This window comes from Pteronotus mesoamericanus, unplaced genomic scaffold, assembly GCF_021234165.1.
Source record: "Pteronotus mesoamericanus isolate MK-2021 breed Mesoamerican mustached bat unplaced genomic scaffold, CSHL_Meso_final scaffold_118, whole genome shotgun sequence".
Taxonomy (NCBI): Eukaryota; Metazoa; Chordata; class Mammalia; order Chiroptera; family Mormoopidae; genus Pteronotus; species Pteronotus mesoamericanus.
Genome location: NW_026555301.1, coordinates 8,881,482 through 8,953,570, shown reverse-complemented (window position 1 = coordinate 8,953,570; position 72,089 = coordinate 8,881,482). Strand labels below are relative to the sequence as shown.

Genomic DNA, 72,089 nt, shown 5'->3' with positions numbered 1-72,089 from the left:
CAGCAGGCCACATGGTGAGGGCTGTGGAAGCCACCCTAAGGATCTGGGCATTCCCCTGCAAGCTGGGAGGCTGAGCTAGTTATTAAGCTATGCATTGCCTCCCAGTTCAGTGCCACAGTTCTCTCTGCTGTTTGATGCAAAGGCTCTACAAAGACTGGAAGGCTGGAGGAGGGAGAGGGGACCTTCTTCCCTGCTGTTCTTGCCAGCATCGCTATGGCAAACATCCAGCTCTTTTCCACGCCCCAGAAGCAGCCTGCCTGTGCCTTGTAGAGGTGGCAGAACCAGCAGGCAGTAGCCTTCCCTCCAGGCCCCTCTTTTGAGCCTCTGCTATGCCAGCACGGCAGCCTTCACTAAGGCCTGGCATCCAGTCCCACAGAGCCCCTCCCACTGGCAGGTTCTGGCAACCCCATCCTCTACCGTATTTCCCCAGCCCTAATGTTGGGAGCTGCTTCCTACCCTTACTATCTGTGCTGCTTTCATTTTCTGTTTTTTGCCTTTTTACCTGCTTGACCAATTTCTTATATTCAATTCTGTTTAAATACCTAAGGTTGTTTCTGTTGTCATGTCTAGACCATGACTGATGTCATTGTAGGTGTAAATGGTCCAAGAAAACCAACTCTCAAAGGTCAGATCATGGGATTGATATGGGTGTGTTTTGGGTCTTGAATGTAGTGCTAAAGTCCTTGCTGGTGGGAGATGGAACACTAGTAGTCTGTAGCATATGGTGGTACCACTATTGGTCAAATTGTCACCATTGTGATAAATCATTTACTAACGTGCCTTGAAGAACCAAGTGGCCATGCACTTAACTGTCACTGCAGCGGTAACCATTCCTGGGATAGTGGGTGGGTAGCTACTTCTCACTCACTGGAGGGCTTACTAAAGAATATAACAAGGCCTCTAGCTGTTTTTGAGCAAGAAATCCAGGATCTGAGAGCATGGCTAGAGAAGTATGAGATTAGGAGTCCACTGCAAACTAATTTCAGTAACTTTCTTTTTTTTTCTTTTAAATAATTTTTTTTTACTTTTAAATCATGTTTATTCTACTGCAGTTGTCTCAATTTTTCCCCTTTTGCCCTCTTCCACCCATCCCACCCATAATTTCAGTAACTTTCTACTAGTCTGAATATGTTTGAGAAAGGCCATTCTGAAATATTAAATGCCCTTGAATATGTATTTTTATTATTTTATTGTAATATAATAATTTTTTAAAAAGCTGGCAAACTAATATGTTTGGGGTGCCTGCTGTAATTTTTAGCCAAAAAATAACTTCTCAGTGATCTGCAGCTTCTCTCTGAGACTGACCCCTGGATTTGGAAGACATCATCACTTCTTCCCACAGCCCTGCAGGCAGCCATTCACCTCCACTCAAGGCTTCCAATGACCTGGCTGCTAGTTTTCTGGAGTCCATTCCAATTAGTAATAACACTTACAAATTGTTACAAAAACCTTTTTAAAAAGGAGAATTTCCAGATCAGAGCAACATTTGCCTCAAATAGTAACTTTCTACTCTTAGTCCTAGTTTTGTCAGCAGGGGTTGCGTAGACTAATTCTAGCTCAGGGGTGGGTCAGGAATTAGTGGAGCTAATCATATTCAATTTGGGGGGGGCTATTTTTCAGAAAAGAAAAATAACAATTATGAATATGAAATTAGGCTGAAGGCTTTGAAGAGGCCCATGCAAGTGAGGGGCCTGCAAGCTTCCATTCCATTAGAGCCACAGAAAATCAATCCACTTCTGCCCTGGCCTCTCTTCCTGAGAATTCTTCACATCACCTGATTCTCCACCATGTTGGGAAGTCTCTTCTCCATGCTTATCTTGAAAGTATCTTCTTCACAATAAACATCCTTAATTTACCCAATTGTTTCATTGTATATATTCCAGTTAGTTAGTGACCACCCCTAAAGAATGGTGTGTAAACAGTAATTGCCTCTGGAGAGGGAAAATGGGAGATGGGTACTTGAGATGAAAGGAGAGTTGCCAGTACATGTCCTCATGAAGTTTTGTGTCATGTGCATGCATGATTACACGTTGAAATGCTTCTAATCACACATTTAAGTAAAAAAAAAAAAGTTTTACAGCATGCCAAGAACTGAACTAGAGACTCCAGGTGACCTGCCCAGCCAAAATACAATTGGATTATAACCTACAGGATTCTGAATATCAGGGAATTGTAACACTTCAGCATGCTGATCCCTACAAATGCTAGTCAACCCTATACTTGTAAGTTACTCTTTTAGAACTAAATGGAGGAGTTTACAGCGACCCAGTTACATTTCTTTGCCATGCTGTCCACAAAATTCCTTAAACCCACTGTGAATTACCTCTGTTGGGTCATCTGGAAAACTGACAGAGGTTTTTGTTCACTCAATTCTAAAATTATAAATAGCCTACTAGATTCAAACACACAAAAAAATAGTTGCATGACATACTTATATTTAGAGTCCAGTTGGAAATAGCTGAGCTGCCAGGACCTGGGGGTCAGGGAGACAGAGGGAGCACAGTAGTGGAAAGGTACTGAATACTGAATCAGAAAGGAGAAAAGTATCTTCAAGGCTCCAAACAAGGTGATCTTGGCAGATGCCCTGAGAAAGACCCCATCTGAGACACTTCCCCACAAAAGAGGCCTGGTGATGGAGGAGCCTCGGCCGGGTCTACAAACACATCAAGGAACACAGCTGGGGTTGAGGAGTAGGGTGGGTGTCATTTCTGCGGCCTTGGTTGCAGAAAAGTGCAGGGCCCTGGCTAGGCACCAAGTCTAGCACAGGGAGAGCAGCCCCTGCTCCTCGTGAGGCCTGCCAGCCGAGACTTTGTAATAGTCTATGGCCAGGCCCAAAAAATCTCATACAGAGTTTTGTCCTAGAGCCAGGCTCCCCAAACCAGAGGTAAAATAGACCATGATTTCTGAAAGTCAGCATTATTAACATTTTCTGCTGAATAATTCTTTGGTGCAGGGGTGGGGGTGGGTACATCCTGTGCATTGTGAGACGTTTAGCCATAGTACCCTTGGCCTCCATCCACTAGATGCTAGCAGCAATTCCTACTTTGTAATAAATAAAATGTCTCCAGACATCACCACATGTTTCCTGGAGGGACACAATCACCCTGGTTGAGAACTTGAAATAAAGGAATGGAACACCCCTGCAGTTTCAGTTGCTCAGCGTTCTACTCCTGCGAATCTACTTCTGCCTATCTTTGTGGCATGGCCATGGGGATGTTTCCTCCATTTTTTTCCCTTTTCTATTTGTAAACACCTACTCTTCCCCTCACCTTCCTCTGAAGCTTTTCTTGACCTTGCTCCACCCCCGCTGAGAGCTGATTATGTCTTTACTCTGAATTAAAGAAATACTTTCATTATTATTATTTTATTCTCCCTGTGACACATCCACCAACACAGGTCTGGCATTTAATAGGCATATGGTAAATGTTGAAGAGAGTGGACCTAGACAAGAAAGTGTGCAAAAAATCAAGAGTTTCAAAAGAGACTGGAAAAGGTGGAGTCAGAAAAGTGTAAAAATATTGCCACAGAGGTAAGCCCTGGAAACAAACCAGATTTAGAATTACAGGGAGTAGCCCTCAGAATGAAATCCTGCTAAGACCTCAAGTAGCAAAAAGATTCAAAAGTGTCCCTTGCATGCAGCATTCCGAAGGGCTGGTGACATTTGTAAGAGCGATTTTGCCTGGTGATGGAAGGAAGCCAAGCAGCAGCAGGCTGTGGAGTGAGTAGGTGGGCCATGAGGAGATGGAAGACTATTTCAAAGAGATTCAGACAAAAGGGTGAGATGGTGACTAGAAGGTGAGCAAAACAAACAAGGGACATTTAAGAAGAGGGCAACATCTGCATATTTATGGGTTAGACAAGAAGGAAGAAATAGTGGCCATGGATGTAGGGAATATACATAGTAGAGAAAGGAGGTAATTGCTGAAGTGAGGTCCCAAAGGAGAATGGAGACAATGGGGCCAGAGCACAAAGGAGAAGAAAGAGAGTAGAAGAGAAGCAACTCTTCCTTTGCAACAACAACAGAATAATAGGTATAGGTATAATGGGGAAATTGTAATTGTGGGAAATTGTAACCCACTCCACCATTCTTTTGACATTCTTTCAACATTCTTTCTGTAAGTGCTGACTCTAATGTATGGCTTGTATATAAACAGCATGTTTGTATGAGAATCCTAGGAGCTAACTTCAAAAGATACAGACCTCAACCTTCAGGCATCCTAGCTCTGGGAGATTTGCTGACCTTCAACCTTGGATCAGGGATGACACGAAGCCAGGATGACATAAAGCCGGATAATGCACACCTGACCACCACTTATCGGAATTGCACGTAGAGAACTTGCAACCCCCTCCCGTGATCTCTGTGTTCTGTTCCCCTCTCCCTCATAAAAACCTCTGCCTCCACTGAGAGGTGGAGATGGGCTTTGAGACGTGAGTCCCCCATCTTCCAGATGGCCAGCATCTGCAAATAAACCACTTGCCTTTACATCAGTACCTGCCTCTTGAATATTGGCTTTCACAGCGGCAGGCATTCAGCTACCTGGGGGAGGGTGTGGTGTGTTCTCAGAGTGAAACGGGGTAAATTATTTTCTAGTGAAATATGAGGCAATAGGGAATTTAAACAGTGAGCAGAGGTTTGGAAATGATGGTGAAGAGGGGAGAAAGTGTGTTGCTGAGCAGCACTGAAGTCAAGAAAATGGGAAAAGAATCGTCAATATTTAATGAGCCTCTGCTAAGTGAAGACTGAGAGAGGTAAGGTCACTTCCCTGAGGTCTTAGCCAGCAGCACACCTGGAATTTGAATCCATGTTGCTTTGACTCTAAAAGCCTTGTCCTTTCCAGTACTCCACTACTGTACAAAGGTGCCCAGGAGAGTTAACATAGTGGTAAGAAGACAGGAGAGAAAGAAGTATGGGCAGTTCAGACAAGGAATGGACTTTAGGAGATGGATTGTAGAGATCCACAAGGACCAGCCAGTGACAAAACACCGTGGCTTGGGAGGGCTGAGGAGCTGCAAGAAAGGATGGGCAATGAAACATGCTGAAGGCAGGAGATCAAGGGCTTCTGAGTGTCTGAGTGGATGGTATGCAGTCTGCCATTCTTTTAAAAGTTGGCAAAGTCTAGAAAGGTTTAGGCAGAGCGAAAATACTGTAAGCCAGAGGACAGACTCTTTCAGGAATGTGAATGATGACCTTGACGTTAACGCTATAAGGATGGTGATGCAGCTGCAGGGCAGGGGCCTCCCAGGAGCTGGAGTTCTGCCCTGAAGACAGAGAAGCAAGATGTGAGGTGCAAAGAGGTGAGGGAATGCTAACACGCCCACTTTTTTTCCACCTCCATGATTCCATCCTTACAGATATTTGGGCCAGAAGAGAGAGGAGGGGCTTGCTGTGAAGATGTTGAAGGTGTGTGTTGGGGAGGGGACCGTGTAAGGGAAATGGGCTCACGGAAAGTGTCAACAGTGGGAGAGACTGGATGACAATGGGCATGGGCTCAGAGCTTGGGAAGAGACAGCCTGCCAGCATGTCTGCTTTCAGGGTTGATCTAAGGATTGAGTAGTAGCAACCATAAAGTGTTCAGATGAAAACTTCCCTTGTCCACACCTTCTGTGCTCCTTTAAGATGGACATGCACATTTCTATCACTAATTGCACTACCTTACAAGAAAAACCTACTAACGAGAAGTTGCCCACTTCCATCCAGATACAATGTTTTGTTGTATTCATGTCCAATGTCTCCTTTCACTGTGAAAGTGGACAGTGTGGTTTGTCTGAAAAATTGTATCTCTAAAAAGAGTCCCTATGCTCTTTCCCTTTCCCAGCAGTCACAGGACATTTATTCTAGAAGACATTAGATTTAGCATTGTTCTATACACCAAAAAGTTGTGGATTCAATCCTCAGTCAGGGCACATATCTAGTCAAGTGGTTTCGATCCCTGGTCAATCAATGTTTCTTTCCATCTCTCTCCATCTCTCTCTCTCCATCTCTCTCTCTCTCTTTCCATCTCTCTCCATCTCTCTCTCTCCATCTCTCTCTCTCTCTTTCCATCTCTCTCTCTCTCTCTCTCTCTCTCTCTCTCTCTCTCTCTCTCTCCACAGCCATGGGTAAGGATTTAAAAAAAGATCGGATTTTTTAGTGTTAAAAGGCAGGGAAGCTACAAACCATGCCTGCTGTTTCTGTGTTTTGAATACTAAGCAAATCTTCCTCTCCCTGCCTCAGCCTTTTTCATAGACAACACGGAAAAACTGACATGGAAGAAAAGTTCCCTGGAGTGTGGGGTGTCAGTAATGCCAGAGGGCTATGGGAACCTTAGTAGAATCAGGCAGTATCATGCCACCAAGATCACAATTAGAGGACCTGGGAGGATTAGTGAGTCCTAGCCAATACTTTTGTCCCTTCATCCACTTCCCCTTTCTCCCAACATAAACACACCCACCAAAAGTCCCATTAGCCTTAGGACAAAGTTTAGATGACACTTTAAAAAAATGTAATGCTATTCTATATCTTGCCTTATATGCCTCCTTCATCTGCATTTTGTGTAACAGATCATTTGATCAAAATAATTTGGTAAAGAACTAGTGGGTCCAAAAAAATAATTTCATATAAACAACAAATCTTTGCAGAACAAATGCATCATCTACTGTTATTATTTTCAGTTATATTTGGGTATAATTGACAAATAAAATTGTAAGACATTTAAAGTGTACAATGTGATGATTTGATATATGTGTACATTGTGAAATGATCCCCCTCTGAGGTAATTAACACATCCATCACCTCACATAGTTACTTCTTTTTTTTTTTTTTTTTTGGTAAGAACTTTTAAGTTTTAGTACTCTCTTAGTGAATTTCACTTATACAAAACAATGTTATCCACTAGAGGCACCATGTTATACATTAAATCCTCAGGAATTGCTCATCTTCTATCTGAAAGTTTGTACCCTTTCATCAGCCTCTCCCTATTTTTCCCAACCCCCAGTCCCCACCAACAACTTTTCTACACTTTGTTTCTCTGAGTTTGACATTTTTAAAAATTCTACACATAAGTGATACCATACAGCATTTGCCTTTCTCCGTCTGCTCATTTCATTTTAGCATAGTGCCCTCCAGGTTCATCCATGTTATCAGAAATGATAGCATTTCCTTATTTTTTAAGGCTGAATTTTTTATGTGTGTGGGGGTATGTCACATGTCTCATATTTTCTTTATCTATTCATCTATCTACAGCAACTTTGTTTGTTTCCATACCTTTGTTATTGTGAATAATGCTACATTATTTAAAAAATTTCTCACTTGAATTCTTTTTTATTCATTTTAAGCAAATTAGTATTTACATTTTTGTCAGTGTCTTTCACAAATCTTTTAATCTTACAAATTAGTTGAAAAATGAATGTTTTCAGTCACCTGTTCATGATTGCACACAGTGGGGAGAGAGTGGTATTACTCTTAGGTATGTTTAAAGCAGTCGTGTCACAGGTACAACTGGTCAAGCAAAGCTAAGCATAAGGAGATAAAAACTATTTGACCCAGCTAGACTTTATGCCTAAAATGTCTGACCATCCTGCTGGGAGAATTTTAGAATCCTTCCATGTGCTCACATTGTAAAATAAGGAATATGTTCTCTGTGGCCCTGGTTAAATCCAGAACCCACCACAAACATTTAGATCCATCCCGAGGGTAGTTGGAGAGTGAGTGACCATACCTACAGCCTGTGGATTTAACAGGTGTTGGTGCTCTGCAGTTCCCCTAAGACCAGAGGTCCCAGGTTTGCTCTAACATTGCCCTTTCTGGGGGTAGGAGCTCGCAGTATCTAGAGAGTCATAGTCTTAAACTTAACAATACTGACTCAGAATGCAGCTTCTTGTTTTTTCTTCTAAGATTTAGGGAGCAATGGATGGTACCCCTTTTCTCTTCCTGCACTGTTTTTAGAAGTCTTCACCTTTAATTACAAAACTATTCAGAATCCTGGGAAATATGTTCTCATCTTAAGTAAAAAGTCTTATAGAACACAAAGTTAATAAAACTGTGAACTTGAACACAGAATTTGAGCAATTTGAGGGTTTGGGTATGTTATTTGTTAGGAATGTTAGAAAGCAGTGCAAGTAGCCAAACAAAAGGCAAATTATTAAATTCTGGAATGCGGATGACACGAGATGCTATGCTATAAATATGCTGATGATATAAATATGAAGTAGGATTCACTTTGTAGAATATAACTTTATTAACAACTTTGAAGGAACTGGCCTATATCAGAATAAAAGAGACATCTCTCTATATTTTGTTTCTGACTTGGGTCTCAGTGATGGCCCCCAGCTACAACCATCACCCCCAAGGGAAATATGCTTGGAAGGGGAAGTTGTACGGGGCAACGAAAGGTTCAGTATCCTTAATGATGTTTTTGTGCAGAAGAAAGATTATTCAGAGCTGACTTTTGTCCTAAAAATTAATACTTGATTATTCAATTTTTAGTTCATATACATTTAGCAAATTTTAACAATCACTATTAAAAGTGATTTTATGATTATTTGCAAATTTTGTCAAGTGAATCTAATCCTACTGGGTTACATTTATATATTTAATACATAAATATTCACAGATAATTTCTTAACATGGAAATATTGATAATATGAGTGGGTTTTTTAAGTTTTTTTTTTTTTTTTACTTAATTTTATATCCTGCTATGGCTAGATGATGCACATCCACCCAGTGCTCAACAATGCTTAATCCAATTCAACAAGGCAAGGTTTCTGCTCCCATGATTTTGCACTTAATAGAATTCTGGATCGTTTTCATATTCTTCCTATTGCTGGGGCTGCAGTACTCATTGATGTGACGATAGCTGATTGAATTCTGCCTCTCTCCTCTGCTTTTTGTCTGACTCTGCAAACCAGTTTTCAAAGCCATCCAATGACAATGTTACCATACCCGCCCAACAATCTGGCATCCTGATTCTCTTGCATCCTACATAATGTTTTCTCTTGTCCAGTCCCATTTCCAACTCGATCCAGGACCCTCAGTGGTGCCTGCTTTCATTGGGCAGGGCCACCAACTGAAATAACTGATAATATCTAACTCTGCATCTCTCTCTTCTTGTTTTCCTAACCACCAAGGAACAATAGGCAATAAAGAAATACCGGATGGATATGTGAATGAATGAATGAATGAATGAATAAATGAATAAACAAATGATATACATGAGAATAAATCTACACCAAAATATGAAATTTATTTTCATTTTGTTTTCCTCTTAAATTGGGTTCCTCTCTTGGCAGAAGAGAATCAAATGTTAGCGCTGATTATTATATTTCCTTTTTATGATGCAGACAAGAAGAAAATTCTATATTTGCTAGCTTTCTTCTTTAGCTATATATTCCTAAAAGGTATATAATGTATGCCCTCACTTACTCGCACTCTTTTTTTTCTGTGTGTACATACACACACACACGCCCCTATACTGAAAAGTTTTTTTTTCTATTTTTAAGTTCAAATCAGATTATTAAAAGTTTACTATAAAATGTTGCCTTAATGAAAATATGACTGAATTTGATAATTGCCAGAAATTCCATTTTAATAAATTTAATCTACTTCAAAAGGCATGTGAACTTTTTAAAGCACTCCATACAACATAGGTGGTTTTGAAAGCCTGCTTGTTATTTATTTCTTTAACTCTAAGCATTGGACCTACATGCAGGCTACTACTAAAGAGGGAGTATAAACATGAGAAAGTATGGAGAAGGATATATAAATAATGCAGATATGTCAGGTGAAGTAAGAGGCCTGGCAGGACTGAGCACATTCATGCATTTCCCCATTTCTGCTGTGGTTACCAAAACAACCTGATAAAGAGAGTGCATGTGTTAACAACTTCAAAAACCAGCATTTGTGTAATGAAGACATAAAGCTTTGAAATGAACTTCCTTGGCTCAGTGTTGGTCATTGTTCCATCCACTTCAAAATGTCAAGTGTTTTGAAAATTGAATCAAATGTAGCAGAGTCTCACTGTGTCCTCCTCTCAAATATTATTAATAACTTTGTAGCATTTTTGTATGTACAAACTTATAGTGCGTCTTTAGGTTTAAAAAAAGCCTTTGCAAATGGGTCGCAAGTTTTCAATAAAAAAGGCAGAGAAGAATTTCCTTGAAAACTATCCAGTTTTAAAATACATACAGACAGAAGAATTGGTTAGTATGGTCCCACCTCCATTTATTTTCAACACCCCAAAACTTCCCCATTCTGAGATCTGAGGGTGAATTACCTAAGAGAATGGGACCATCTATCACAGGAAGAACTCAAAATAAAGCATTGCCACTTTGGTTAGTGCTGACAAAGTACACATTTTGAAAACATATATAATGAGGACCTCCTGTTCCTTCTGTCCCCAGTGAGGGAGAGGGGAGGATGGGCAGAGCCAGAGCACAGTGAAGGGAGAGTTGAAGCCTAAGGCTAGGCACCCTGCTCTCTCCTGAAGAAGGGTGGAGCTGGAAGCAGTGGGAAAAGATGATTTTTCCCGGAAAATTTTTAGGAAGCCTGGGCCCTGTTCCCGGAAACTTGGAAAACATGCATGGTCCTGGGTTTCTTCTGCATGACACCAGCGGTGGGGAGGGAGCACTAGCCAAACTGAAAATGCCCAAGATGAAAGGACCAGGCTGGGAGTCCCTCTCTCATGGGGAGCCTCCCAAAGCCACAGTGCTGCTCAAAGGGCTTATCCAGGAACCAAAACACGCGTGGGGTCTGAGGAAGAAACTAGCATGTGGCTCAATCAAAACCCAACCAGGATGGCCAGGGCTATGTAAGTACGGGCTGCTCAAAGGGAGGAATGACTGCAGGACTTACCTCAGCATCTGCCAGGGTGGGACAGAGCAAGGTCCAAGGGGCAATGTCCTCTCCCAAGGCTGAGTCCCTTTTGTGTGGACTCGCCTAGGAAAAGGGGAACAGTTCAAAGCGGAATTGATTGAATTTTTAACTTGAAATGTCTGAAAATCCATTGATATGTCTGAGTTGTCTTGGAAATAAATAGATTCAGCTTTCTGCTATCGTGCAAGAAGAGAAGCTAGAAAGAGAATTCGGTTATGGGGAAATAAAGAGAGTTACATGTTGTATCTTCAAGTCTATAGATTATGTAATATCATCTGCTCTGTATCATTGATTTCATAAACATCATCATCATGAAGAATTTCAGATGCATGGAATTGGAAATATTGAAGAATATTAAGTATTTTAGGAGGCCTGGACTCCTTCCCGGTAGGACATATTTATTATAATTTTTTAATTTTATTTTACAGGACTGTGGCCTTGCAGGGTAGAGTTTAACAGAATGAAGGTGGCACCAGTTATTGAAGTATAATTTCATTGTCTCCACGACCTATCAATGGCTGTGGGTCAAGGTAGGAGTGAGTGGAGGGCATAGCAAAGAAGAAACCGGAGTCCGGGAAATGCTTTGCAACGTTCTAAAAGCCAGCACACCATATGAATTCTAGGGGTGAATCTGATATAGATCACACTCAGCAGGCAGGGTAATACCCACACATTAACCTTTTCCTTAATGAGAAATAATGACTCGGGAGGTTTTTCCAGAGTAGGAAAAAGCATCTTCAGTTTTACAGTGGAAATAAGTGAGGAGAACTAACCCTGCAGAGAATTTTACAGACAATTCTGCTGGAGCAGAGCTTTTTGCAAGGACTTCTAGAATTGCTCTTTTTTTTCTGGAGCTGTGCACAGAGTGTTGGGTGATACTGAAATACAGAGCACTTGCTGGTAATTACCTGTCTTACATAATTTAGTGAGAAGTTGTGGTGCTGGCTGACTTTATTGCATAAGTAACCCTGAGTACCCATCAGGTTGTGAGCAGAAGGGTTCCCTCTACTATTCTGTTCTGGAGAGCTATGAGCTATACCTCCTACTGCCCTTTACAAGTCTTCTTGGCTGAGAAGAGCTCTTGTTAGCCTTATGTATAGTGATGCATGTAGCAAACCTCTTTGGCTCCCAGCTATATCAGTTTGTTAGAGCTGCCATGATAAAGTATTTCAGACTGGGGGCTTAAACAACAGAATTTTATTTTCTCACAGTTCTGGGGGCTAGAAGTCCAAGATCAAGGTGTCCTGGGGTTTGGTTTCTCCTGAGGCCTCTCTCTGTGTCTTGTAGATGACCTCCTCCCTCCTTCTGTGTCTGTGTCCAATTCTGTCTTTTTATAAGGACACCAGTCATGTAGGATTAGGGCTCACGCATATGACTTCATTTTAATTTAAGTATCTCCTTGAAGGCCCTATCTCCAAATACTGTCACATCATGTGGTACTAAGGGTTTGGATTCAATATATGAATTTTTGGGGGAGACACAGTTCAGCCCATGATACCAACTTTCAATATATGAGGTTAAGAAGGGTCAGATATTATCCTAGGCCCATTTCTAGCAATTTAGGTGAGATGGAGCAGGGGAGAAATCCACTCAGGAAATGTCGAAATCAGCACATCTTGGCCCTGGAGGATAATACCAGATTTCAAAATAACTGGGAAGCCAGGAAAGTAGATAGAAGGAAAGAAAAACTTCATTTCACATGTTTATTTAGACTTTGCTTTGTTCCAGAAAGGATATGGCGGGGCGGGGGGGGGGGGGGACTCTCAGATTAATAAGGACATAAAGGGCAAGACAAGGAGACAAAAGCCCCTGTGCAGGCACCTCGCATACCTCTTCCTGGTGACCAGAGTGCTCACAAAGGCTGCATCCTTGGAGTGGGGGTATGAAGGAAGCAGTTAGGAAAGTCTTTCGAGGCAGAGAATGGCACTCTAAGGGCTTACCAAAGTTAATGTGATTTCTGATGTTAAAAAGGGAACGTGCAGACTGGTGGTAAAGAATTTTTTATGTTGCCAGGGAGAATTGTGATGAAAGCATGAGAATCTTGAATAATCCATTAGAAAAAAAGCTGATTTCAGTATTCAATTATTAACAGATACTTACTAAGCCCCTACTATGTGCCAAGCTGTATGCTGATCACTGGAGGCTACATTAGTGAGCAGGTTTTTAGTAAACTTGCCAACCATATGTATATTAATCCATATAACACTAACACAAGTGCCAACCATATATATGTATATTAACCCATATAACACTAGCCAAAAAAAAGTTTTATAGTTGAGGAAACTGAGGCAAAGAGGTTATTTGTAACTTGTTCAAATCCTCACAGCAAGGAAGAACTGAAGCCAATATTTTAACGTAGGAAAATCTGGCCGGCTACAAACTTCATACTGGTAAAAACCACATGATTCTGCCTGAAGATATTTGGAAGTTGGGCAAGGAGCTGAGCCAATTCTAGGTCTAGTTTTCTGAGCTGTGGGACTAGAAGACTGGGCAAGTCTGTGGTAGAGACTAAAGGTACCCAGCTCGCTTCCTAATTCCTCCTTGTTTTTTTCTAATTTTTATTTGTCTCATACCATACGCCTAGAGTTTCTCTACGAGTATTGTGAAACGCTATTTAACATAAAGTGCTCACAGACAAAAGCTAGATGCATTTAATCCCATCATTAGATTAATTGGGTAAAAGATGTCCCATAAAGATTCTTGTATAAACTTCCATTGTTCTTCCAGGCTCTAAAACGTGGCAATCCAGAATAATTTTATGTGGGTCAGCATCTTTTATAAAGGAGTAGTAGGCAAAATAGCTTATGAAATTAAACTCCTGGAAACCGCGGAGTCACTCTCTTGGGAAATGCCTTCTGTTTACGTTTAGGTGGTGCCAGGATTCATTGGCGTTAAAGACTCGAAGTCATTCCTCATTACAGAGAGGACCTAGTCACAAGTTAGGGCTCCACATCGGAGTTGCGAGGTTAGACAGTTGCAAAATCCAGAGACTGTCATTGTAGTGTTTGGTTTTTAGCTGGGGTGAAATCTTGTTTGCATCCAAGCATTACGGAACACAGGAGCTTTGTGTTCTCTGCTGCGAGGACTAGCGCCCGCGGCCGACCGAGGAGGCTAACAACGCCGGGCATCCAGTGGCTCTCTGCTCAGAGATCGACTCGTTAGGAGTTGAAGAAAGTTCCTGTAGGATCTGACTGCCCCTCGGGCCACGTGTGCTCCGTTGGTCAGGGCGGGCTGGAGTGTCGGAGGCGTCCCCAGCACGTTAGTGCTGGGCTGAGTCGTGGCCTCGGCCGCGCATGCCCATCCAGAAGGCTGCCCGCCTCAGCACTCGGCCCCCGCCAGGCCTGAAGGCTTCTGCCCCACCCCCACGGTCTCCAGCACCCTCCCTTCTCCCGCCCTGCCAGTGCCGACCAGAGCACGAGCCGCGGCTCTCCGGAGAGGGCGGAGAGGGCAGAGAGGAGCGGGAGTTGACCGAGCGGGGCTTGAAGGAGCCGGGGGCGGGCGGGGGGGCGCTGGTAAGAGCGGAGGTCAGTGAGCACGGCCAGGAGGGGCGGGACTCGGAGGAAATTTGAAGCGGCTCTCGGCTCCGGGCAGGGAGGGGCTCGGTGGAGAGGGGCAAGGTTCAGCGGAGAGGGGCGGAGCTCAGAAGGCTGAAGAGCCGAGCCGGGCTGAGAGCTGGGATGGACTGGCTTTAGCGAAGAGCAGGACCCGCAGCGGGGTGGGGCGAGGCTCGGCGCGCGGTCGAAAAAAATCGTAGTGAAAGGCGGGGCTTGGCGCTAGGAGAGGCGGGGAGAGGTGCTGAGTGGGGCAGAGCGAGGGACTGGAGGAGGGCGGGACTCAGTGGGAGGGGCAGAGTTAGGGGTGGGGCTTGGGACGCGCGGCTCTGTTCCCCGCCCCACCCCGCCAGTTCCTTGCCCTTCCCGCCGCACATCAGTGGGACTGGAGGAGGCCGTGGCGAGAGTGGCGGGAGTAAGACGGAGGGCGGGACTTGGTTTCGGAGCGGCGGGGGCCGGTGAGGCACCGGAGTGGAGGGTTGAAGGTGGCGGGGCCCGGCGAGGCCGCGATGAAGCCAAGCCGCGAGGACGAGGCGGCGCCCGCGGGGGGCCCCTGGGAAGAGTGTTTCGAATTGGCCGTGCAGCTGGCGCTGCGGGCGGGACAGGTGAGCGCTGCGGCCCTCCTCGGCCCTGACAGAGTCCGGATGAGCATGGCCCCGCGGGCCAGGCTGGCACTCTTTCCGCATCACACCAACTCGTCACTTAAGAAAGTCTGAGCAGAAGTAAAGTCGGACCAGAAGGGCTTCTCTGGGGCCCTGGGGAGCCGGGCCCTGGGGAGCCGGGCCCTGGACCACGTGCGGCCGCGGGCTGGCGGGCCGGGGCTGGGCCGGGGTGTAGGGGTCCTAGAGTGGGAAGCGGGACCCGCGCTGCTGGGCGGTGTGCGGTGGGCGTCTGGTGACTGCGGACCGAAGTGTGCTGCAGTGAAAAAAGTCTTTTGTTCGTTTTCTGCACAGACCTTTCCTTTACCTTCTCCACCCTAGGAGCCGGAGGTGAGCACCTTTTTCTCCCGTGGCAGTGGCAGTCACCCAATAAAGCATGCTGGACACGGCCCCTCTCCTTTGGCCGTTGAATGGCTAACTGTAGGTGACTTGACCTTTGCGTAGAAACGAGCAGGTTAGAATACATTGACTGTGCAAATCAGCCCAGGGCTTTAAATTTTTCTTCCTGGTTTGAATGCCACAGCTGTTGGTTTTTAAAAGACTTTTGAGTTGATTCAGTTGCCAGGACAGGGGTGTAGTTTGCCCTGGGTTTAAACCCCAGCTGCGTGGAGACCTGGGCGGCTTACTGTTTGTCTTTCCTCAAGCATCCTAAATGCAAACTTAATCTGACCCACAGCCTCAAAGTGGTTCCTCAGTGATTGAAGGAACTTGTTAATAACTGACCCACAGGATTAAAATCAAGCAGCAGAGCTTAAACCTGCAAGTAGAGTTTGAAAATGCAGCTCTTCTTCTCACTTCCATTTTTGTGTTTTATTCCTCATATTTTCCTCAGTACCTTCAGCAGTGCCTAGCACATTAGGGACACGTGCCATATTGTGGGATGAATCAGTGTGTGTTGGTTCTCCCAGAACTGTCAGGGAAGGGTTGGATTGAGGGGGAAGATGACTTACTACTGCTTTGCTCGTTAAGGTGCATGATTGTGTTGTGGCGATCTGGGAGATGAAGATGGACAGAAGGGGCTGTGAGATGAGATTGGCATTATATCCGAACAGCATTTTCTTTATCTGGTCTACCAGTATGAAAATTCTCTCTAAGTTTTCCCACAGTATTCAAATCTGGCTGTTTTCAGTCCTAAATTTGAAGTCAATGGTCATGTGCATAGTGGATAGTGCTTTACCTTGGTATGGAATCTTCTGATCCCCTTTAAAAGTTAATCTTCAATATTGAGTAAACTTGGGTTTTAAACACCCAAGACTGTAAGGAATACATGACTTAAAGGATTGTTGTGAAGATATCCTTTGGCTTCATCACCTTTCCCTCCTGTGCAGAAAGGAGACCCCCAAACCTTATGAGCTACAATGATGAAGCTCCTGGGAACCTTCCTGGAAAGCAGATCGCCAGTGCGTGTGCATGCGTGTGCGTGCGTGTGTGCGTGCGTGTGTGTGTGTGTGGTGAGGGGTAGGCGGGCGGGGGGGGGGCAGCGTTGTATTTGCTTTCAACCCCCCTTACTTCCCTTCAAGCCCCTTTACTTCCTTTCCGGAATATTGAGTAACTTTTAGGTTCCATCATAAAACTTTCCTTCCCTGAGACTTTGAGGAGAAGCCAGTTTAGGAGTCAGGCACTGCTATGTAAGTCCTGGTGAGCTGTCAGGGGTTTCTCTGGTTTTTCAAATTTAGATCTTACCCAGGATTTTTAAAACATTTTAACAAATGGTTATATAGAGCTTGCAATATGGCAAGCATAATTTTAAGAGTTTCATAAATTTTAACTTACTTAGGAGATACTTGTGTTTGCAACTTGCCAACAACAAAAAAGGCCTTTTTTTTAAGAGTTGGGGAAGGGTAAAATAAAGATTCTGCCATTAGGAGTCTGGTCAGGAAGCCCAGGACTCTGGGCTCCCTCTTGAGCATTATGCAGATGCTTCCTGCCTGCCTGGCAGTGAGGAGGATGGACAGAATGGTCTGTGGCTGGAACAAATAAGCCACACAAGGTCATTACAACCTGGATAAAGAGGGACAAATTGTCTTAATAATGTTCTCACAGTAATGGGGTGCTGATGGGAGAAAATCTCGCCTATAGCTAGATAGGCCAGCGAGGATGAAATTGTAGTCAGTGGTGACCCTTTTTGAGTCCTTTTTAACTAAGGCAGTGTTTGGCACATTTTCCGTGGCCTTGTGGCTCAGCATGCCCACTCCTTCACCGGTACCCAATGTTCTGCTATTTTATTGAGTTTGCTACCCTCAGCTGCTCCTTAGACAGTTCTGCATTCTGAATTCTTGAATCTGGGTTCTATTTGCTGAAAAGTGGGAGCAGAGGGAGCATTTATCAAGCGATAAATGTCACTGCCCTTAATCTTTCAGATATTGGTTTGGGTCAGGGCAGCTCTAGACAATTTGCTCCCAATTGTTGAGTCCTGAGAGGTCTCCACAAAAGCAACCCGAGTGGCCTAGTTGGCCCAGAGTGCCGCCCATGCACGATGGCTTTCCTGTTTTCCTCCCTTCCTCTTTGCTACTCTACCAGGCATTCTTGCAGGGCCTCTAAAACTCATCCCTTGCTTTCCAGGCCTAACCACCCACACCACTGCCAGGAGCCCCTCCCAGGCTGTTGGGCTTTGGTGCCTGTGTATTGTGAGGGAGAGGTTGTGACTTCAGCCACACCTCTCACCACCACCACCAAATACAAGTAACAGGGTTCACAGAAATAGGTGTCTGCCCTTTTTGTGTGTGAAGGGGAACAAAAGTGTCATAGAAAACTATGCTTTTTTAGTTGTCCTGCCAAGGTAGATCCAGGTTTTGTTGGGCGTGAAGCTTAAACATGTTAGAGGCCCTCTTTATAACAAAATATACAAAATTGAAAATCAGATATAAAATTTAGAATAAGAAAAATCGACAGTAAAATTTTAAGATGCTAACAATATAACAATACATAAAAATGATTTTTTAACTACTTCTCAGTCTTCTGTAATTCTTCTTCACATTTTTTGGCTTTATACTCTGCATCTTCAAATGACAATGATTTTGTAATATTCTCTCTGGAGAGACTAGAAAGATAAATTTAGGCTTTCTTATAGCATGGATGGTCAAAATTGATCTGTGACGGTTTAGAAAAGTTTATTAAGGCTTCAAACTTGTTACTGGTGAAGTCATATAAATTTTTAGAATCGCCATCAAATTTGAGAGTCCTGTTGCTTTTCTTTTATATATTAGTTGTAAGATATGGGAGAATTTTCCACAGACTAGATCTGCTCCATACAACTGAAGCCTTATTTCTTTCCGTGCTCCTTTGTGCTGTCTGCCACTGCCTGTGCTCACACAACCCTCTGATCCTGCTCTTTATGTCACCATGCCAGGTCAGTTGTTGTGGTGGATAATAGATGCACTTCTGGAAGCCATTCCTACATAGGATGACTAACAGGAACTTACAGACAGATGTGACTACAAACTCCACAAATATATCCCATCAAACCCAAAATAAATGCATGTCCACTCAACTTCCCTTTAGCCAAAAAGGCTAATACCCACTCCGAAATGCCACCTGACAGGAAGTATGATGGAGGGGAGATCATAGTGGAAAAGCAGTTAGATCTGCAATTAGAGGAGCTGAGTTTTGCAAGCTTAGAAAAGATATTTATGTGTGACTATGTCAACACACTTTGCTATGGTCCCTAGCAGAACCTCCTGCAAGTAAAAGGCCTTGGAGCTTCCGTGTCATTAGCTTCACAGTAAATTCATCTCAGTTTACTGGTAACAAAATCTCAAGACAAAGCAGAAAACAAAAATCCAGTCCTCTATCCTTAGTACGTCATACATCACTTCTTAGTTGGCCTTACATACCCTTATAGGTTATGCTTCCCAAGGCATAGTCTTGAGAAGTGGGGCCTATTGTCCCAGCAGCCCCTGAATGGACAAGCCCTTTGTTCAGTCAGATCAAACTATTCTCCATTTTCAAAACACACATGGCATTTTCCTGCCTATGTTTATTGAAAACCACACTCTTCCTTCCGGGCCCCTGCCGCCCCGTGCCCCTTCCCCTTTCCTTCATGGGCCTTCCCAGGTGACCTCACTTATCTGTCCTGTGCCTCTCCCCATCCTGCTGACATTTTGTCCTCCCTAGCTCCCTGGTCTGGTTGGTGTGCTTTTCTGACAGTGGGCTCTGAATATGGAGCTCTTCTATCCAGCTCTCCGAGAGCAAAGAGTGCACATTGGTGGGTTCTGACAAAGTATTTTTTTGACTTGTAATTTTAATTTTTGTCAGTTACACAGGGAATTTAATAGGTGAAATAGTATTAAAAGGACTATCATGAAAAACAGCAATGCCCTGGCCCATGTCATCCTTCTACTTTTCCCCAGACATCTGTTTTCAATTTTCTGAGCTACAACCATTCTCTAAATAATAGAAGTCTACTGCTCATTTTAGACACTATATTAAGTTGTGTGGCCGTGTTACCTGTTTGGTTCCATTAGTATCTATATCACATTATAATGACCTTACAGTTGTAATGTAAGGTTAAATCAGGCAATATAGCGAATATTACATATTCTTTTCTTTCTTATACAACCTGTGTTTTTCTTAAAGTAAAAAAAAAAGGGGGGGGTTTTCTTGTTTGTTTGTTTTTGCTTAGTGTTTTGACAGTCATCTTCCAACTTCCCAAAAGAATTTTTAATGCTCTCAGCATGGTCAAACTCATTTTTAGTTGCTGTAGAGACGTGGTCCTCACACTTTAACTTGTATCAGAAGAACTGGGAAGGCTTTTCAGAGAAAACTGAGTCCTAGCTCAAGTTTCTGATTCCCAAAGCCTAGCATTAATTAGCATTTCCACCTAATTCCCAGCTTATACTAATACTGCTGGTCTAAAAACCGGCCTTTTTCCATCCAAACTACTCTACATTTTCAAAGCACTTTGATAACCACTGCTGTATAGTACAGTATTTTGTTATGTGAATATATGACAATTTATTCATTCAGCTCTCAAGGAAATATTGGGTAATGTCCAGTCTGGATATATTATGAATAATGTTGCTATGGACATTCTTGCATGTTTTGGTTATGTATGTATGCTATGTTTGGTTATGTATGTTGCATTTCTGCTGGGAATAGACTAATAATAGGAGTGATATTGCTGTGTCATCAGGTATGAAATTCTGCCAGGTTTTTTATACTGGATATATTAAGTGTGTACACCTTTTATGGGAGTGAATCCTGGCCCATCACAGTCATGGTGCATAGCAGTTGCCTGTTATTCAGAAAGGTCTGTAACTGTTGCCCTTCCAGCTGATGCCCAAGGGCCAGATGCCCCAAGGCCCACCTGAGAGCACTAGTGCTTCTTATCTTTATCCCCACTTTTTGTTTTGGGGGGCCTGCTTTTTTTCTACCATAGTCTGATCTCTTTCCCTCCAGGGGTTGGGTTTGGTCTCAGAGAGGTGAGAAGGGTATATTTGTCTACCTGGTATGGTTAGGATGGGTGTTTGGGGACAGGGTTTGAGGTACTTCTGGGGAATTATGTGCACATGGAATGAAGAGCTAGAGTATCTGCCTGCTGTTTAGACATGCAATATAGTATATGTGGAGTTATGGAAACGTCATTGACAATCTAAGGCTCTTTACCAGGGCAGGAAGTGGTAGAATGTGTTATCCTCATTTAGGTGGAGAAGGTAAAAAAGATGGTGAACGTCTGGGTTGTAGTCCATAACAAAATGACTTTAAAACAACTCACAGACAAATATCCTCAAAAACAGTTTGTGGCTGGAGAAGGAACAAATAGGGAAAGACTGAAATTCCTGTAGTTTTGGATATTTCAGAGCTGATGAAAATGGTAAAATTATTGGAGAAGTCAAAGAGGAGAAAGACAATTTTGGTAGCTGAAGGAAGTTTTGGTGGTACTTCCAAATTTCTTACCTTAAAAAGCCAGAAAATGAATAATTCACCTTGATCTAAAACTGATAGCTGATATAGGCCTAGTGGGATCCCAAATGCTGGAAAATACTCTTTGCTAAGTCAGATTTCTCATGCAGAACGTGTGATTCCAGTTTATGTATTTAAAACATTAAAGCCTAAACTTGAAAGTTCATGTATAAAGATTTCAAACAGGTTGATATTTTTGGATTTTAGTTTTCTTCCCAAACTCAATATAGAAGTGCCTTTGAAACTACAATACTTCTTACAAAAGAGTTGGAGTTGTACAAAGAGGAACTTCAGACAACTTGCACTCCTGGCAGTTAATAAAATGGACCTGTCAGATACCCAGGATAAATTATATGTATCGATGAACCTACTGAAGAACCCTAAAGATTTTCTGCATTTATTAAAAAAAAAAAAAAAAAAAAAAGCAAAAAGATATTCCAGAGAGGACTGTGGAGTTTCAACATATCATCTCCATCTCTGCAATTACCAGAGAAGGAATTGACGAATTAAAGAACTGTATAAGAAAATCTCTGGATGAACACACCAACTGGGAAAATGATGTGTATTATAAGAAACACTTGTTTCATTTACAGATTTCCAATACAGTATCTTATAGTGAGCCACCATGAAAGAATGCTGTTACTAGTTCCAGAATGGATATAATTTAAATCTACTAAAAATGATATTGAAATTGTGTTCATTTGAAAGCTTTTCCACAGGCATGTATTTTTTTAGAATGTAATTACTAACCTGATATACAGAGCCTGTCTGGAAAAAGTCCAACCATTGTTAATATAACAAGAACGGTTTGTGAGACATTGATCCTGGCAGCCAAGGAGAGTTAGCTGGAATGTGCACGTGTGAACAATGACAATTTCACTGTACAGATCAGTGGGGACGGTACATGCCGTTGAGTGAGCATGTGCACTGTGTGGCCATCGCATTCAAAATAACTGAGTGAGTACAGCAACAGATCTGCATCAGATTTTGTATTAAGCTTGAACATTCCTCCATGGAAACTATTCAGATGATTCAGAAGGCTGCAGCTATGGGCAACTGGTGATTGGCATCTTCATCACGACAACATACCCACTTACACATCACATCTCGAGCAGAGATTTTTGGTGAAACATCAGCTCACCCAGGTGACTCAGTCCCCTAGAACCCAGATTTGGGGCCCTGCAACTTCTGGCTTTTCCCAAAACTAAAATCACCTTTTGAAAAGGGAGAGATTTCAGACTGTCAGTGAGATTCAGGAAAATATGACGGGGCAGTTAATGGCAGTTGGGAGAACTGTGAGGTCCCAAGGTGCCTACTTCAAATAAGGACTGAGGTGTCATTGTGCTGTGTACAATGTTTCTTGTATCTTGTATCTTCTTCAGTAAATATCTTTATTTTTCATAGCACATGGCTGGGTACTTTCTGGACTGGCATTGTATATTCCCATTTGAGAACTGTATCTTTTAAAGTTGTTTTATAGTTAAGTGTATCAACAGTAAAAAAGTAACTGAGAGCTAAAAATGACAGTTTATCATTTTATGGCCAGTCTTCCTATAATAAAATCTTTTGGTATTCCTGTAAAAAATAAAATAAAATGGAGGTACCAAGTTACACTTCTCTTAGCAGTGAGGGTTCCTGTTGCTTCATATCTCGGACAACACTTGGTATTGTCTGTCTTTTCATTTTAACCATTCTGATGGATTTGAGGTAGTGTTTTATTGCGGTTTTAATTTGCATGTCCCATATGACAAACTTAAATGCCTTTTTTGTGTGTTTATTGGCCTCCTGGATATCCTGTTTTTAAAAATGGTGGTACTAAAATGCTGACTAGAAGTTTATGTATTCACTCAACAAATATTTACAGAGTAACTCTGGAAAGAACTTTAGCGTTTAGTATGAGTGTGATCTGATGTTTTGGGCAGAGTCCTGCGTGGGGCCCTGCAACATGGGATGACCAGAATTGGATATCTGAAAGGAAGCTGTTAAAATAGTCCAGGTGAGAAATGAGGGTGGGTTTGACTGGGTAGTAAAGAAGGTGGTAAAAACATGTATTTTAAAGGCTGAGGTTCAAGTTTTTCTATCGGAATCGAATTAGGGTGTGAGAGAAAAAGGAGTCAAGGATGCCTTCAAGGGTTCAGTCTCAAAAAACTGGTTGAATGAATTTTCTTTTCCTGATATAGTGAAACTGCAGGAGGAACAGGTTTGGAGATGGAAGTCCAATGTTAGGTTTTGAGCAAGTTAAGCTTGAACTGCCCGTGGGTTAATCTAAGTGATGTTGAGTTTGGAACCAGAGTTCAGGGGAGAGATTAAAGGTGGAGACTCCAATTCGAGAGCCTTTGGACTGTGAAGATCTTAAGGCCAGATCCGGGACAGGGAAAGAGCAGGCTTGTCCACCCCAGGGCTCTGCCATGGGATGATCCCAGGTCAAACCTCTGGTTTTTCCTCTAGGAGAATCCCAAATGTCAGTATGTGGAGATCTTGGGCTGCCCATTTTTTCAGAAAAGACTTCTTTCCTGCCTGGGCTGAATGTGCCTCCCTCTGGAGGAAGGGAGGTGGCGGGTGGTAATTTCCCCATTTCCTGGCCTTTAGTCCCCTGCCTCATCGTGGCCCCACATTGTCCTCCATGGCCCAACTCCAGGCTCCAGTTTTCGCTTAGCTCTGTAGGGCGGGGGTCAGGTTGCACTGACAATTGAAAACTTTCGCCAACATTTAAAACCTCAGCCGAGACTGAATTCCTGTGAGAAAACAACTGGCAGGCACAGAGTAGCAGCTGCCCCTTTTTGGTTCCAAGTGTCCAGGGCCCACTACTCCCTGACCGTGTGTACAAGGACAAGGACAGCCATCATTTTCCTTATACATGGTAGTAAGGAAAGTAGCATGTTTCTTATGCTCATTTTGTAGCAAAAGCTGTTTAAGAAAAATGAGGAGCACTTTTTTTCAGAGATGTTTGCACCTGCAGCCCTTGGTGGAGGGCCAAGTCAGTGAAATTCCCCCTGCATCTCACTAAAGGGATAGAAGGAAAGGCTGGTGTCACCCCTCGCAGAAGTGAATCGGTCTCCATGGGTATTCACCGAGTTATTTCCTTGCTAGCCCCAATGAAGCACTTAGTAGTGAAGAGTTCTGTCTTTGGGATTGGGAGGAGAGTAGCCAGAGGAAGGAAACGTGGCTAGTGAGTTTCAGGCCCCATCTACCTCCAGCCCTAGGGGTGGGGGGTGGGGGCAGGGGCTGTGTGGGGGAGCTCAGATCCCTAGAACCTGAGGTTTGGTGGGGGCGGGGAGAGTTTTGAGCCCAGGCTCCTCCCTGTCTCTTGGACCCATGGGGCCAGAACCTAAGGCTGGCCTAGCTCACGTCTTTCTCCCATGGGGAATGAGGGAAGAATTCGGCCCGCAGGCAGTGTGTATCTATGTAATTAAGCCAGTCTCAGAAGCATGTGCCCCAGCTCCAAACCCCAGGGGCCAAAGCAAGTACCTTGGCCACCCGGATGGTGTATTTAACACAGCAGAGTGGACATTGCAGCTCACCTTGCAGGCTGCCCCAGGACAGAGGCCTAAGTGTGGATGACTATGGTGGGGGTGACCCTAGGGGGAGGCTGGAGACAGCTTCCTAGAAGGAATATACCTGAATTGTATCTTTAAAAGGAAAAGCAGGAATCACCTGTAGAAGTTGGGTGAGAGGCTTGGGGAGGGTAGAGGGGAAGAGAAGGGGGTCAAGGCAAAGAAATAAGGTCGGCATTGTAAGGTGTGAAAATGAAGGCAGGACCCAGGAACTGCACCGTGGCTGAACCTTAAGATGGAAGAGGAGAGTCATCCACTGGGTGGGAGAAGCTTGGGGACATAAAAAAGCCCAGTGAAGAGCAGAGTTGCAGGTGGCTGTCATACTCAAGACTGAATCTTGGGTATGATTCACCAAGGTGAATCTTGATGATTAATTAATTGCATGTTAGATGGACTTGGTGATAAATTGTAGGTGGGCGGTGTAGTAATAAAGAACTTCTGGGTTTCTTGCTTGGAAAACTGGGTGGATTTCATTGCTTTAGGGGAAACTCTGCACCAGAGAGGGTTTGGCAACCATCAGCCATGATAAGCACAGCCCTGGAGAGTAGACTCCATTTAGTGATGGAAGATTTGGGGCACCTGTCTTAGAATCCCTTTTCCTGCATTTTACTTGGCAACTTTCCTTATTTGTACCTCAGTTTCTTCATCTTTAACACAAGAATTATACTTATTATTACCTCAGTGTTACTGTGAGGACTAAATAACGTGGCATGCACGAACTGCTTAGAAAGGTGCCTGGGATGGGATAGGCCCTCAGCAAGTGTGAGTGCAAACACCCTGGTGAGGGAACAGGTGGAAACTAGAGAGCACAGTTCCTGAGGGTGGTGCCCAGCCTGAGTTCTTGTAAAAAATGGTCTGAGGGAGAAGCACCAAAGGAGGGTAGTGATCTCAGAGGCCCTAGCTAAGAGGGTTAGATGACAATGGGTACAGCTGAGATGTAGCTGAAGAATGTCCCTTGGATTTAGCGTTGGAGGTGGCTGGGTGCCCAGCAGGGCTGGTTCAGAAGAGTGCTAGGGTGCAAGGGAAGACATTGGGCTGAGGCATGATGGGAGTTTAAAAAGTAGAGATGGCAAGTTTGAGGAAACCTAGCCATGAAGGTGATTGATTACACTGGAGAGCAATGAGACTCACTGGCATGTGAACCCAGGAGACCCTGATGTCCTTGGCCCACCTCTGCTTTAACCAGCTCTTCCTCTTCTTTCCTGTGATTAAGATTCTGCAGTCATTTGTGATGTACTAACAAATACGAACAACTGACCACTGTACCATGTGATAGCCACATTGTCACCTGGGTATCTGATTTACTTTAAAGGTTTTTTTTTGTTTGTTTTCTTTTGTTTTTAAGATTTTATTTATTTATTTTTAGAGAGGGGAGAAGGGAAGGAGAAAGAGAGGGAGAGAAACATCAATGTGTGGTTGCCTCCCACATGCACCCCCTACTGGGGACCTGGCCCACAACCCAGGCATGTGCCCTGACTGGGAATGAAACCTGCAACCCTTTGGTTCTCAGGCCAGTTCTCAATCCACTGAGCCATACCAGCCAGGGCTGATTTACTTTAAAGGTGTTATTGATTGTTACATGTATTAGTCAAGGTTCTCCAGAGAAACAACCATTTGGAGACTGGCAAGTCCAATCTGCAGTGTTGGCCAGCAGCCTGGAGACCCAGGGAGAGCTATTGTCCCAGTTGCAAGGCTGCAGGCAGCTTTTTAAAAATGTGTTTACATTTCTACGCCCAGCCTTGAACTATTTCTATTTAACATTTGGCTTGAAATTTTTTCAGGTATTTCAATATTTTAATCTTGGATACAGCATTCTTTATTCTTGCTATATCTGCTGAAGTAATATTTTGCCAAATGCTTTATAGAAATTAAAGATGATCATATTATGCCTATTTACTGTATACCTACAAGAGCATGAATATTCTTTCTTCCCAACTAGTAAGCTTTCTGAATGTTATTAATGCACATGTAAGAAAGAGATAATACTGAAACTGGTCTGGTGCAGACACTTCCTTGTTTGTCCAGGGATCGCAGTTTTGGTGCCTGAAATATAGGCAAGCCCACAGAGCAATGCACGGATAAGGATTACCCAGAGTCCCAAAAGACTGATGTAGAGACCTAAAGAAGTGAAAACAAACCAGCAAATGACCATTGCAATTTCCATCCCAAAGAGGAAACCTGCTACATAAACAGAAGAAACTTTCATGATTATATTTAATAAATGCATATTAACTTTTGTTATCAAAAATGCTACTTATTTTATCCTGGCCTAATCTTCTACTTATGAGGTCAATTAACATGTTTGGGAATACTCAGAACAGGTGAGGTATTCCTAGAGTTCCATGGGCATTATTACCTTTATAATGGTATCTAATTATACTACTTCAGGGCTTCTTGTCATGAAGTAAAGATTTTTAATAGTTGACAGATCAGCAACTATCACTCACTTTCCTTTTAAAAGCAGTACAATTATAAACTGCTAAATTTACTTAACATCTACATAGCAACTCATCAAACGTGTTTAAGTATGGTTCGTAATACCATCTGTTAGTATGAAAGGCAAACCTGTATCCCTTGGATAGTATCTTCCCAAACAATGTTTAGCATTTTTTAAAATTTTTTTCATTTAATCTTTATTGTTTTTTGTTTTTTACAAAATTTGATGTAAACAACTTTTGATGTTGCATATGAAGTCCAAAGTCAGTATGTTGGAGGAGTCTCTTACTCAGAGTAGAGCCTGTCTTCTTCTATTCAGACCTTCAGCTGATTGGGTGAAGCCCACCCACATTATGAAGAACTGTCTGTTTTACTACTGATTACAATGTTATTTTCATCTAAATACCCTCTTACAGAAACACCCAAAATAATGTTTGATGAAATATCTGAGTACCCCATGCCACAGTCTAGTTGATACGTAAAATTAACCATCACATCACATTCATTTGTGTTCAAATAAGTCTAGAGCCTGAAATGTGGCAATACCATCAGAACCATGCCTGTGGTGGTGACATTATCCTGATATGAAAAGGAAAGACATGCTGCCTATTGGAAGCCCCACTTCTTGGCAGAGTTCTTTGGGCATGTTTCCCATGGGTTCCCAGGCACATACAAGTTGCTCTGTAGTGATGGATGACAATTATATGGCAGACTTGGGGACAGTAACACAGAACCAAGCCAGTGTACAAACAAGAAAGAGTCATTTGGACATGTCTGTGAATGACTCCTCTGATGCTGGAGCTGATTTTATCCTTTCTTTTAGATAACGAAATTCAGGCTTCAGTGACTAAAGGCCATATTTTGTATATGAAACATTAACAGAATGTTATTTGGAGGGAGAGACCCAGGTCAGGAGGTCTGTGGAGTGCATGCATATTTAATGAGTAGTGGAAAAACATTAATTAAAATACAGCATACACTAACTTATTGCTGGCAGAATGAGAATGTTTAAAATCTAAGGTTGAGAGAAAATAGCCATGGGAAAGGGCTTTCAGCAGGTAACTCACATGGCAGCCCCACAGGCCGTTCCCCTGTGGATGCAGCTGTGGCTAAAAGGCAGGGCTGTTTGAATCTAATTATTTGAAAAACACAACATTCTGTCACTGCCTTTCCTCTCAATCTAGGAAAATTTATGAATTAATCTTTTCTTTACCTACTATTTTAGCATCTCATTTGAGATATGTATGTTGTATATATGGTAGGGTTTGTTGGGGGTTTTTGGTTATAAGTCATTAAATTTTGTCAATACATGTTCCCACAAGTAACTATTGAGAGTGGTGAAGGCCTGTGTATTAATATATATAAAAAACATTTTGTGGCCCTGGCTGGTGTGGCTCAGTGGATTGAGTGCTGGCCTGTGAAACAACAGGTCACCACCAGTTCGATTCCCAGTCAGGGCACATGCCTGGGTTGCGGGAAAGGTCCTCAGTGTGGGGCCTCTAGGAGGCAACTATACATTGATGTTTCTCTTCATCTCTTTCTCGCTCCCTTCTCCCTCTCTAAACATAAATAAATAAAATCCTTTTTAAAAATTTTGTGTACCAAGTCCATTATATTCAATTCCTCATTTCATTCTTATGACAATCCAGTCTTAGATAGTGCTGTGATTACAGATATGGAAACTAAGGCTCTGAGAAGCTCAGTGATTCCCCTAAGGTCTCCCAAGTGAAGTTTGAAATCAGATCTGCCTGATGCTAAATTGTAGATCTATCTTTTATACTCACTATTGGTGTTATGAAATCGGTGCAAACAAGAATTACGTTCTAGACAGGGAAATTTTTCACATGCACATTCATGAAGAACTCTAGAGTTTCCAAGTTTTAAAATGTTTATTATTATTATCTATTATTTTTAAACTCAACAAAAAAAATCCAGCTCTAGAGCCTTAGCCATTCTACTTTTTTTCAAATAATTTTTATTTAATTTACTTTTTAAAAAATCAGTTCACCGATTTCTCCCATCCGTCTTCCACTCCTTGCCTTTTACAACCATCAATCTGTTCTCTGTGTCTGTGAGTTTGGGGGTCCAGGGGGCGGATATCACGCTCTCTCTACTCATTCATTTGTCCATGGGCACTTAGGCCGCTTCCATATCTTGGCTATTATATATAATACTGCAATGAAAATGGAGTGCAGATATATTTTTGAATTAGAGTTTTTGTTTTCTTAAGTGGAATTGCTGGGTCATTTTTAATTTTTTGAGGAACCTCCAAACTGTTTTTCCTAGTGGTTTTACTAATTTTTATTTTCACCAACAATGTACAAGAGTTTCCTTTTCCCCACATCATTACTAACACATTTCTTGTCTTTTTCATGGTAGCCATTCTAACAGATTTGAGGTAAAATACCTTGTTGTAATTTTGATTTGCATTTCCCTGAAGGTTAGTGATATTGAGCACCTTTTCATATACCTCTTGGCAATCTATATGTCTTTGGAAAATGTCTATTCAGATCTGCCCATTTATTAATTGGGTTGTTTGTTTCTTTGCTGTTGAGTTGTATGAGTTCTTTATACGTTTTGGATACTAGTCTCTTAGAGATATGATTTGTAATTATTTTCTCCCATTTAATAGGTTGCCTTCTCATTTTTTTGATGGTTTCCTTTGCTGTCCAAAGCTTTTTAGTTTGATGTAGTCTCACTTGTTGATTTTTTTTGTTCTTGTTACTTTTGCTTTGATGTCGTAGTCAAAAATATCATCACCAAGACCTATGTCAAGGAACTTACCACCTATATTTTCTTCTAGGAGTTTTATGGTTTCAGGTTTTACATTCAAGTCTTTCATCCATTTTGAGTTAATTTTTGTGTATGGTGTAAGACAGTGATCCAGTTTCACTCTTTTTGCATGCTATCTATCCAGTTTTCCCAACACCATTTATCACAGAGACTATCCTTCCCCATTGTATATTTTTAGCTCTTTTGTTGTAAACTAATTGACCATGGTAGGTTTATTTCTGGGCTCAATAATAATGCTAATAAAAACAGAAAAGAAATACTTAGGAAGAGAACATGATACAACATGCTCCTTCTGAATCCATAAATCTGCCCTTCTTTGTATGATTTATAATTAGGGGCTTGGTTCTGTTGGAAAGTTTGCCCAGGTGTCATCAGACATTCCCCAAACTGCCCACACATGCCCCTGAACATGCATCTCTTCAACACAGTAAAGTTGTGTATATTTTAGATATGGAAGATCAAGTGCATAAATACTAGTGAAGTTAGATTTGATTCGCAAGGGTACTTGCTAGAAAGTCTTCCAGACTTTAGTGACCTTCTGAACTCGGTGTGCAGCAGCCAAGAAGTCTTTATTCATTCATTCAGCAGATGTTCACAGAGACCTGACTTTATGGCAGCCCCTGTATAGACTGCAAAACAGCCTGTGGGAGGTAGAGACAGAGACAGAGACCAGGGTTCTTAAGCAGGAGTGGATTGCCATGGAATCCCAAGGGGCCAGTTATATGGTTTGCATAAATGCCCTTGGTGCACCCTTGAAGAGTGCATGCCCTGCTCTACCCAAAGAAGTTGGAGACTCCTCATACAGGAGGTGACATTTGAATTGAGTCTCAAAGGAAGAGAACATCTGAGCCAGAGGAAGGCTGGCAATTCTGTTGGAAGGAGACTTTAGGGTAAATGATGCAATTTAGCTGAAGCATAACAGTAAAGCAGTGAGAAAGAGGGGTAAGGGGAGATGAGAAGGCAAAGCTTAGGTGAGACCTGTATTTATGAGGTTGATGGTTTGGCTCTCCTCACAGAGACCAATGACAAAGCAAGGCAGATTTGCTCTTTCCTGTGGCAGTCCAGTTAGAGGTCTGGGGAGCAGGGCCTCTGCTTCACAAAATCACTCAGGACCCAGGTTTCTTTTTGCTTGTCACTCTAAGGGAGTGTTCTTTTTCCAGGTGTCCAAAGCTGACTTATCACCACACTCACCTCACACCTGGTGGCAAAGGGTAAACGAACAAGAGGAAGTGGAGTGCAAACAGTGCCCTTTTAAGGGTGTGACTCAGAATTGCACTTATTACTTCCATTTACCTCCTCTTGCACAGAACTTGGTCATAGGCCACACCTGTGCACGAGAGGCAGAGAGAAGTGCAAAATGTTGAGGTGGCTCTGTGCCTTGCTAAACTTGGGGCTTGTGTTGCTAAAGGGAAGAAGGGGAGAATGGCTATTTGGGATTAAATTGCCGGCTATAAGGCCAATTCTGAGAAGCCATTGCATGCCACTTTCACTGAGGCTTTGACTTTATCCTTGGAGTAACAGGGAACCTTGAAGTGCTTTATGTTGGGAAGAGCCATGATTAAGATCAGAGTTTTAGCACACTGTTCGGCTGTGTTGTGGAGAATGGACTGGAGTGCTATAAAGCAGATTCAGGCTGGTTCCAGGAGGCAGGACTAGCAGGTGGTACTAGAGGATGGCAGACTCTAAGCACAATAGGACTTTTAACAGGACCAAAAAGAAACCCAACAAACCCACAATGAAAGGAAACAAACAGACCAAGGTGGTTACTACTCACACAAACAAGAGTGGTCTAATTGGATAAAATGGTACAAAATCTATTCAAGCAGCCTGATGTGTACTCTAGTCATGATTCAAAGAATTTTGTGCACCTTTTCTGTGCCAGGTACAATTCTAGATGCTAGGGGTGTGTCAGGGAACAAGAGAGCAAATTCTGCTCTCCCTGAGCTCATGTGCCAGTGGGGAGTCATTTCATGAACCATGAAACAAACAAGATGATTTCAGGCGGTGAGAAGTTCCAGACAGAAGAACCAGAGAGCATGAAGTCACTAGGACAGAAACAAATTTGTTTGGGGCGGGCCAGAAAACCAGAGTAGCAGAAGGAGTGCAAGCGTGCAGGTGGTCTTTGGGAGTTGAGATTGAAAGGTGGTGAGGGCCTCGTCTTGTGTGATTTGGGGCTTTGTTCTAAGAGCAATGGGAAGCCATTCAGTAGTTCTAGCATTAAAATGATATAAGCTGATATATGTTTAAAAATCATCAATCCAGCTTCTACATAGAAACCACCAAGTAGAGGGTTGGAATCATGATCTTGAATTGTATGACTTTCTACCATACGTGGGATTAGGGTAAGTGAAAATGAAGCTTGTGTCCTCTCAGGGTAGAGGCCCCAGACTCACGTGCAGTCCCAGAACATCCCAGCCTTCTGACTACCCTTCCTCACTCAGAGCCTTCTCCAGTCCCTGCTACTCAAGTGTGGCCCCCAGCATCAGTGTTGCTACAGAACTTGTCAGAAATGCAAATCTCAGACCCCAAAACCCACAGCTATTTAACCACAATCTTCACTTCAACAAGACCTGAGGTGATTCATGCACATTAATATTTGAGAAGCTCTGATGGCATGTCCTCTGTTTACGGTGTATTTCTCTCTACTTCTCTCTAATTATGTACATACATATCTACACACACACAAAATGATATACAACAACCTCACAAAAGCATATCAACCATACACACATACCACATATACACACCCCATGTACACACCACATATTCCCCCTACATACCACATAACCCGCCATATATACACCATATACCCCCACACACATATAAACCACACACATACCACATACATTCTTCCCCCTGCAACACACACTCCCTTTACTCAATTGCTATACAAGATACAAGCTCACTACCAAATGATCTGTGGACAGGAAGTCTGGATTAGCTCAAAATTTAGGGATTCCTGGAGGACAGGGCAGGTTGTATATGAGATAGGTTTGAGCAGTTTGATATTTATAAACAAGAAACCAATATGCCCTACATTCCTGGGCCGTATATTTAGCAATGGAGATTTATTTGGTGGTAAATAAATCTATGTGCAAATTGGTGTTTTAAGGAGATGAGCCTGACAGCAATGAGCAGGATGTTACAAATAGAAGGAACAGGAAGGCCTCTGGGGGCTGGCACAGAAATATGAATGGGACTGTCTATGGTTAATGTGGGACTGCTATGTGCTTTGTCTTTTTTTCCCCCCACACCAAAACAGTATTTTGTAAATTTAAACTTGCTATTATTCCCATGTTATGGCTTTTTTAGCTGTCAAGTATACAAGGTAAAGAAAAAATTTAGTTAGATGGGGGTTGCACCTCGAAAATAAGTTTCTTAAACTCCATATACATGTTCAAAACTGCTGGGTCCCAAGTGCATCTATGAACTCCAGAGTTGCCGGTATCATATGCAGCATTCTAAAGCTACACTGTCCAAATAACTTACTAATTCTGCATAAATCAGGTCAATCAGAGTGTCAACCTGTAACAGACTATAACACACTTTGAACTGAACAAGGCAAAATATTCACTCTTTTGAACTTTATATCATCATTTGATGTCAAACAATGAAACAAATCCCAACAGTATATACAAAAGTGGTTTTGCATTTACAAGATTGTTTCCCATACTGATTAATCCAGACAGCTAACTCATTGGTTTATGCAACTTTATTGAAGAAAAATAAATCAATTACTAGCAGAGCTATTATTTGATCACTCATCCGTTGACACCCTGCATCATTTATTGAGTGCTATATTAAACAGTGTATTGGAAGGCAGATCAACTAATAGCTCCAAGCCTCTAACAATTTAAATGAAAATTACAAAATGTTTGAGACCCTATTTTGTAATATAAAGGATGTTTGACTTCCAATTTCCATTCTCTGTAGAACAAGAATAGGTCATTCCTTTACTGACATACATAAAACATCACATTTCCTGTTCTGCTGATGCTATAAATTCAATACCAGTTCTCCAGCCACATCAGTTACAAGCATAAAGTATATCATGTAACCAACCTCAGACCTCTAACTGTGGGAGGCTTAAACAAAAATGGATGCTGCTACAATGCTGCTTCCTTTGATGCGAAGACTGAGTATCCATCTCTCTCCCAATCAGATGATTTCTTCAGCATATAAAGCAGTGAGGAATGGTTTTAGTGCCATAACCAACTTAGAGTGAGGACACTGCCTACTTAATATACATGCTCCATTTTTTTAAAATTCTGAATCTTGGGAAACTGTTCCCTTATAACTACTTTACAGTTTCTAAAAGTAGTTACTGTCCAAAGCGAGAAGAACTTAAGTCTTATCAGATGAGCATGTGAATGAATGGAGGGAAGTAAATAAAAAATTTAAAAAATTAAAAATGAGGTCTAATAGGGGAGCAGCCAGAAAGGAAAATCAAGAAAGGAAGAGTCATTTAAAGTTTATGCTAGCTATAATGCAGGTTATTCTGACCTTAAGGTAGTATCACGTGACATGCTTCTGAGTCCATCCCCAAGATGTTCTGTTGTACTTCCCTCTGTTTTATAGATTTGTGCAACCTCTGGCACTAGGGGGTCATCTTGGTTTGGATCACATAGCAGAGAACAAATGGATAAAAGAACTTTAGAGATAGTTAAAGCAGGAGACCACTGTGATCTTAGAATATTGAGACATGCTGCCATTGCTGTTAATATTTGGATGATAAATTCTTGTAAATGTCCCCTTAGGTGGTTTGAAGGGGGAGTCTGTAGGAAAATGAATTGTCAAGAAGAATACACCACCTTGATGTGGGCTGTCATTAGGTGCCACAACTGGCTTGCCAATGAAACATATCATCCCCCAATGGACCTACAGAACATTGTGCTGGAGGGTCATGGGCCAAATCGTTAAGGTCTTCATTAATCTATTTCAGTGCCACAGTCTGTGCTTTGCATCTGGCTCCTCCCTATCTCATTCTGTGCTCAAAGGTCCAGCCTAAACTCTTGATTATCCCAGCAGCAGGGAAGGATTTTCACTTCATCACCCACCGGCTCTGCCAGATGCAGATGCACACATGGCACAGCCACAAGATGTCTGCCTATGCTTTGTCTTTCCTATTACTTACAAAATACATTATACTCCAAATTTTCTATGATTTGTATCTGTTACCTTTGCAACTAAGATGGAAAAAAAACATACAAAACCTGTCGAGGCTCAGTATTTGGGCTAGTACTAGGATAGGAGGCTGCTGTGAGAAATATAAAGAGGAGGGACCACTTGATGTCTAGAAGGTTCTCCTGCTATCTACAAACTTCTGGGTGAATCTCCTTGCCTTCCTCTTCAGCCTTGTTAGTACATATTGCAGGTTGGACATGAAAAAGTTACTCAAGAAATGCTTATCTAAGGTAGGAGAATACATGTCATGATGGGCTAAAGATATAAAGTCTGGGAAGCTGAGCAATTGAGATGCTTTGGAAAGGAATGCAAGATCTTAGGGTAGTGTCCAGTTTTGGAGGAAAGGTCTAACGTCCTTTTTAGGTGTTTTTGTCATCATGGTAAGAAGTGACAAAAATTACAAGAAAGGCCTGAGCTGCAGTCAGGGTGGTTTTGATTTTACAAACTAGAATGGACCTGTCCAAAGTATCCTATGACTAATTAACCACTCTACCCTCCTTCCTGTTGGGTCCTGTTTGGTTCCCAGTGGTTCCTGGAACCAGATTAGGCTGGGCAGGAGGTACTAGAGGTCAGGTGCCCTCCATTCCTGGGCTCTATATTTAGCTGCAATGGGTTTAGACAGGATATACTGGCAGCCAGCACATCTGCAGAGCTTGCCTGTAAGCTCAGCCCTGAGGGCTCAGGGAGGCAACTTGGCACCAAAGCTAATTCATGTGCAAGTACTCTTGGATGGTCAATAATGCTCTTAACCCAGAGCAGCAGGGATGGCGAGTCTTCGTGTTCTTCGAGTACGTTTTCGCTTTCCCAGGGCTTCTCAATCTGAACATTTGTAATCTGGATGCAAGAACATGTTCCATTTCATGTGATTCGTAAAGTGAATTAGGGAAAATAAGTTTTTACACTGAAATCTCATAAATTCAAATTCACAGGACCCTGTGTGTCAAAGGTATGTTACATCATCTTACATTGGATGACGTTTCATGTTCTTCAAAAACACTGTTGTTTTCTTCAAAGAAAAATTGTTTCACAGGTAGAACAAAATAACTTCAACAAGTGGGTCTGTCATTCTTATACAAAGGATATCAGGTAATTAATGCTCACTAGAGATTCAAACAGAAAGGCTTAGGTGTCATATTAAGCCCTTAATGCCTGTCAGTGATGGTAGAAGTAAATAGTCTACAGGCCCACACTGCTGCCTCTCCCTAGTGCTCTCCAAAGTCAGAGTTGGCCCCAAAGAAAGGGAGAGTTCCTTTGGGACAAGAGGATGCTTGCCAGTTTAACCTATCCTCCTGGACTTTTATTCCAGATCATCAAAAAAGCCCTTTCTGAGGAAAAACATGTCTCAACAAAAACATCAGCTGCGGACCTTGTGACAGAAACGGATCACCTTGTGGAAGATTTAATTATTTCTGAGCTGCAGAAGAGGTTTCCTTCACACAGGTAGGTATATTCCTTGATGAGCATCTCCTGCTATCTGCAAACTTCTGGGTGAATCTCCTTGCCCTCCTCTTCAGCTTCATTAGTACATAACACAGGCTGGACATGAAAAAGTTACTCAGGAAATGCTTATCTAAGGTAGGAGAATAAGTGTCATGATGGGCAAAAGATGTCAAGTCTGAGAAGCTGAGCAACTGAGATGCTTTGGAAAGCATCCCCAGGCACATGGTGCCACATTCGTCAAAAAGGCCAGGGAGTAAGGGAGGCTATGCTGTAGTTAGATGGGGGGCAGACCTCAACAGGAAGCCTCACCATATGCCCCCTGATATTTTGTACGGTAAACAAACTGACCCTCGTTTTCATTCTTGTTACTACTATCTTGATAACCCTTATGTCACTGTATTACTTACAATACTGAAAAGGCTTCACTTTCCACAACACATTTTCAGGGGAAGATCTCTGCTCCCCTCTGCTACTTAGCATATTTCTGGAGGGACTTGGAACAGTAATGTTCCCTGGCAGCCTATGTCTGCTCTATGGCGCCACGCAGATTTTCTAAGGATGTGAACCTGAATGGCACTGTCAGTTGTGCGGGCCCAGGCCTACCTCCTGAGGGTGTACCCTGCTGGTATGCAGTGATGCGGTCTCTCCTCACCAGGCCACAGCAAATAACAGGGAAGGCTGCTCTTCTCCCCTAGATCTTTATGAGGACCCCACCCTCTTCTCTAGGCAAGCTCTTAACCTTCTTGAAGTAAGCCTGTGGAGAATCCAATGCAAACTATAAACCTTTTCCTCAGAAAAACACAACTATTTACACAGCATTTGGCATCTAGTTCCAAGGAAGCCATAGACCCCAGAAGAAGACTCTCCTTGTCCTGACCTCTGGGGGTTTTCTCAGGTCCCTTGTCACCCCCAGAGTTCCGCAGGACAGACTGGAAACTACTGCCTTGGGTGCAAGGGGTCTCTCCTTTCTTATGGAGAATTGCTAAAATTAGAATGCCAAGTAATGGATTTCTGGATATAGATCACTACAGCGGTCAATTCCAATGTACTTATGCAGCAGAATATCTAAGGCCATCTCCCTCAGCAGCCATCTAGCGGAGGGTAAACACAATAGACTTTTATCCCCCTCTGAATGATTAGCAAAGGAAAGGACAAGGTGGTGTTCAAAACTTACTTCCTTTTTCCTGTTTTTTCTTTCTAACTGGTTAGGTTATCTCAGGGTCACTACCTTTCTCTCCAGAATTCTCTCTGCCAATGGGTTGTATTTACTTTCTTTTGTTGATAGCCTTTGTGTTTGAGTGTCTTTTATTTCATATTTCCTTATGCTGTGTGAAGTCAGGATCTCTGACATCCATTACAACTTTTTTTATTGATTGACTTTAGAGGGATAGAGAAAGGGGGAGAGAGAGACAGAGAGAGAGGAGAGGAACATCAGTTTGCTGTTCCACTTACACATGCATTCATTCCTTGCTTCTTGTATATCCCCTGACTGGAGATCAGCCCTCAACGTAGCGAATCAGGTCAGCACTCTAACCAACAGGGCTACCTGGCCAGGGCTGTTACAGTTTCTATAAGCTCTAAAACATTTATAATTTTTTAAGTCTAAATTAAATGGTAATGTCAAAAGAATCATGTAGTTTACTTTTCTTCTTTGAGAGAAAAAAGCTAAAGCAACCAGCCTGTTGTTCGTGGTTGTGGAACTATTTTGGCTCTCGAGATGTCGGTGGGACTGGTCCAGTTGGCGATGATAGACCTGAGGGCTGGGTCGGCTATGTGGGGTCCTGGCAAAGAGCTTGAAGTCACTGCAGACTGGGTATAAAGGCATTATCAGGATTTTGGAGGCTTTCAATCAGATTACAGTACTTGACAAACCAAATTCTGAAATTACATGCCCTGTTGTATGTGTTGGCAGCAGTTGCTAGCACTTTGGATTCACCATTGTGTCAGCATGGGGTGTGGGTTCCATTTTCACAAGGTAAATTTAAATATCGCTGTTTATCACAGAATAAAGGGCAGTGTATTATATGGGCGAATGCAGCTTCTCCCACCTCCATTCAGCAGCCTCACGGTCACGAGGGGACCACTGGGCTCCAAAACCCCTTTGGAAAACCATATACCCAGAGCAGTGTACCTACCCAGAGCAGTATTCATCAGGCTCATCTGGGAGCATCTGCAACTGGCTAATGCCAAACCTCCATTTCTGAAAAGCCCTTGGGGGTGCAAATATACACACCTGACCAGGAATCAGTGATTTAGAGAAATGGTTCCCAAGCTGCAGTCCACAGGCTCTTTACCACCACTTTTTTCTCTGCTCTGAGGGCAGTGCTGGGACATGGCTGAGGGCTGGATGTTGCTGTTCCTATTCTCTGCTTAGTTTGCCTGGAAAATTCAAATCTATGGTCAAGTTCAGTTTTTGTCAATAGCTAAGATTTAAAAGGAAGTTCCAGAATTTTTGGCATTTAATTATGTTTTAGATCATAGATGAATTTATGATGAGAAAAATTGTGTTCATGTCATAAAGTAAAAATAGTATGTTTTAATTTTTCTGTATTCACAGTACTTCAATATATCCCTTAAACAATATGTTAGCAGAAGCTTGCCTATCATCCTTTCTTAGGAAAGACTTTCATTCTGAGCTTATGTCCTTCCTCATGTTTAGTCTTTCATGAAAGAATATTAAAGATAGATTGCAATTGTTTTGTTTCAACAACATGATGTAGGCTCCCTGGTTTATTATTTTATTTTATTCATTCATGGAATCCAAAGTCTGGGTTTCTGATCTGAACAATAGGCATAGACTGAATCAAAGATTAGTAAGGTTTATACTTGCTTCTGCCCCAGCTTTGACAATCTTCCTGCTTCCCAGGGTCTCAAACTCCTCTCCCAGGAAAGAGGGACCCACTGAGGTCAGCTCTGTGTTTCCTGCACTAATGCTGACATACAGTGGCAATGAAAGCAAGCAAACCAGTAGGTAGGACAAGGTTGAGAGTTCCAAAGTCTCCATCCAGGCCTGCCCATTTTGGATGCTTAAACCTATTTTCAGTTGATTTTGATTTAGATCCAAGTTTTGCAACTTGAAATATATTCAATAGCATCACTGGACCATATGTATATACACCTGTCCTTGTCCCTTTTGTCTGGGTTGACACAGGCAAGGGACAGCAGCTCGAGCTGCTTGGTATCCACAGCTGCCTGTTCTGTCCTGGTCTGGGCCCCCCTGGGAGGGACAGGGCCTGTCCATCATGGTGACTCCTGTGCCTTGCAGTATGCCCAGCACAGTCCTGGACTTGGAGAAAATATGTTCCCTGCCACTGCCAGCTAGATACTTGCTTTCCTTCGTGTCCCTGTCACGTTTGGCACTGTTTGCACAAGTCCAAGGGCAGCAGAGCTGCTGAGGTGCTCGGGGGTGGGGAGGGCTGTAGCCTGAGAAGATGAGGCTGAGAAACATTAATTGGCTCCCTAGTGACCTGACCTTGTCACAGAGGAAATACTAGCCAGGAAGCAAAGCCCCAGATGTACTTGGCCATCAGTCACAACTATTTAAATTGTGCAGCAGAATGTATCATTCTAATTTGTCACCAAACTTTGAACAATATCCCACTTGTTATTTTCCTCTTATACATTAGGTAGACTAAGGAAGTGGCCCTTGAGCTCCTCAAATTTAGTCATATTTATTGTTTCTATTTGTGTTGCAGATTTTATGTGGATGTCCCAGTCCTCTTGATAAGGTCTCACTTTTTCTTTTCTCATTTCCATTTATCCAAGTTGATGTCCCCACTCCATCTGTGGAGAGCTGAAAAATGTTCTCTCCACAGTAATGTGGTATTAGCTTCCCACACAAGGACAATCAGATTTAAGTGAATAAAAATTCTACATCTCTCCTCACATACCAATGAGGTATTCTTTTGTGCCTCAAGAGTGAAAATGGTCCATACACTTGTTAGCTTCCAGGACGCCCGGCCCCAGAACGCCACCCACAGGCACAGAGCAGGTAGGGAGGTGACCGACACACCATTCATCTCCTTGCACTCGGGTAACTGGGTAGAGGAGGAGAACTCTTGGGCATGAATAACCAACTGCTAAAAAAGTTCAAGGCTCAATAAGGGCACTTTGCATTACTGCTGTCAGAAATGCTGTGCAGGGCCAAAACTGTGTTAACAGGAGCATTACAGGTGCTGCTGCAAACAAACTGCCAGGCAAACCCCAGAGATGGCATCACAGGTGTTTTGCTAATGAACTAGCAGATCCCTTGGCCCTGTGTGTCTCAAGAAGCCCCGTCAGTGTGCTGAGTGAATGGCCTTTGTGCTGCTGACCGTGCTCTGTGACATTCATGTTAGAGCAGTCTCACAAGAGGCTCTCCCTTCCTCCTTCCAGGAGACCCCAGCAATTTCCTCTCTAACTTTTATAGGTACTGGCTTCCCACTTAAAATCACATTTAGTTTCAAATAAGAAAATAATTCCAAAATTCCCTCTCAGTTTTCTGGGAACTGATCTTTGCATATGAGTCATTTCTATTCCCATCTTAACCTTAGTAATGTCTTCTTACTGCTTTATTGAACTTACGCCCAATTTAAGCTTTGGTACTTGGTCCAAGTGTTTTTAGGGTGTGAACCCTTTTCTTTAAGAACATATTCATAAGCCATTTCAGGAGAAAATCATGTCACTAACAGAAGACATTGAAAACAGATTCAATTCCTTAAGACTTTGGCCAAGAGAAACTGGCAGAGCTAATACCATGTTTAATCATCAGCTAAGTGGAGTGATTCTTTGTGCACATCACCTGTGTCTGCTTCTGCTGCAGTCAGGAGTTTCGGCGTCACTGCCTGGCTGCACCCTGCCCGGTGTGGCTTCTCTGACTTCATGTCTCTCACCATGCCATTTCTTCCACCTGGACTTGCCTGCTTGGATTACATGAGCCAAAGGATCCAACAGCCCATGGAGGGAGGTGATGGTAGGGAAGCATTTCCTAGCAAGAAGATGGGACACTGAGCAGACAAAAGCAGGGAACCAGTGTCCACTGTCTCTGATCACACTCTAGATTGATTGTAAGCTTCCGGGGACAGGTGGTGCTGGCCCAAACTTTCTTGCACAGCTGCCGTTTTTCAGGACATGAATTTCTCAGGTGTCTCAGTCAGCGCTCCCCGAACTCAGTGCTTTGGCTATTTCTGCATGAGTTTCTCTATGGGATCATGAGGAGGAGAAGGTGGAAGCACCAACCTGAAGATGATATGTATTCACTCATCATATACGCTGGTGCATTTCCACATAATTTTCCTGTAAGATGAGGAGGCTAGATGATTGTGTGTTCATATAGAACACGAATTTTAGCCTGTGATAGCCTTGAGCCTGTGTGACTAGTAAACATTTGAAATGTGACTAGAGAGGCTAAGGAACAGATTTTCTAATTTTTTAAATTTTATTTATTTTAAATTATTTAAATTTAAACAGCCATAGGTAGCTAGTGGCTATTGGATTGGCTAGAGCAGTTACAGAGGTTTCCATTTTAGTCTTTTTATTAACAATATGATGTCAGTCTTATTCACAAATCCATTAATGACAAATCTTGGGACATATGATTCCTCTGGGAAAAGTGATTTCCAGGAGCTCCTTGAGGCCGGGAGGGAATGTCCTGTCCAGCACTCTGACCTCTTAGCCTCCGACATCAGGGGCTAAGCAGCCGCCTGATGACCATGACTGACAGTACACCAAGTGCCAGCAGTAGAACATGAAGCATTTCCTGTCACTCAGTGTTTCCATCTTGGTAAAAACATGGACATTTCATGAGATGCTAATGGAAGACCTCTCAGCAGGGCCTCATATTCACACATAAAACAGGTTTGGTTGACACCTGCCACAGACCAGGCCCTAGTGACATGACCGTGCAGGGCAAGGGCCCCACCATTGGTGAACCTGGCTCAGTGACAGTTAAGAACACATACTGAACATTGTTATGTACCAAGTACTGTCTTTTCTGATTTAAACAGAATATGCTCTTCCCTCCTGAGGAGAGTTCCGGAGGCATGAGCAGTGGCCAGCTTTGTGGGACCCCAGCCTGTGGATGGCAGCTGTGATGCACTTAGCAGTGCCTGAGTCACTCACCCCTGGGCCAGAGGCCAGAGTGGAGAGAGCCTCTGGAGAATTATCAGCTCCCATTGAGCCCATATGGTGGGAGCTGGTGGGCACAGATACAGTTGTCACCTTTTCTGCCGTTCAGGAGAGGCCAGGCTGGGTACAGACCTGGGAGGTGTTGGTTCTAGGTGGCAATCAACACCTCAGGACCAGCAAGGCTATCTTCCCCAGGCAGTATTACCACAGTACTACTAGTGGAAGAACTGGAGCTTGGGCCCTGCTCTGAGGCTGCTGTTCCTCATGCTCTTCCTTTTTGTATGTCTTTGGCCTTCTCTCTTCCAGACTAAAGTTAAAGCAGAGTTAGCATTGCTTTATAAGATCTGCTTCACAGGGTTCTTCATTCTTGTAGTTCTTTATTACATGGCCTACTCACACCTTCCTGATGCTTCTCCAAAACTCCTACGTCAAGATATTACTTTGCGTTTTCTAAATCCTGCTGACACAAAAGACTAGTAGGCAGATGGAAACACAAATAGCCTATTACAGACTTTGCCTCTGCTTGATGTGGAGAAATTATAATGAAATCTCTGTACTGTGTCAGCTTTGTCTTTGACGGGACTGGAAGTAATTTGAAGCTCTTTGTCTTGAGTTCTTGGTGCATTTTCTCAGGCTGAGCTCCTGCCCACCACAGGTTCATTGCAGAAGAGGCCGCAGCTGCAGGGGCCAAGTGTGTGCTCACCCCTAGTCCCACCTGGATTGTCGACCCCATTGACGGCACCTGCAACTTTGTGCACAGGTGAGCATAAGCACAGGTCACCCCATTCTAGTGCCTAAGCTGTCCGCTAAGACTTTGTCTTTCCCGAAGTAGCATTTTTGGAGGCAGGAGTATATAGGCAAACCTCTAATAGGTTTATAGTTTCATTACAAAGGTTTGATCAAGTCTTGATATTTTTTAAAATAAGGTTTTCCATTTATGAGAAATTCTCTTCACTTGTTTAAAAACCATTGTCTTTGTGTCAGGTTGAATTAAGAAGGATCCCTGGAGAAGCAAGCAGGTTTAGAAAGAAACATGTAGAGCCAAGCAGCTGCCAGAGCATGAGCTGTAGACGGGGACATGTGAGGGGTGACATTCCAGAGCTGCCTTCAGAATGGGGGCAAACCTCATGTCACCATGAGATGGGATGAAGGATCCATTAGAAGCTGGTTGAGACTAATCTGACTGGATTAATGCAGCCAAAGAGCAGAAGGTTGTAGAGAAGCCAGAGGGGCCATTGGAGGTAGGGGAAGGGAAATGAGCTATAGAGCCCAGGAAAGTGACGGGGACATGGTCCCGGAAACTCTGACCAATGGGACAGGTATTGGAGCTATACCCACTTGTCCAAGACTGAGGGCACTGAAAGCAATGTGGTCTCCGTAGAGGCCGATTCTCCTATAGGAACACGCATAGAACCCCCAATTGGTGGCACAGGTTTCTGGCCCATCCCCAAATCCCCACTCAGTAGGTTGGGACAGCCCAGGGATTTGAATTCCTGGATCATACTTCAAGAGCCCCTGCTATAGATGATAAGGAAACACTTCATTTTTCTCACTTAAAGTGAGAAAGTGTGAGCACAGCCAGATGATGGGGTCCTCCCTCTTGTTACTGTCCTCTTATATGTTGCCACAAACAATAGTGTTTATTATATATTATATATATAAGTAAACTACATATTATATATATAATTAAACTAATTCTGATGTAGCATGTTAATCATCACCCTTTTCTAAATGTAGTTCACCTTCAGAGTTCAGTCAGTCGTGCCCACACAGGTGACCCTTTTGAGGCAGTTGAGTAGTGCCATCTGGTGACAGCAACAGTGTCACCAAACTATAATTTTAATTAAAGCTTGACACCCTCTGGGGAATTTATGTGGAATCACAGGTCTCCTTTCTTAGGTGTGTTTGCCCAGTAGAGCACCTGGTATTTCTGTCTCACTTGCCATTCTAGTATGCTGGTAATGCGGACAGAGCCAGCTGAGCCCTCTGGTGTGGCGAAGGCCACACGTTCACTGGCCCCAGGGCCAAGGGGAACACAGAGCCAGAGAGACTACTCGGAGAAGAGCATTAGTTGGAGAATAAGCTGTGTTACTGACTCTTATGGTTTCAGAACACCATCAAGGGCCACAACCGTACTGATTCTCATGGCCTAAAGACACCTGGCAGCCTTCGGCCATTGCAACTCAGATAGGACTGTGTAGCCTTATGTCCAGCGGTGGCAGTGTTGGGACTAAAGCCAGTGGGAGAGAGCTCCTGAGAGCCCAAACTAAAGCTGAGCCTGGCTTACAATGCACTTGTTTAGTGAGCCAGCCACCAATGATGACAGTGTCACACACCTGCCACCTCAGCAGTCAGGGCTCAGGTCTGTGTGTGACTGGTTTCATAGTTTTCCTTTAGGTTAGCAGTACCCAGCCTTTCTTTGTTCCTACTTGGTGTTAAGCTCTAATGGTGATTCGCTGTTTCTGAAAAAATATTATTTCAAAAACACAGAATAGCAACAGCAAAATCAGAAAACAAAACCACAGGCAAACTGTGATGTCACAGCCAGCCTTTGACCATTGTGGCTCATGCTGCTGTTGGTTGCTTGGGTGCTCACATGAGAGACCGGATGAGGAGAGCTGTTGTTGTCACCCACACCCAGCCTCTGGGAGGGTGGAGGTTGTGGCCTGGGGCCTGTGATGTTGCCTCCTGGGGTTGAGGGGCGGTGCTCCTCACTCTACCTGGGACACAATTCTGGCCTTTTCGGAGGTCTTGGCTGTCCCTTTAGGTCTATGAGAACCAGAAAGTTGATTATTATTATTATACAGTCCCTCTTAATTGGGTACTTGGTCATTGTTGAATTACATCAACTTTACATGACTTTCAGAATACCACGTTCTTTCAAGGTCAGCTGTCTTACAACATGGTCAGCTAAGCCTATTTGTCTTGGAAGCAGTTGGTGAAAGTTGTGGGAAGCAGTTTTTAAAAAAACAAACCCACCCACACTATAGAAAGCTCCTTCTGTGCCATGAGTGATGGTGCAGCACAGCCACACAGAGGCTCCTAAGTACGTGCAAGAGGTTTGCAAGAGGCCATTTATGTTTTAGAGTATAAACCACTCTGTTTTCCCTTGCAGATTTCCAACCGTGGCAGTTAGCATTGGATTTGCTGTGAACCAAGAGGTACGTGGTGGGTGGGGCCCTTGGTCCCCAGGGCTCCAGTTCAGGTTTCATTTAGTCATCTTCCTTTTTGGTTTCAACCTCTGCACTCCTGTTTTGCTCTCTTTGTGATGTGCCTGAATCATGATTAGTAAATCCAAGCATGTGTTTTTCAAATCTAAGAAAGGAAACAAAAGGCAAACCGGTTTGGGGGTGTGCAGGCTTGAGGCTCTGCGGCCAGCCTGTGTTTCCACCATGCTCCTTTTCTGACACGGTGGTCGAAGAGGGAATTCTGAGCAAATTGTCCAAGTCAAGTCTCCCTCTGACCCCTGGGGCGTGTGATTTAGTTACACACAAAAGGAACTCCTATTTTTGGAGGACATTTTTAATCTCAATATTCTATTAATTCTTCTTTATCTTCCTCTAGCTATTAGTGTGAGAATGTGGCTGATTCAGGGTTCCCATAGACCCTTGGAACTAGGCAACATCAGAGGGCCTGCAACAAAGGCGTGGGATTGAGGCTTAAACAAGACTAGAGGCTCAGTGTTTTTCAAAAGAAGTCCTCCTTTAGATAAAGCACCATTTTTTCATCTTAATCCTCAGAGTTTATCTAGATTCCCTACGATAGAAACTTAGAGAAGTTTATACCCATGTAGAAGTACTTAAGATTTTTAACATTGAAATTTGGGTAAGGAATTAATTACCACATGTTTCTCTATTAAACGTTGTCATTGAACAAAGTGGTAGATTGAACACTCACTTCAGAGGGTGATGCTTATCACCAGTGTCAGTGACTGAGGGAGCGGACCAAGTGCTGTGGGCTGGCAAGGTCATCAGTTGGCAAGGCCAAACCTTCTGGTGGATCTGGTGTGTATGACTGCACAGGTGGCCTGAGCTTGTAGTGGATGGCCCCTGGTCAAAGGGAGTATCCCACCCTTACCTCAAGGCCTGAGCCTGCTGGCCCCAGGGACAGGGTCCCCACCATAGGCTCCCTGAGCCCAGCCTAATTCTAAGACTGACCTGGATTTGAAAAGCCCTTTAAAACCAGGGTAGTGGAGAGAGGAGGATGGTTAACTATTGCTGGAAGTCTGTAGCCCCTTGGTAAGTGCTGTCTGAACCATCCTCCCCAACAATAAACCCAATTCTTGCACGTTGGGGAATCCTTCCCACAGTGGTCAAGTTCAGCCTGGGCCAGCCGAGACTTTCCTGAGGCATTTGGCCTGGGTCTCTCTTTATTTTCCAAAGAGATGAATACTTAGCCAACCTCCATCACACTTGCTCTTGTTAACCCTGAATAGTGAGAAGTCAGTAGAGGAAAGGAACAAAAACATGTAGGGTCAGGTAGCATTTTTTTTTTCATGCTCACCTCTTTTTCTTTTTACCATCCCTGACTGTGGCCCATGGCCTCATCACTGATTTTTGGCAGTGCTGCTGCTGGTTAGCATGCGCCTGCTCAGGAGTGAGCCCCCTTGGTGAGTTACGGCTGTCTTCCCGGGACTGCCCTTGGATTCCGTGATTCTGTTGGCATTCTTCATTCTTCACACATCAGCAATTTTGAGGGGTTCTTGTGGAGTTTGACTAGAGTCACAGGTAGCCTTGCCTCCCCCCAAAGAAAAAAAGCTTTCCTAAAGAATCAAGCTTTTTCAATAACTTTTAGTTACTAATGTTTGTTTATGATATAAGTTTTAATATAGCTTTTTTAGTTTTAGTATATTTTCAAATATAGTAATTTTTTTAAAATGAAATCTTATTTTTATGCTCAGGTCTAGTTTTGAATCTAGATGCTGATTTCTTAAATTACCTTTTGTAAAGTATTTTCTATCACATCGTCATTGCATTAGTTAGACACTTAGAACACCTTCACCTTTGAATTACTGTGTTTTTTTCTGTAATAATTAAATGAACAATACTTGTTTTCTGTCCTTCCCCACCCCCCAGCTTGAATTTGGAGTGATTTACCACTGCACAGAGGAGCGGCTGTACACGGGCCGGAGGGGCCGGGGCGCCTTCTGCAATGGCCAGCGGCTGCAGGTCTCCGGGGAGACAGGTGGGACTTTGTGCGCCTTGTCACAGTTCACTTCAGATTGAGAAATGTCAATGGAAAATGCCAAAAATCCCCATTCCGTGAGACAGTGGTGAAAATCTCCTGCTGAGAGTTCAGTATCTTTTTAGGGACACCGTGTCCCTAATGGACTGGAAATTGAGCCCGTTCTGTATCTTAATGTTTTTGTGAATGTGGGAGACAGAATCATCTCATGTAGGGTAAATGTGGCTTTAAATAGTCTCATTCTATTTTGTACTCACATCTTTCATCTTCAATGCTAAAAGAAATCTAGTCACTAGTTATGATTTGGTCTCTAGTAGTCTAATGCCACAGGCAGAGTCAGAAGCATGCTATGGCCTCAGAGTGTTGAGGTGAATGGCAGTCATCATGTCACCTGGCTGATGTCACCCAGGTGCAGTCTGTGGCCCTGTGGATGTGGACTAAGTATAGCTGGCTTCAGTTTCTGTTAGATGTATTGTACACAAGTGATGTTTTCACTTACCACAGATGTTCCATTGTCATTGTTATTTCTAAATCAGAACCTCAAGGGCATCCAGCAGTTCCTATAAAGGGACTAGTTATACTTAATCTGCATATAACTATGTACCAATAACAATATGCTGGTTTAAGTGGCTTACTGACTCTTTTTGTTACTTCTCTTTCACTGATTAAACTGGTGATATTTTAGCATTTTGTAGGATACTAATATAGAGAAGAGCCCAAGACTAGGAGCAGGTGGATCAGGAGACTTTAGAAGATCCATAGTGTCCATGTTTGGACATTCCTGCTAACTTCTGGCTTGTGCGTTTCTGCAGCAGGGCATCATGAGATCCCCTCTCCCTGCAGTTGTCTCATTTACCTGTCATGGATTCAGTTTGTGGTGTCAACACTTCTTTGAGTTCCTTTGCCTTCTTTACTGCTTCCCTCTCTACCCCTTTCCAGCTTCTCTTTAAAAAATTTCTTTCCTGCCCTGGCTGGTGAGGCTCAGTAGATTGAGTGCCGGCCTACAAATCAAAGGGTCAGTGGTTCGATTCCCAGTCAGGGCACATACCTGGGGTTGTGAGCCAGGTCCCCAGTAGGGGGCATGCAAGAGGCAACCACACGTGTTTCTATCCCTCTCTTTCTCCCTCCCTTCCCCCCTTTTTAAAAAAAATAAATAAAATCTAAGAAACAAAAAAAACTTTCCTAGTACCATTTTTCCATTGTCTCTATTTATTCTGCCTTTTCTTCTTCCTTGGATGATGCCCCTACCCTCCAGCTGCTCCTCATCTATGAAGGAAGTAAGGCTCTCCAGCTGTAATCCACAATGATCTGGTGAAAGCAGCATCATCCATGAGCCCTTCATTGTTACTTTCTTATATTTGGGTTTCTGTAATACCAAAGGCATTGATCTAGGTGCTGCAGGAGGTATTTGCTTATTTGCTGTGGCACAAACTGCTTCTTGCAGTGTTATGACCCCATGAACAGCTGGTCTGTTAGGGAGGTGACCCGTCATTGTATGAAGGTCATAGCAGAGCTGCCGTGGGGAGTCTGAGGAGGCCCATGAGGGTCATGAGCACACCGAGGGTGAGATGGGGAGACAGTCACAATAGGCTTCAGACAGGCAGGAGCAGCAGGACGTACTTACCAGTTACTGCTCGAGTCCTGGCCCTGCCCCATTTCTCCCTCTCTCAGAAATGTTTTGTTTGGCTGTATTAAAAGTGGGATTAATTACAGCCACACATGCCAAGAGACAGCCACTCAAACTGAATTGTGTAACTCGGTAGTGAGAAAGCTTATTATTAAACACATTTATGTGATCTTTGCTCTATCTTTAGTCCTATTGTAACACTCAACTCTGTTCACACACACTCAGATCTCTGGTCAGCTGCCTGCATTGGTCAGTAGTTCATCAAGAACTTCATGTCCTTGATGGGGCTCTCAGACCACTCACCCTGCACTGGCTCACCTCTCCCAGGTGGGTACTGTATTTGGCCCATCATAGGCCCTCCTGTCCCAGAGTGTTCATTGCTCAGTGTTATAAACTCCTTGGCTATGTTCCAAAACACTTCTGTGATTTAAAAAAGGAAAAAAAAAATTTTTTTATCCTCATCAAGGACATTTTTTTCATTGCTTTTTAAAGAGAGAAGGAGAAATATTGATGCAAGAGAGAAACATCAGTTGGTGACCTTTTCATATGTGCTCCAGTCTGGGACGAAATCTGCAACCTGGTTATGTGCCCTAACTGAGAATTGAACCCGTGACCTTTTGGTCTATTGGACAACACTCCAACCAACTGAACCACACTGGTCAGGGCTGTGTTTTGTTGTTTTTTTTTTAAAATTCTGACTTACAAAGTCCAGTGAGTGTTTCCACTTGGTCATTTTCTATTTAATGGGCAACTAGTTTTCCATGGAAAGTGATGGAGTATACTCTTTATCAGCACGATCTTTAGGCATTGTGCAGGCCTAGTTTCAAAACCTGATTCTTCCACTTTCTAATGCTGTGGCTTGTCAGTTAACCTATCCAAACCTCAGCCCTCATATATTAAGTAGTATGACAATGATGAAAACTTTGAGGGTTAAATAAAGTTATATATAGAAGGCACTCAGCAAAGTCCCTGGCGCGTGGTACCCAAAAAAAAGAGTCATTATCTTCTTTTTAATCATTTTTCATTTTTCAATCACAATATACATACAATATTATAGTAGTTTCAGATGTGCATACCAATGATTAGACATTATGACTTAACATTTAAGTGTGCATGCCAACGATTAGACATTATATAACTTACCTAATAAATCTTGTACCCATCTGACACCATACACAGTTATTAAAATATTATTGACTATATTCCCTATGCTGTACTTTACATTTCTGTGAATATTCTATAACTACAAATTTGTACTTATTAATCCTTCCACATATTTCACCCAGTTACCCAACCCTCCTCCCATCTGGCAGCCATCAAAATATTGTCTGTTTCTGTTCTGCTTGTTCACTTATTTTGTTTTTTAGATTCAATGGTTGATAGATATGTATTTTTTGCCATTTAATTGTTCATATTTTTTATCTTTTTTTTCCTTTTTCTTAAAGAAGACCCTTTAACATTTCTTTTAATACAGGTTCAGTGGTGAAGAACTTTAACTTTTTCTTGTCTGGAAAGCTCTTTCTTTGTCCTTCTATTCTAAATGACAGTTTTGCTAGGTACTCTTGGTTGTAGGTCCTTGCTTTTCATCACTTTGAATATTTCTTGCCAATCTCTTGTGACCTGCAAAGCTTCTGAGAAATCAGCTGACAGTCCTATGGAAGCTTCCTTGTAACTAACTGTTTTTCTCTTGCTGCTTTTAAGTTTCTTTCCTTGTCTTTAACCTTTGGCATTTAATTATGATGTGTCTTGGTATGGGCCTCTTTGGGTTCATCTTGTTTGGAACTCTGTGCTTCCTGGACTTGTATGTCTATTTCCTTCACAAATTAGGGAAGTTTTCTGTCATAATTTTTTCAAATAAGTTTTAATTTCTTGCTCTTTCTCTTCTCCTTCTGGCATCCACATGATGCTAATGTTGATAGAGTTGAAGTTGTCTTAACGGCTCCTTACATTATGTTCATTTTTGGAGAGGGAGTTCTTTTTTCTTTTCTGATAGGGTGTTTTTTTGCTTCCTTATATTCCCAATTGCTGATTTGATTTGTGGCTTCATCTACTATACTGTCGATTCCCTATAAATGATTCCCTGTTAAGTACAATGAACCCACATGAGCCATCACACAGCTCCAATACTGTCAATTCATGACCAATTCTGCTTTGTTTCAGTTAGTGTGTCCTTCATTTCTTACTGGTCCTTTTTTATGCTGCTGCAATTCTCACTAAGTTCATGGAGCATCCTTATAACCAGTATTTTGAATTCTGCATATAATAGATTGCTTGTCTTTATTTCGTTTAGTTCTTTTTCTGGAGTTTCATTCAGTTCTTTCATTTGGGACATGTTTGTTTGTTTTTTATTAATCTCCTCATTTTGGCAGCCTCCCTATGTTTGTTTCTAGGTATTAGGTAGAGCTGCCATGTCTCCTGGGCTTGGTGGAGTGGCGTTATGTGGTAGGTGTCCTATAGGGTCCGGCGGCACAGACTTCCCAGTCACTCAAGCTGGGCAATATAGGTGTGCCTCACCCCTGCCCTGTGTTGGCTGAGTACATCCTTCTGTTATATTTGAGCCTTGGTTGCTTTTGGTACGTCAATGGAAGGGATTTACTCCCAGGCCCATCAACTATAAGGACTGGCCGCAACCACAAACCACCATGGGGGATCAGCTGTGCAAGGGCCTGCCCCACAGAGCAGGACTTACTTCAGAAGGACTCTGAAGTAAGATGAATCTGCCCCTTGAGTGTGTCAGTTGTAGAGGTGGTTGGGTAGTGGTGCTTCCACATGGTCTGAAGCTGTCCACCAGGTGTGCTGACTCTGGGGCCTCCCTGTTAAGTACAATGAACCCACGGGCCAAGGTCAGCCACTACCTGTGTTCCGTATAGATTTACCTGGCATGAGCTATAAAGCAATCTGTGGTAACTGCAACTTGGGTGAGCTTGGAGGTGCCCAGGAGAGGTCAAGCTGAAAACCAAGGCTGGCTGCCACTAGAGCTGGGTTTGGGACCACTTAGTGAGAGGTACTGGGCATGCTGATGCTAGAAGCTGCTTGTTTGAGAGATTTTAGGAAAGTCTGAAGCATGAGCCAAAACAGGCCGTTCAGATGGATAAGCTACTAGAAACAACTTGGGTGGGCCCAAAAGTTGAGTGGGGCAGGGTCTCAGGGAATCACCAGGGCAGAGGGAACAGTGTGAGCCAGGCTGATGAAGACTCAGATATGGTGCCCATCTGCCAGCTCTGTAGGAAGAGGGCTCAGAAAAAGAAGAGTGGTTTTTGCCAGCACTTCTGTCTGGGAGAAAGCTGCCCACCTCCTCCAGCTCTTGCCCTGATGCCAGACAATTAATTTCCTCCTTGTTTGTCCCTGGTGCCTTTCAAGTTGCTATCCCAGTGCTGGAGCTCAGAGGGAGTAAATCAGAGTAAGTCCATGCATGGGCCCTTTAAGAAGAACTGCATGGGACTCCAGAAGCCCTCTGTCTCATTCATCCACAATCCCTGACAGTTTTTACAGCCAGAATTTATGGAAACTTCTCTTCCTAGCACTAGAACCCTGGCAGGGGGCCCTGGTGTGGGACTGGGACCCCTCACTCCTCAGTGGGGACCTCTGAATCTGAAATATCCCTCCAGATTTCTATCCACCACACATGGGTGTGGGACAAGTCCCTTTCACATCTCTACTCCTCCTACCAGACTCAGTGTGGCTTTTTAAAATCTCTAGCTAGGTTTCAGATGGTTCTGAATTCTGGTTGTTTGCAGTTCAGTTGTAATTTTTATGTGGTTGTGGGAGTCAGTGAGTACCACATTAACCTGTACCACCATCTTGACTGGAAGTCAAAAGATTAGCAATAGTCACTATCAAAGAAGAAACTTGAGTCTGCACAAGATCAGTTATAACCCATCGTTAAAATTAAGGTGCATTTCCGGAGGAAACAGCTATTAAGATGAACACCACTAACTTTTTTTCCTGTGCTTTCTTTGCTTTGTCTTTTCCAGTCCTATTACACACTTAAGGAATGTCTTCAAAAACAATAAAAAGCTACCGTGGATCAAGGTAAAGGATTAGATGAGACCAGGATTTTATTAGTAGCCTTTTCTTCAGATATTACTTGGCAAAATTTCAAATGTGCAAAGCAGACAGAAAAAGTACAATGAACCCACATGACTCACCGCACAGCTCCAGCACTGCCAACTCATGGTCAGTTCTTCATCCACACCCCCAACCAACTCCCAGCACCCCCACACAATTCCCTAATATAAATCCCAAACATGATACCACTTTCTAGCCAGTATTTTAGTATGGATCTCTAAAACATGTATACAATTCTCTGGAAAACAATCACAATACCAATATTACAACCCTCCAAAAATTAATTCATTCCTAAAGTCATTAAGTATCCAGCCAGTGTTCAAATTTCCATTTATCTCATCTATGGAAAATGGCCTTTCAGAGCCACAGTCTGGGTTCTAGCAGTCATTACAGCTCCTAGGAAATTAGTTGTTTTATAATATGAAATTCATCATGAGTTCATACTGGTGTTTTCTAGTCAAATTCATGACTACAGCATTCTTAACACTTATACATATGTCTCCTCTGCTCCATGCTGAAAATCCTGAGTGCATTGTGGTACCAAGAATTTAATAATGTCAAACAATCCTTGATTGCTTTAACTCCCAACACACACCTATCAGTTTCAGAATAACAATACTAGCCCTACTATTAACAAATGATTACTAAAAATAGTTTGAAGGATTTTCTTTTTTGGTGTTGTTTTGTCTTTTTGGATTTTTTTTTGTCCTTTGCAAATATCCCACTAGGGTCTGGGGTTAGATTGCTGTGAGAGTCTCTGAAGCGGTTCTTGGTTCCCTTAGGTTATGCTACCAACTGGGGATAATCACTTAGATACCTTTGTTTTACTTTATTTTTGATTAGAAGGATTACTTTTGTAAAATTGATTTTATTTTGTAATTATTTTTTAAAAAGTGCATGGTTCCAAAATCAAATCTATAAAACAAAATATATTCAAAGAAATTTAGCTTCTATCCTTTCTTGTCCTTTTTACCCTATATATAACCATTACAAATTTTAATAGTTTATTGGTCCATTTTTATTTTGATTTTTTAAAAAAAATAAACAGCCGTTTTGTTGCTTTTATTGTTTTTGTATAACTGGTATTTAGAAAGGTTTATATTTTTATTCCAATAATTATTTTTAATTTAAAATAATTATATAATATCTTTAGTCCTTTCTTTTTGGGGTTATTGTCTGTTGATTCCCTGTCATCAGTAATACTAAACTTAGCTTGTAATCTCTTCTCCCTGTTCTTTGTATGCTCCAATATATCATTCAAAAATGATGCTCTTTTATTCTCTGAAACTACAACACAATTGGTGAGCATATTCTACTTGTTACATCGTCACCCATTATCTTTTCAATTTTGGATGGTTTTGCTGTAGATGCATTGGCAGAGCAAATAGCCATTACGTGCTATAATTTTACCCTAAAATGGTTATTTAGTATTTAGTCTTGATTCCATAGGTAAATGTAGATTTAATAATTATATTATGTTGATGTTGATACAATCATTTTGGTTGTATGAAGCTCATTCACTAGTACAGCATTTCTTAAATATTTTGATCTTAGGACTAACCCATTTATATTCCTGAAAAAATTATTGAAGACCTCCAAAGAGCTTTTGTTTATGTAAGTTATACTTATATTTATATATTAGAAATTTGAACAGAAACTTTAAAAATACTTATTAATTTATCTTTTAAAATAAAGAACTTATTAATATAAATCATATTTTTTATGGAAAATAACCATATTTTCCACAGCAAAAAAAAATTTTTTTGTGAGAAGAGTGGCAACATTTTACATTTTTTTTCCAAATCTCTTTAATGTCTGGCCTAATAGAAGACAACTAGATTCTCATTTCTGCTTCTATATTCAGTCTTTTATAATATATTGTGGAGTTTCTTTTGTTCTTTTTCTAAATTTAATCTTTACTGTATTTTTTTTCTATTACCATTTAGTCCCCTTATACCTCCCCCTACCTAGCAATTACCATACCGATGTCCATGAGTCCTTTTTCCGTTTTGTTCCATCCCTGCATCAACTCTCCCCCTGCTCCGACAGCTGTCATCAGCTCTCCATCTATGAGTCTGTCTGTTTTGCCTGTTAGACCAGTTTGTTCATTATATTCCACATATGAGTAAAATCATATGATATTTGTCTTTCTCTGACTGGCTTGCTTCATTAGCATAATATTCTTCAGGTCCATCCATTCTGTTGCAAAGAGTAAAGTCTTCTTCTTTTTTCATGGCTGAATAGTATTCCATTGTGTAAATGTCCCATATTTGATTACTCATAGTTTATCTACTCATTAATTGATGGACACCTGGGTTGCTTCCATATCTTGGCGATTGTAAATAATGGTGCAATGACCATAGGGGTACATATGTTCTTTCCTGTTAGTGTTTTGGGTTCATTCAGATATATCCCCAGAAGTGGGATCGCTGGGTCAAAAGGCAGACCCATTTTTATTTTTTGAAGTGTCTCCATACTGCTTTCCACAGTGGCTGTACCAGTCTGGATTCCCACCAACAGTGCAAAAGGATTCCCCTTTCTCCAAATCCTTGCCAGCACTTGTTTGTTGATTTGTTGATGATAGCCATTCTGACAGATGTGAGATGGTATCTCATTGTGGTTTTAATTTGCATTTCTCTGATGATTAGTGATGTTGAGCATCTTTTCATATGTCTTTTAGCTATCTGTATGTCCTCTTTGCAGACGGGTCTATTTGGGTGCTTTGCCCATTTTTTAATTAGATTGTTTTTATGGCGTTGAGTTTTGTAAGTTCTTTATAAATTTTGGATATTAACCCCTTTATCAGATTATTGGGAAATATGTTCTCTCATTCTGTGGGTTGTCTTTTTATTTTGCTAATGATTTCCTTTGCTGTGCAAAAACTTTAGTTTGATGTAGTCCCATTTATGTGTTTTTTTCTTTTGTTTCCCTTGCCTAAGGAGATATATCCAATAAAAAATTTTTACAAGCAATGTCCAAGATTTTGCTGCCTACATTTTTTCAAGGATTTTTATGGTTTCAGGTCTACTGTTTAAGTCTTTGATCCATTTTGAATTTATGGTGATCTAGTTTTCATTTTTCTGTACATATCTGTCCAATTTTCCCAACACCATTTATTGAATAAACTGTTTTAGCCCATTGTATGTGCTTACTTCATCTGTTGAATATTAATTAACTATAAAGGTCTGGGTTTATTTCTAGGCTGTCTATTCTGTTCCATTAGTCTGTGTGTCTGTTTTTATGCCAGTACCATGCTGTATTGATTACTATGGCCTCATAGTATAGTTTGATATTAGGTAGCATTATTCCTCCAACTTTGTTCTCTTCTCTCAGGATCATTGTTGCTATGTGGGACCTTTTGTGGTTCCATATAAATTTTTGAAATATTTATTCTAGTTCTGTGAAATATGTCATTGGAATCTTGATAGGAATTGCGTTGAATATATAGATTGCTTTGGGTAGTATGGACATTTTAATGATGTTAATTCTTCCAGTTCATGAACACAGTAGGTGCTTCCAATTATTTGTATCTTCATGAATTTCTTCAGTGTCTTATAATTTTCTATGTATAGGTCTTTTACATCCTTGGTTAGCTTTATTCCTAGACATTTTATTCCTTTTTAAAGCAATGTGAGTGAGATGGTTTTCTTAATTTCCCTGTCAGTTCATTATTGGCATACAAAAATGCAACTGATTTCTGGATGTTAATTTTATATCCTGCTACTTTACTGAATTCATTTATCAGTTCTAGTAGTTCTTTGTGGAATCATTGGGGATCTCTATATACAGTGTCATGTCATCTGCAAATAAAGTTTTACTTCCTCCTTTTCAATTTGGATGCCTTTAATTTCTTCTTCTAGTGTGATTGCTCTGGTTAGGACTTCCAGTAATATGTTGAATTAAGAGAAATGAAAGCAGACATACCTATCTTGTTTCTGATCTTAAGGGGAACACTTAACAGTTTTTGCCCATTGAGTATGGTGCTGGCAGTAGGTTTTTCCTATATGGCCTTCTTATGTTTAGGTATGTTCCATCTATTCTCACTTGGCTGAAAAATTTGATCATAAATTGGTGTTGGGTTTTATCAAAAGCATTTTCTGTGTCTGTTGATATGATGATGTGGTTTTCATCCTTCATTTTGGTTATGTGGTGAATCATATTGATTGATTTGCAGATGTACTAACCTTGCATTCCTGGAATAAATCCAATTTTATCATGGTGTATGATTTTTTGATACATTGCTGTATTTAGTTTGCTAATATTCTGTTGAGGATTTCAGCATCTATGTTCATTAGGGACATTGGCCTATGATTGTCTTTCTTGAAAGTGTCTTTACCTGGCTTTGGAATTAGGATAATGCTGGCTTCAAAAAATGAGTTTGGGAGCCTTTCCTCCTCTTGAATTTTATGAAATAGTTTGAGGAGGAGAGGTGTTAGTTCTCAGAATGGTAAAATTCACCTGTGAAGCCATCTGGTCCAGGGCTTTTGTTTCTTGGGAGTTTTGCTTCTTACCGCTTTAGTTTCATTAGATGTAATCTGTCTATTCAGATTCTTTGATTCTTCCTGGTTTATTTTTGGAAGATTGTATGTTTCTAGAAATTTACCCATTTCAACCAGGTTGTCCAGTTTGTTGGCATATAGTTGTTCATAATATTTTCTTACAATCTTTTGTATTTCTTTGGTATCAATTGTGATTTTTCCTCTTTCATTTCTGATTTTATTTGTGTCTTTTTTTCTTGATGAATCTGGTTAAAGTTTTGTCAATCTTGTTTATCTTTTCAAAGAACCAGATCTTGGATTCATTGATGTTTTGTGTCATTTTTATAGACTCTATTTTATTTCTGTTCTGATCTTTCTTTTTAATTCCTTCACTTTGGGCTTTGTTTGTTGTTTTTTTTCAAGTTCCTTTAAGTGTGAAGTTAGATTGTTTATTTAAGCTTTTTCTTATTTTCTCAGGCCTATAATGCTATGAATTTCCCTCTTAGGATTACTTTCCCAGTGTCCCACAGATTTTTGGATTCTTATGCCCTCCTTTTAATTTATTTCAAGGTATCTTCTGATTTCTTCCTTGATCTCATTGTTTAATAACATGTTATTTAGCTTCCACGTTTTTGCATGTTTTTCAATGTTCTTGTGATTGATTTCCAGTTTCATAGCATTGTGGTTAGAGAAGATGCTTGATACAATCTCTGTCTTAAATTTATTGAGACTTGGTTTGTGTCCTAACATGTGGTCTATCCTAGAAAACGTTCCATGTGCACTTGAAAAGTATGTATATTCTGCTGCTTTGGTGTGAAATGCTCCAAAATCAATTAAATCCATTTTATCTAGTGTGCTGGTTAAGGCTGCTGTCTCCTTGTTGATTTTCTGCCTGGAAGATCTATCCATTGAAGTCAATGAGGTGTTAAAATCCCTGACTATGGCAGTATTTCTGTCAATCTCTCCCTTTGTGTCCATCAAGATTTGCTTCACATATTTAGGTGCTCCTGTGTTGGGTGTGTAAATGTTTACTAGGGTTATGTCCTCTTGTTGCATTGTTCCCTTTGTCATTATGTAGTGTCCTTCTTTGTCTCTTACTATAGCATTGGTCTTAAAATCTATTTTGTCAGATATAAGTACTGCTACCCCAGCTTTTTTTTTCTTTTCCATATGCGTGAAATGTCTTTTTCCAACCCTTTACTTGTAGTCTGTGTGTATCTTTCAATCTGAGACGGGTCTCGTGGAGGCAGCATATATACTGGTCTTGTTTTCTCATCCACTCAACTACCCTATGTCTTTTGTTTGGAGCATTTAAGCCATTTATATTTAAGGTGACTATTGATAGATACGTATGTAGTGCCATTTTATTGTTAGAGTGTTTTCTTCTGTTTTGTTTTTTCTTTCACTTTTTCTTCTGCTTAAAGCTCGTCCTTTAACATTTGTTACAGTACTGGTTTGGTGTTAACAAACTCCTTTAGCGTTTTCTTGTCTGGGAAGCTCCTTATTTCTCCTTCCATTTTAAATAATAGCCTTGCTGGGTAAAGTAGCCTTGGTTGTAGGTAATTGCTTTTCATCACCTTTAATATTTGATGCCAGTCTAATAGATGCTTCCTTGTAGGTAACTACTTGCTTTTTCTCTTGCTGCTTTTAGGATTCTATTCTTGTCATTAAGCCTTGTCATTTTCATTATAATATGTCATGGCATAGGCCTCTTTGGGTCCAACTTGTTTGGGATTTTCTGAGCTTCCTGGACTTGTGTGTCTTTTTCCTTCACCAGATCGGGCAAGTTTTCAGTCATTATTTCTTCAAATAGGTTCTTGATCCCTTGCTCACTCTCTTCTGGTATTCCTATGATGCAGATATTGTTATGCTTCATGTTGTCCAAAATGTTTCTTAAGCTCTTCTCATTTTTTAAATTCTGTTTCCTTTTTGCTGTTTTGCCTGGATATTTTTTTCTACCTTGCCTTCCAAATCATTGATTCAGACCTCTTTTTCACCTAACCTACTGTTTATTGTTTCCAGTGTATTATTTATTTCAGGTACTGCATTCTTTATTTCTGACTGGTCCTTTTTCATAGTTTCTACATCTTTTTTCATGCTCTTGAGTACTTCCTTATAAACATTACTCTAAACTCTATATGATAAATTGCTTGTCTCTATTTCATCTAGTTCTTCTAGAGAATTCTCTTGTTTCATTTGGGGTCTGTTTCTTTGTCTCCCCATTTTGGCTACTTCTTTGTATTTTCTGCCTCAGTTAAACTAATCAGTCATTAAACAGATCAGATGTTAATCTAATCCAGCTGTAATCAGCAGCCTGGCTTAAGCACCACAGGGTGAAGCTATTGCTTTCCCTGAGACTGATAAAACTTGAAGAGGAGTGCTCTGCCTGAGAACAATGGCTTCTGCAGTATGGGGAATGACTCAGCACAGGGATCCTGGTAACTGTTACTTCGGTTCCTTTCCATAGCCACCAACCCCAGACTCTCCTCAAGAGTCTCTAGTCCACCCTGCCCTCCTTCTGCCGGAGCCCAAGGTATGTGGATGCAAATGAAATTTTGTATGTTGGCATTTAAGAGGCTCTCTGCGTCTCCAGCCATCTCCCCCTGGCAGACAGAGACCCTGCTGCTTTTCATAACTGCAAGTTATCTGGGTTCCTCCCCGTCTCTGGTGCTGCGGGCTGGGGAGCCCAGCTTGGGGTTTAGACCCTACACTTCTTAGGGGGAGTCCCTGGCTGTTGAAATATACCTCCGTAACTTCAGCTGCAGCCTTTGGGAGCCCAGCCACCCCCTCATACCCTTTCCACACTGCCCACCAGTCTTGTGGTGAAATGGTTTCTTCTGTCCTTGGTTATAAGGCTTCTTTCCAGCTACGGTTATTCTGGATGATTTCTCTACAATTGAGTTGTAATTCCAGGTTGGTTCTGGGAGGAGGTTAGTGTACCATCTTGGATCCTTTATGTAATATATTGTTTTGATGTGTGAAAAAATCTGACTTTACACACACATACATCCATACATTAGTTGCATGTGAAATATAATAACATGTCTGATTTTTTTTTTTTGTACACTGTTACATTGAAATCCATTGAGCTCTCTTCTACTTTGAGTGGATTTTTTGCTCATGGTTGCTTTTGTAATATCATACACTGGTCATGTGGAACATACAGGTTCAATAAATACTTTAAAAGTCATATTCATTAATATTACCACTCTTCCTTTTCATGAGAAATGTTTAGGTATTGGTTAGTTATCAATCTACAATGGTGGATAGAAGTCTTCCCAAATTCTAATTGCTACTTGAAAGCTTGAATTCTCTCAGTGGTAACCTTGTCAGTTAAAGTGATGGGCAGAATTTTTCACTTTCAAAAAATATCTTCCAAATACCCATCTCTGAATAACTAACTGTAGTTTAAGTTCTCTAATTACACAGAATATTCAAAAGACATGTATAGTACTTAGGATTCAAGATTTAGTACAATTAATAATTTTATAGCTTTATCATTCTTAAGTTAAACTGACATTTCCCCCCAGTATATAAGTTTAGCAGAGAAGACTACAATGATTACTAAAACAGGTGGGGCCTTGCCTTGCTTTCTCTACCCACCATGCAAATATTAACACAGTGAAAAAGGCAAATGTCTTAGTATTATTAGGAATTTGCTTTACCTTCACAGATTCCTGAAAGAACCTTAGAGACCACACTTTGAGAACTACTTCAGTTGATTTCTCAGGAAGGCTCATGGGAACAATATTCCCAGAGTTGTTACATGTTCCTAAATTTATCAGTGTCCATTATACTTGAAAATCCATTTTTATGCTAATAAAACACGTCTCACATTTTCTTGTGTTAAATGCCTTAAATTGTTTCTGTCATCTTCTAGCATAAGCACATAATTGAAAAGTCTGCAGACAGTTTTTTCTTCCCTTATTTGGGACTTTAGTTTTTTACCTGAATGCCCAAAGGTTTTTTGTTTTTGTTTTTGTTTTACAGTACAGTGATTTTAATAGAGTATTTCTTCCAAGTCCATTTTCCTAGGTACATAGTATACCCTTTCAATATGTAATTTCAAGTTAAATAATTTAGGAGTTTTCTTGAATTACAGTTTTTAGTATTTGTTTATTTTCAGATTTGGTTGCTTAGTTTTTTGCCCTCTGGGTCTCCTATTATATGTACAAGGCACCCCCCCGCCCCCCGCAAAAAACTGAATTATCTTCTGGAGGGTGGGCCTCTTGCAACAGGCTTCCTCCTCTAGGTAATTGTTCTAGGAACCCATCTGTATCAGTGCACTAGCTGACAGTGTGAGAGGCTACATTCAGCTTCAGTGAATTTTTTTTTTTTTTTTTTTTTAGGACTCTTTGAATGCACTTGCCCATTTCATGATGGGTGATTTACGAGCACACCTGCCCATATCACACTGAATTTTCAGCAGTTTTTGACCAAAAACAGTATGACCCTCATGCCCCACCCTCCCTTTTCACCCAATTTTGCCCCTAGTGAATTTCTTTTGTTTCCCTGGATGAAAAATTCCTCGAAGGGAAATGTTTTGCTGATGTGAAAGAGGTGGAACAAAAAACGGCAGAAGCACTAACGGGCATCAAAACCGACAAGTTCAAAAACTGTTTTGAGCAGTGGAAAAAAAGTCTTGATAGGTGTATTGCATCAAATGGAGAGTACTTTGAAGGAGACTGAAGTTTAAACTTTTAAGAATAAATACACAATTTTTTATAAATAAATTCCAGGTTTTACGGGGACCCCGCCTCGTATGTTGGGTCTTCTCTGCTTACCTTGTCTTCATCACTTTCTTTTGAGTTCTGTCCCCTCTACTTTTGAGTTATGCTGCTGTCCTTTCATATATTCCTTATTTTTTATTTTTTTAAATTTTATTTTTCAATTACTGTTGACAATAGTATAATCTTTATTTCTTTTCCATAAAGCCATTTCAGTTTTGTGGACAAATCTTCTGGCATTCTTTGATTGACTGGAGAGATGTTTCTCTGCTCCTGATTCTTTTTTCTTATGATAATTGTGTATGGGATTCAACCATGATTCTTTTTTTTCCCTTTTCCTTTTTCTGTCAGAAATCCGTGTTCCTGAACTTGGATGAGCGGAGCTCAAGAGAGTTTTTGTACTTTCACAGCTCTAGAGCTCCCTCTTCTGTTTTTGTGAAGTGTTCAAAAATAATGGCCTTGTCCTTAGTTGTTGTTTTGTTTTGTTTTTTCTGTTTCCCTCCTTCACTCTTATATGATCTTCTTTTTCCTTTGCCTCTATGATTCCTGTCTAGTGACTTTGGAATTCACTCCCATACATTTCTACTCAGGACCTGCCCTACAAGGCCCTGGCTATAAGAGGTTTTAGGCCTGGTCAGCTCCTTACCTTCAGATCTTACCCTACATTCCCATACCAGAGACCCATGAATTGATGTGTGCACAGCTCCTCTCACATTGGCTCAAGCTGGTTTCCACTGAATGGCTATTGGTGATTTTGAGGTTCTCCTCATCTCAGGTCCAAGATATACTCGATGCTTCTTTCCCTCTCTTTGATGTCACAATGCCACATGGTCTTACAGCTGCGAGATGTTTGCCCCACCCATTGAGTTTTGGGGTTTGGCTATACCTTGTCAATACAGGTGTTTGGTGGTGTTTTTTTTCAGATGATGTCTACAGTTGTTTTTTGCTCTCCTAGTCTTTCTGTCTGTTTTTATCAGAGGATGTTTGGAGAGATTAAAATTTACATGGTTGTTGCATTTATTTCTAATTCTGTCTTCCCCAGGATTCTAAGCAATATTCTTTTTTCCAAGTTTGCTTTTTAAGAGTAGTTTCTTAAGGTGAAAATCAAATAACATAAAATGAACCATTTCAAAGTGAACACTTCATTGGTGGTATGTTCACAGCACTGCACATTTGCACTCTCGAAGTAAAACCCTACACCCATTAGGTATTCCCTCCCCCACATCCCTGCTTCCTACCCCCTCCCCCAACCATCAGGCTTCATTCTTAGTACTTATGGTTCTAAGTTAAATAAAGTTAAATTTTATTTTTATATGAATAGCTCATACTGGTCTATAAGAAGTGTGAAAGAATTAGGACATGTGTATAAAAACACATGCTGTTATAAATGTTGTTTTAGGAACTTTACATTCAGCAAAACCAGTTAGTGCCCAGAGGGGATATTTTCCAGACTTAAAGCACAGTCGCCTCTTTCTCCATGAGTATATATTTCAATGTATACACACAGCTTACTTCTCTTTCCTTTGAGTTGTAAAATCTCTCTTTGATATTCTGGGTATTTTTAACTTTGCTCAAATAGAAAAATAGTTTTCAAACTATTAGAAGTCATGGGCTACATTTTTTCACCTTAAATAAAATCTGTTTATTGAAAGAGTATACAGAGCAGTCCTATTTCAAAATCTACTAGGGTTTTTTTGTGGTAAAATATACAGTATATAACATAAAATTTGCCATTTTTAAGTGTATATTTAGTGGTGTTTTTTATATTCACAATGTTGTGCAGCCAATATTTCTGTACCCATTAGGCAACAGCTCTCCATTCCCAACAAACATACCCATGAAGACATGGAATATTTTGTATTAAAAATATAATTAGTATTTGATCAGAAACTAAAACATTATGATAAATATCAGGTAAATGCTAATAAAATGCAAAAATCATAATAATTGTATATCATTAACCAGGAATTATCATAATATAAGAAGACTGTTAAGTAGAAGGGATTTATAATGTTTTTTCTTATCTAGGTCAAAATAAAACAGTAAAGCATTTTGCCTGCAGGTGGAAGTACTGAGACTTCCTTTTTCTCTGTCCTTGATTTCATTTGGGAGAAAAATGCTTTAGCAAGAGTGAGAAAGAACAGAAACATTGCAGCTAGAAGAAGAGGAAGATACTGGATACAGAGATATCTTTTCACAAATTTAAAACTATGGAAAGAAACCCCTTCTTTCACATATCACCAGACAAGCTTGAGTTTAAGTCTGGGTGCCACCACTTAAGGGCTGCATGAGTTTAAGCAGGTTGCTTTTCTAGGCTTGGTTTCCTCAGCTGTGAAACAAGGACAGTGAAACAGAAAATGCAATAAGGGACTGAAAGCATACATGGAAGTGTCTGGGACAGAGTAAGATGTGAGCAATTGCTCTTCCTACACTTTGCTTATTTTCCCTTGTGAAATAGTCTGATGGCACTTAGTTTGAAAATCCCTTTTCTTCCTGCACCAGCCCTGCATATGGGGACATCTACTTGTCTAGGCTGACACTCTGGGGACTCTCCTCTCTATTCACCCTATAGCCAGGCTCTCCCTCTGATAAGGACAGGTTGGGCTAGGCCGTGGCCTGAAGGAGTAGTCACATTTTATTAACCTGATTAAACGTGGGTACTTATCTCCTTATGGAAATTGAGTGTCTGACTTTCTAGTTCCTGGGGGGAAATCTTTAGTGTCTTCCTTAATTATCAAAATCTGAAATATGCACACTCTTTCATTCAGAAATCCCACTTCTATTACTTCTATTAATCCTGAAAAATATATCCACATGACTACACACATCTATATAGAAAAAGAGATAACATTGTTTATAACAACAAGAATTAAAAACATTTATCTGGGGGATGGTTAAACCAGTTCTTTCATTGGTTAGAATAGCATTCAGCTGTTACAAGTATGGAAGAATGATGAAAGGTGTACTCAGTATATCATTGTATCAAAAGAGCAAGTAACAGAATAACCTGTAAAACTGTTTTTTAAAATATTATGTTCATGCCCTGGCCAGGTAGCTAGCTCAGTTAGTTGAAGTGTTGTCCTGTACACCAAAAGGTTAGAGATTTGATGCCCTGTCAGAGCACATACCTAGGTTGCGGTTTCAGTCCCTTGGATATCTGGGCAGTGTGCATGCAGGAGGCAACCGATTGATGGTTCTCTCTCACATCAGTGTTTCTCTCTCTGCCCCTTCCTCTCTCTCTCAAATCAATAAACATATAATTGGGTGAAGATTTTGAAAATGGTAAAAATATGATGTTCATGTTTGTACACATGTGTGGGTATATGTAAGATTTGAAGTTAGATAAAGAAATTAGAAGTACGATTAGGCGAGATGCCACTGCAGCTTCACTTCCACTTTCTTCCATAGCCTCCTCTGAAACTACTCATCTGCTTCCTTGTTTTCCCTGGCCAAAATAATATGCATACTATCTAATTTCTTTTTTAATTTTAATATAACGGGAACTCCCCAAATTGTAATATGTTATCATTCAATGGAACATTTTTAGCTAAATATTTATAATTCAGAATTCAGCCCTGGCTGGTGTGGTTCAGTGGATTGAGCGCTGGCCTGTGAACCAAAGGGTCACTGGTTCAATTCCCAGTCTCAGGGCACATGCCTGGGTTGCAAGCCAGGTCCCCAGTGGGAGGCACGCAAGAGGCAACCACACAATGATGTTTCTCTCCCTCTTTTTCTCCCTCCCTTCCCCTCTGTGTAAAAATAAATAAATAAAATCATAAAAAAAAAAGAATTCATTCCCCCCCAAAAATAGTGTTGTACATAATGATTAGCTTCTTAAGCTAGGCAACAAAATTCTACTTAATGCAAAAATTCTTCTAATAAATTTTAAAATACTAGCAATTTAACAAACCAACCAAAACAAGAAGACTCTTGTAATGTTTCTTCCATGCTGATGTTTGAGAAAAAGTGTTCATTGCTTCATTAACCATATATGGAATGTCTACTGTGCCTTGCCCTGTGAAAATGTTTTTCCTCAAAAGAAGTCTATTTTTCCAGGGAAAATATCACCTCAGTTTACAGCCTGGGTGCTGGGGTAGGAGGTAACCTCTGCCAGGGTAACGGGGTCTTGTCCATGGAGATCATAGAGCTGCCTGGCCCCCTCATCCCTTGTTGTGGGCAGTGCCTGGTGCACCCACACTGCACATGTGGGAGGTGCATTAGCTCAGTTTCAGTGCTGAGTGTGCCTGGTAAGGAATGATTCAGACCTCCCAAAGGCAGGTAGCTTTGATGTGGAGCCAAGTGGTTTTTCAGAGAGTGTTTAAAGTATAAAATGAGAGCCTCTGACATAAGGAAAGGGGGAAGTTGGGTACAGATTCTGTCTGAGAGTAGATTGCCTTCTCACAGTCATCTGGTCCCTAAGTGAGAGATGACTGCAGATTTCAATGTGGGATTAGGCCCATTGAGTGAAATAACTTGTGGAGTGTGTGTTCCCTCTACTTCATAAAGTGGCTTTGGTCTGTTATCTGAACACACTTGATGTGGCTGGCTGATCATGCCCGAGCAACAGGCCTGAAGAGACATGACTGACTAAATTCGATTGTGTTTGGGTATATGGCCAGGCAAGGACAAACTGCTTGTGATCCCCCACCAGTGAGTCAGGCACAGGATGGGAGCCCGGTCACATTCCTCTATGCCTGTGGGCCAGCTTCCTGGCACAGGCTGTCCTCCAGTCCCATCACAGGAACCGTGGGCTTGGTGTGAGCACCTCATTGCCCTGTGCCTCACTGCTCTGAGGCCACACAGCTACAGCATTGGTCTTTATGCCGAGGTGGTTACTCCTAAAGACTCCCTTTCCAAAGATATTACTTAAAAGTTGCTTTCTCCACAGGGATAATGGTATTTCCATATTTGTGATGCCAGCAGTTAAAGAAAGAATGGTTTTTAAAGACAGATTTAATTGATAAGGCATTTGTTCCCTTCAAACATTGGGTGGTCCTGGTTTGGAATCATTTTGTTTTCATTTGTGATTGAATGGTGGTGGCTTTCATAAGACACCAAACTCTTCCAAGTTCTCATGCTAACTATTACTGAAAGGAGAGAACTGCAAATTCTGCTCCTTCTGAAATCTGAATCAGAATAAGAGTCCGATATTTGACATTCACTTCAGGGAAAACCCCGACTCTTCAGTTAGAACCAAGACTTGATTTTTTCTGATTATGGGACATTTTTTCTATTGCAGATCTTTCAAAGGCCTTGGTTCTAACAGAAATCGGTCCCAAACGTGACCCTGCTACACTGAAATTGTTCCTGAGCAACATGGAGAGTTTACTCCACGCCAAAGCTCATGGGTATGACTTTTCAGTTCCTGGAACACCCTGGGGCCAAGAAGGAGCATGCCAAACGCGCACACAGTCTTGCTACAGACTCCCTGGGCACTGAAAGAGAAAAGATCCCTGTGGCAGGAATACTTGTGGCCCATGCTGAGGCCCAGGGAAGCCACGTGGTGCTGCATCATTCTTTAGGGGGAGGGTTCATGCAGCCAGCTGTTAGGAAACAGACAGGGGACATTTGTCCCTTTTTTAGCAACTTTGAGAAGCCAAGGAACTGATCTCAAGCCACCCAGCCAGCCCATCCTGTGTGTACTTAGAGCCCTTCTTAAATGATTTCTCCAGTAAACATTTAGGATAATAATTCCAAGTCCAATTGAATACTCTTCATCTCCCATTCTCTGTCTAGGTCTGCGCTGTAGCTACTGGCCACATGAGGTGATTTAAATTTAAGTTAAAAATTCAATATAGTTAAAAATTGAGTTCTTTAGTTATGCTGGCCATACTTCAGTTGCCCTACAGCCACAGGTGGCTAGAGCTACCACAGTGCAGAATGTCTCCATCTTCGCAGAAAGTTTCATAGGGCAGAACTGCACTGGACTCTAGATTTCAACCTGGAGCTCGTTGGTAGAAGCCCTGTGACTCATTGTTAATAATGGGGAATGCTCAGCAGAGGGAGTGACTTTGGGTGAAGTAAGCATGCACACTGTTTAAGAGCATTCCGATTTGTGCACAGTGCCGCTCACACATGTATTGCTCTCTTCCCTCTCCCAGGGTCCGAGTGATCGGGAGCTCCACCTTGGCGCTCTGCCACCTGGCCTCGGGGGCTGCAGACGCCTATTACCAGTTTGGCCTCCACTGCTGGGACTTGGCTGCTGCCACTGTCATCATCAGAGAAGCAGGCGGCATCGTGATGGACACCTCAGGTGAGCCCATCTGACCCTTGGCTTGCCCTCAACCCCCAGAGGTACGACAGCAGAGACTAGACTAACACCTCCAGACTGAATGTCTCCCACTTCCTTCTCTGTTGATGAGAGATCATTGGAAAGGCAGTGGTCCAGCGCCTTCCTGCTCTTCTGCCTTCCTACTCTATGCCTCTAGACATGAAAATATATGGCCAGGTAGGAACAGCACCACCACCGCTTTAAGTTTACATAACATTTGACCGTTTTCTAAGCACATAATCCGATGAGACGAGCAGAGCAGACATTATGCTCCCCAGCTGATGAGGACGAGGCTGGTACACCCATGGCCCTGTGGCTCAGCATTGGGTCAGCACCATGTACTGAGAGGTGAGGATCGGAGAGGTGACCTGTTACTTTTGCTTTAAGGTTATCGTGTCCCAGTGACTGACCCCACTAGGCAACTCTGACCCCACTTAGCATCGCTGCCCTTGTTACATCCACTTTGCTTCAGGCAGACCACGCACCTAATGTTTAGAAATAACACATCAGAGACTGGATGAATGTTTTCAGATCTCACTCTCCTAGCTTTGTAGTCCTGAGCTTGTTAGCAGAAACACTGGGGCTTCCTTTTAACTATTGGGTATGTACAGGGGGTATTTTGTCATTTGGTTTCTACTTTTTTCCTCTTTCTCCTTTGGAAGACCTTAACCGAGCTACCAGAAAAGTATAAAAGAGATATCAGCCTTAGATGGCAAGGCCAGGCAGACCAAATTCAGATTCAAAGTGAGCCTGACACTTAATTTAACCACACAAGCATGCGTGTGTGCACGGAGGGCTCCAGCAAGGCCATTAGTCTGGTTCCTGTCCCCAGGAGGACACAGGGCTTCCTTGTCCACCCTCAGCTGCCTGGTCCCCACAGCAGCCAATTGGGTTGCCGATCAGAATGGCCAACTCATAGGGTCCCAAGTGCCACCCATGCAGCGTAGAAGTTGAAAACTCCTCTCCTCTCTCCTGGTCTAACCGATCACTGGAATCTCAGTCCTGAATGTTGGGTCTCAAACTACATTCTCCCAGCACAGCCTGCAGGATGGCATTGATTCATGGCACCTCCAGTGCACTCATTGGGGTGGAGCAGATGCGGAAAGGCGTCACCCCTTTCTCTGGCCAGGCTCATGTCTAGACCACACTGTTTGTTTCCAGCCTTGAGCACGGCCTGGAAGCTTTTTTTCCCTGGAATGTGCACATGCTGAGTTGCTATCCAGGACTGTTCTACCTTCTCCAGTAACCCAGGTGCTCTCTTCTCCTTCTCTGTCCTCAGGCGGACCTTTCGACCTCATGTCCTGCAGAGTGGTTGCTGCAGGCACCCGAGAAATGGCTACGCTCATAGCTCAGGCCTTACAAACAATTAACTATGGGCGGGACGATGAGAAGTGAAAGGGAACAGAGGACAAGAGAAATGTGACCCAAGGACTGGTTCTTCCTGGGAATGCTGAAGCTGGCAGTCCATCCCTGGGGAGGAAGCTGCCTTGAGCAGCCTGCACTTGCGTCAAGTTCCTACGTTTTTAACCACCTCGAAGGGAGGTGTTCTGCTGAAGTTTCTGGCTCTCTGGTTAAATCCACATCTTTCACCGGGATTTGGTGTGTAGCTGGTTTCTTTCTTTAATCTTCTATAACCTTTTTCAGGTAGTACAGTTTTTTCTATCAGGGCCAAAACCCAAATCTCATGATGTACATATTGATAATTCAATCTTGATTTTTTTTTTTTCCCCAGAATGCAAATCTCAGGTTATAAGGCTTTAGAACTGCTAAAAAAGCAGACTTCTTCTCAGGCCCTCCCCCATGGTACTTCAGAATGCAATAAATCAAAATAATGGCACTCTGTTCTCTACTTCCCTTCATAAGTGTGTTGCCTGTTTCCCCTGAACAACACGCAAAATCCACAGCTGCAGATGCACGTAAGATTCTAATGCTGACTATTTGGAGAATAATTCCAAGAGTCAGTATTCTTCTTAGCCAGGGTCCTTATGAACCATACCCATTGGTATCAAGTTAAAGAATGTGTAGCTGTACCACAGTTTTTTCATTCACGCATCTACTGATGAGCACTTAGACTGTTTACAGCACTTGGCCATTGTAAATAGCACTGCTATGAACAAGGGGCGGGGGACAGTGCATAAATTCTTTAGAATTGGTGTTTCAGGATTCTTCGGGTATATTCCAAGCAATGGGATCTCTGAGTCAAAAGGCAGTTCCATTTTTATATTTTTGAAGAACTTCCATACTGGTTTTTCCACAGTATCTGCACCAGTCTGCATTTCCAACAAAAATGCACTAGGGTTCCCTTTTCTCCACATCCTCACCAGCACTTGTTTGTTGATTTATTAATGATAGCCATTTTGGCAGGTATGAAATGATATCACATTATGGTTTTAATTTGCATCTCTCTGATGGCTAGTGATGTTGAGCATTTTTTTATATGTCTATGGGCCATCCATGTGTCTTCCTTGGACAAGTGTCTATTCAGGTCCCTTGCCCAGTTTTTAGTTGGATTGTTTGTCTTCCTGGTGTTGTCATATGAGCTCTTTATATATTTTGGAGAGTAAGACCTTGTCCAATATATCATTGGCAAATAGGTTCTTCCTTACAAATGGTTCCCTTTTCATTTTGATGATGATTTCTTTAGCCGTGCAGAAGCTTTTTAATTTGATATAGTCCCATTTGTTTATTTTTTTTTCTTTTATTTCCCTTGCCCTAGGGGATATATCAGCAGAAGTATTGCTATGTAAGATATCTGAAATTTTACTACCTATGTTTTCCTCTAGGACTTTTATGGTATCCTGACTTATATTTAAGTCTTTTTCTACATTTTTAGCTTCTTCTGGTGTATGATGTAAGATGGTGGTCTAGTGTCATTTTTATGCATGTACCAGTCCAGTTCTCCCAACACGAATTATTGAAGAGACTCTCTTTATTCGATTGTATGCTCTTGCCTTCCTTATCAAATATTAATTGACCGTAAAGACATAGTCTTATTTCTGGGCTCTCTACTCTGTTCCATTGATCTATGTATCTGTTCTTATGCCAGTACCAGAGTGTTTTGATTACAGTGACCTTGTAGTATAGTTTGATATCAAGTATTGTGATCCCTCCAACTTTGTCCTTCTTTCTCAAGATTCCTGAGGCTATTCAGGGTCTTTTTTGGTTCCATATAAATTTTTGGAATATTTGTTCTACTTCTGTGAATTATGCCATTGGTATCTTGACAGGAATTGTGTTGAATCTATAGATTGCTCTGGGTAGT

At 41.8% G+C, this 72,089-nt stretch overlaps 1 protein-coding gene and 2 pseudogenes across 2 annotated transcripts; 2 read left to right on the top strand and 1 right to left on the bottom strand.

Annotated features, from left to right (window-relative positions):
* The first annotated feature begins 14,863 nt into the window (after positions 1-14,863).
* On the top strand, positions 14,864-70,993 carry IMPA2 (inositol monophosphatase 2). Of its 2 annotated transcripts, XM_054587339.1 has the most exons (8): positions 14,864-15,005; positions 36,234-36,367; positions 43,128-43,232; positions 45,588-45,633; positions 47,548-47,656; positions 67,796-67,904; positions 68,658-68,809; positions 70,107-70,993. In XM_054587339.1, the coding sequence occupies exons 1-8, from the start codon at positions 14,910-14,912 to the stop codon at positions 70,220-70,222; spliced, it is 867 nt and encodes a 288-aa protein (XP_054443314.1). In that variant the 5' UTR covers positions 14,864-14,909; the 3' UTR covers positions 70,223-70,993. The 2 variants fall into 2 exon arrangements, with proteins under 2 accessions (XP_054443314.1, XP_054443315.1); XM_054587340.1 differs by lacking the exon at positions 43,128-43,232.
* LOC129081664 (GTP-binding protein 10-like) lies at positions 20,275-21,628 on the top strand (annotated as a pseudogene).
* On the bottom strand, positions 34,259-35,303 carry LOC129081696 (ubiquitin-conjugating enzyme E2 D3-like; annotated as a pseudogene).
* Positions 70,994-72,089: the final 1,096 nt, after the last annotated feature.

Coding starts and splice junctions, on each gene's coding strand:
- IMPA2 (XM_054587339.1), top strand. CDS start 14,910: ATGAAGCCAAGCCGCGAGGACGAGGCGGCGCCCGCGGGGGGCCCCTGG. Junction 45,634..47,547: donor GATTTGCTGTGAACCAAGAG/GTACGTGGTGGG, acceptor CCCACCCCCCAG/CTTGAATTTGGAGTGATTTA. Junction 68,810..70,106: donor CATCGTGATGGACACCTCAG/GTGAGCCCATCT, acceptor CTCTGTCCTCAG/GCGGACCTTTCGACCTCATG.